The sequence below is a fragment of the Crocodylus siamensis genome, chromosome 1 (genome assembly GCF_052110815.1).
Source record: "Crocodylus siamensis isolate JL-2025a chromosome 1, ASM5211081v1, whole genome shotgun sequence".
Lineage (NCBI taxonomy): Eukaryota > Metazoa > Chordata > Crocodylia > Crocodylidae > Crocodylus > Crocodylus siamensis.
The window spans coordinates 258,628,517-258,700,417 of NC_143395.1; the positions used below are offsets into that span (position 1 = coordinate 258,628,517).

The 71,901-nt window shown below is 44.7% G+C and overlaps 2 protein-coding genes across 2 annotated transcripts; both read right to left on the minus strand.

Annotated features, from left to right (window-relative positions):
* Positions 1-1,675: 1,675 nt before the first annotated feature.
* Positions 1,676-11,768, minus strand: LOC149874409 (trefoil factor 3-like). Its single transcript, XM_090044066.1, has 4 exons — positions 11,687-11,768; positions 9,950-10,096; positions 3,641-3,790; positions 1,676-1,683 (listed from the first exon to the last, which is right to left on the minus strand). Exons 1-4 carry the CDS (start codon positions 11,766-11,768, stop codon positions 1,676-1,678), a joined length of 387 nt encoding a protein of 128 aa, XP_089900192.1.
* Positions 11,769-30,540: 18,772 nt separating this feature from the next.
* LOC149874410 (trefoil factor 3-like) lies at positions 30,541-43,258 on the minus strand. Its single transcript, XM_090031637.1, has 4 exons — positions 42,995-43,258; positions 36,332-36,478; positions 32,408-32,557; positions 30,541-30,763 (listed from the first exon to the last, which is right to left on the minus strand). The coding sequence occupies exons 1-4, from the start codon at positions 43,074-43,076 to the stop codon at positions 30,756-30,758; spliced, it is 387 nt and encodes a 128-aa protein (XP_089887763.1). The 5' UTR covers positions 43,077-43,258; the 3' UTR covers positions 30,541-30,755.
* Between the last annotated feature and the right edge of the window lie 28,643 nt (positions 43,259-71,901).

Genomic DNA, 71,901 nt, shown 5'->3' on the forward strand with positions numbered 1-71,901 from the left:
AACAGTGTTGAAGTGGCACTGCACTTAGGCTACTTAACTCTGCCTCTCAGCAGAAACAATCCACATGTCGCAGTGCTGCAGAGTGTCTATAGGAACCAGAACATCAAGTGGTGTCCACTACTCGTTTCAGAGGCCTGTTTCAGAGCATGTGGATCTGCAGCTCAGATTTTGCTGCCTGAAAACTAGTTGCTTTATTTTCTTAGCTTAGCTATGTCCAGATGGGGGAGTTTGTCAGCAAAGGCAGTTTTAGCTCTGGCATGTGAACTTTTCAAATCTTTGCCCAACATAGATTGGTTGTCAAAACACAATATAAATTAGGCTACATAGATCAGACCTAAATATGAAGCAGGGCAACTAAAACCTGTAGTCCAGGGCTTAGGAGGAGGAGTGAGAAGCCTTGCTGAATTCATGAACTATCAAGGACAACATGGGCAGGAGAAGCCAGGGGCATTTCCATGCTCCTAAGCTTGACAGTGCAGGGATTGCTGGGGGAAGCTTGAAGTGCCTGATCTAAGCTGAGGAAACACCAGAGGGTATATGTTTTACCCCAAAAGATTTAATGTCCTGGAGGCTCTCTCTGTTCAGATTCTGTATGTATATATACAGAGCAACAAGGCAGATAAAAAAGTACCCACACATATTAAACCTAGAAATGAACAGTTAAAGAAAAATACTCCAACAGGTTAAGAGCCCATGCAGTTTCTTAGATAAGGGTACTTGCATAAGATGTACCCAAAGCAACTAACTCTGACTCTCTAGACTTGTTTTGGAAGCCCTCTTAATAATAATAGGTGGTCCATCATGGGGTTTTTCAAAGTCTTTGAAACAATATGGAGGCTATTAACATCCTTGAAAAGCAATTACCTATAAGATACAATGTAAAAAAATAGGTTCCTTAAGTTAATCAAATATATACCACAGAGGTGGAAGTCATCCCAAAATCTGAATCCATATACCTCAGGATCTGAAACTTTAGCTCTGAATCTAGCTCTGAGGATGGGGTGGGTGTGTGAACGCTGGAACAATGGGACAAAGTAGAGAGAAACTAGTGACACAGATTTGTTGGTGCCTTGGCCCAGCAGATTATAACAATCTGCATTTTAAATGATAAATTAGCTGCTTTACAAGTGGCCAGAGTTTAGCTAATGTGGTTGCTATTTTCAAGCAGGACTGATTGAAAGTAGAGATCAGGGAGAAAATGTTTCTGTACTGAATCAATTAAAAATGTTTGGAGATAAATGTAAACCTATTATATACAAACGATAGAGTAGAAAACTAGAATACAGGAAAAACAGTCTTCCTATACTTTTAGAAATCCCTTGAGGGGGTTAATAAACAAGCAGATACATTAGCACCTTCCAGATGTTTTATGTACCTTTGAGGAAGGATAGCATCAAGGTACCATTTAAAAATAAAGGACAACACAACACTTTTAAATTGTGTTCTGATTTTTTTTTTTTTTTTTTTTTTTTTAGAACAGCTGCCTTGTACTAACCTACTAAGAAAAGTAAATGCCATGCTTAACCATGTCATTGAAAAGAAATATATCCAAGGCAAAAATGCTCTGGAAATGAAAATGATTACCAAGTTCAAGATGTGAGGACTGTTATGTTCTTGCTTGAGTGATTCAATTGTCAGAGGGGATCCTGGTTCCAGTTTCTGGGTGGATTCACTTTTAGCAAACTAGGAAGGAGGAGAAAAAGGAAGTCAGTGAACAGTTGAAATTTTTCATCAAATACTTTGAGTGATACAAAGTATCAAATATCAGAATGTATCAAAATGTATGTGGAGCAGTTTTTCAACATGCCATTTTGTTTCTCTCGCTCTCTCTCTCTCTCTCTACATACATACATATACATATACATATACATATACATATACATGTATATGTATATATATATAACCTGGATATTAATATTACAGTTGCGTAAATTATTTTTTGCTGAATAACAGATTCACAAAAACTGCAATTTGAGATCACCCAAAAGTAGTTGCCAATTTGGGTAAATTTGATTCAGCTGAGAGAGTAAAAAAGGAAAGAAACATCATCAAAATCCTAAAAGGTTTATATCAATATTTCTTAAAATACAGTTTTCCAGTTACCCAGGCTGGGTTCATGATGAGACTTTGCCACTTTCATAAAACTGAGATAGAAATAGCAACCCTCCTACACTCAGCAGTTAGGGTACTTGGCAGGAATGTGGAGGAGAGAGATTCAAATCTGTTGCAGGTTTCAAAAGTATTTCACCTAATGAAAGGATGTCCTTACCCCGAGGCTACTGGGTATTGTGAACGGGCATCCTCTCTTCTTCTCCTCATGAAACTCTCTCACTTTGTATAACAAACTTATTAATTGGGCCCATTCAAAAGAGCATGATAATCCCCATAATAACACTTGGTGGTCAGGGCACTCACTGCACTGGGAGAGGGAACAGCCTCCCTGAAATAGCCGGTACTGACGATTGTAGGAGGTCGAAGCTATGGGTTGAAATCTTCTCAGGAGGAGAATGGGAATTGGACCTGGGTCTCCCCCATCCTCAGTGGGTGCCCTAGAAACTAGCCTCCAGTCTCCAGCAGAGGGGTGCTCTGCCCATGCTGTGCCACAGTCATGTGGCATGGGCTCTGGAGGAGGAGAGCTTTTGTTGTACTACCCGGAAGCTGAGAGGTGGGGAAAAGTGGCGGCGGCGGCAGCCGGAGTCCTGTTCCGCATCTGCCTCAGACCCAAGCTGGGTCATTTCAGCCTGCCTGCTGGAAAATCTTGCTGATCCTTGCACTAAACCAAGGGTTTTCAACCTTTTTGGTCGGGGTGGCAAGTCAACGAGCGGTGTTGTGGGGGGGAAGACGGGTTCCCCAATGGCCGGTCTACAGGTGGCGGGTTGCGCAGCAGTTTGTTGATCGGGGGGAGGTCCCCTGCGTGGCAGCAAAATTAGAAGTACTGCTGGCTCCTCTGTGCCACTGCCATATAAACCTTGGGGCCTTCCAAAGTATCCCCAGGGGTACGCGTACCCTCAGTTGACAACCCCCGCACTCGACTATGGAGGTAGGTAGAAGGTAAAAACCTCCTTCTTCCATTCCCTTACTCTTGTAAATCTAGGATCTCCTCTACCCATCCCTTCCTCCCCCCTCTGCCCCTAACTGAAATGATTATGTGAATTCAACCTGAATGTGTGAGCATTTGCAGGTCAATATGAACTGCATATTTTTGGTGAATGAACGATTGGCCACTTTTTTTTTTTTTTTGCCCAGCTGTCCTTTGGTAGCTCATGCTGATTTTAGACTCATAGTTCAGTAGGATCAACAGTAGGGGACATATCCCAGTATGGTATGACTTAATTTCCCTTTATTGTGCCATGTCATGTATCACCTTGGATGACACCAGCAACTTCCATTATCACATAAAAATCATTTTCACTTTTTAAGGTTAAACACCTGTACTTCATTCACACCCACAGAAAGGAACTTTATCACAACGTAGTAATGGCAAAGGTTCCCATAACATTTTTTCTAAAGGGATCCTCTCCCAACTTTTAACCCATGAAGCATGTTGCCCTCCAGACAGTAACATGCTGTGATTCCCCACTACAAATTCCTGTGTATTCAGTTGCTGGGAAAATTCAACACTGCTACACGTAATTGTTACCTTCTTCCACGTTTTGAGGATAGAAGCACCAAGGAGCATCAGGGGGAGCTGGGTCAAAGCAACAACCTCTGTTCTCACAGTCCTCAGCTGAGATGTCCGGGTAGCCACAGTTTAGTCTGGAACTTAGCTCTGGCCCACATAAGGTTTTATCTGTGTTTTTTTTGTTGTTTTAAAAAGAAAAATGACCACATTTCATAAATCCTGTTGTTGTTACTGTTGTTATGACTATTCCTCTCCTCCTATAACTGCAGGACCTGTAGCTTACAATCTGAGCAAAAGATACAGTACAATAGATACAGGTGAACTGAAGAGCACAGGCTGTTTGCCAGTAATCCACCAGTTTAAATTTTTAGCTTAATAGTTTCAGTCACTTGACTTGGACATTGAACCTGAGGGCCAGTCTCTACAAAATCAGCCATGAACTGCATGTGATGGAGATGAGTGAAGCGGTCACAGAGGTTGCTAACAGCTGCAGGATTCTCTGTCCTGTCTTGGCCGTAGGTGCGGATGAAGTCAAACTAGAAGTCACCAAATTGCTGTGGATTGTCAAAGTGCACCATCCTCAGTGACTCTGTTGCTCTAAGTGCTGGAAGATGGGCCTGTATGAAGCGGCTAGTAGTTGCTTCAGATTTGCATTCGGCCAATTGGGGGACAGTGATTCGATTCGGTGATTCGAATCACTGTCTCAAATCAATTTGGCCGAATCTGATTCAGAGATTCAGCTGCTGCAGAATATCTGAATCACATGGGCCCATTCCCCACCCACTCTCCCAGCCCAGCAATGGCTGCCCCGTCTGCCCCGGCTGCACCTTGAAAAAAGAAGCCCTTACTCACTGGGTGCTACCAATCTCCGCTGCCCCCCACTGCACCACGCTGCATGGGGGGCTCTCCAGAAGCACCCCCAACCCCCCACCGCTGTCTCAGCCTACCCCCTATGGCTGCCCTGCCCAGCCCAGCTCCAGCCCTTTAAGGAACCCTCCCCCGCAAAACCCCAGACTCACCAGTTCCTGCCTTACAGGGGCATTCCTTACTGCCCCCCAGTGGCCTGTGCCACATGGGGGGCTCTTCCACGAGCTCCCTGAAGCCCTTAGGCTGCTGCAGGAGCTGGCAAGTTCAGGGTTTTTTTTTTTCCTTAAAGGGCGGGAGTTGGGGTGGGCAGGGTAGCCATAGGGGTGGCTGAGAGGGCAGGCAGGGGTTGGAGGGGGCTCGTGCAGAGCCCCCCTGCAGCATGTGGCAGTGGAGGGCAGCAGGGATCGTCCCCCACCTGGCAGCATCTGGTGAGTTGGGTTTTTTTTTTTAAAGGGCCAGGACCTGGGGTGGGCAGGGCAACCATGGGAAGGCTGGGGGAGCAGGCAGGGGTCAGGGGGGCTGGGAGACCAGGCAGGGGATGGGGCCTGGCAGGGGTCCCCCCTGGTCTCCTTCCCCCTTCTCTAGCCCCCCGCCCCTGCCCCCTACTTACCAGCTCCGAGTCCAGCTCCCTGCTGCAGCCACTGGGGACTGCCCAAATCATTGAACCTCTCTAAATCTTTTCCAAAGATTTGGAGAGCTTCAAATTGTTTTGGACCTTTTTAATGGTCCACTGAATCAGGCCAAATCTCCTCCAAATTGAATCAGCACCTGAAGCTTTGCACAGTCCTACTGGAAAGGGAGTTCAGGGAAGCAGAGAATTTGCCCATGATCCCTCCATACTTTGTTAACCATGGGCACTACCCAATTTAAATATTCCAAGTATATAAAGGAATTAGGAATTGTAAAGCCAAGCCCTTCATGCCTGAAAGGTAAAGTTATAAGTTACAATAGTGGTCTTTACTTGTCCCATTAAAAACTCTTGTTAGTGGGACATGCTTAACATGACAGTGATGCAGCATAAAGTAGGTTTTGATGAAAAGTAAGTCACAAAAGTTTGGTCACTTACTGAATATACCAATCATGCTGAGCTTTTGTAAATAGTGTTCAGGCACTAGGTTCCCAGGGGTTTAATTTTCTTTGTTAAGCAATGTGCAGAATGAAGGATGAGGGGGAGGTGTCCCATGGGTCTAAGAGAAAAATTCTGCCTCTAGGAAACATTTAGTATCCTGAAGTACCCGGCAAACAAGAGCAGAGTGATTTGTGGAAACCAGAGTGGCTGGCAGAGGTACTTTTCTAATGCCTTCCATCTCCAAGCTTACTGTGTACCTCAGTCCCACTCAGGATGATCATCCTATTGCTCTCCAAATCACATGGCCTGAAATCCTGCTCAACCCTTATTAAGCATGGAAGTGGGGAAGACTAGGTTCTTCCCTTCCCCACTCATTCTAACATTAGAGTGCCACAGAAGCTGGTTCTTCAACAACAGTGTTAGATTTTGCTTAGGTGAAAGAGCTAAACCTACAGCAGCTCACTTGGAAAGGCAAAGGGCAGAAGTAGATCAGGCTCAGGGTAAACAGTTGTGTCCGGATGCAGCCTTCAATCATGGGAAGGGAGTAGTATATTTAGGATATAATCAAGCTCAATATATGGGCTAAAATGTAGGTAGAGATTGAGGAGATGTTTGTAATTAACTGATAACAACTACAGATGTGTAAATTCCAGATTCCTTCTCCAGTACCTCAATCTTCTTATAAGTAGAAGATACATTCCAAACTGGATACCTTCAAGTCAGCCAGCCCTGACAATCTACACCCCAGAGTACTCAAGGAACGGGCGAGCATCATAGCCCAGCCCCTGGCACGGATCTTTGAGAACTCCTGGCACTCTGGTGTAGTGCCCGAAGACTGGAAGAAGGCCAATGTGGTGCTGATCTTCAAGAAAGGGAGGAAAGTGGATCCGGCAAACTATAGGCCCATCAGCTTGACTTCTATCCCGGGGAAGATTTTAGAAAAGTTTATTAAAAAGGCCATGCTTAATGAACTGGCCGATGCTAACATCCTAAGGGATAGCCAGCACGGGTTTGTTGCGGGTAGGTTTTGTTTGACCAATCTCATTTCCTTCTACGACCAGGTGACCTATCACCTGGACAAGGGAGAAGAGATTGATGTCATATATCTTGACTTCAAAAAAGCCTTTGATCTGGTATCGCATGATCACCTCTTGGCAAAACTGGCCAATTGTGACCTTGGGTCCACCACGACCCAGAGGGTAGTAATTGATGGAAGTCAATCATCATGGTCTCCTGAGACCAGTGGGGTCCCCCAAGGCTCTGTCCTTGGACCCATATTGTTCAACATCTTCATTAATGATGTGGACATCAGAGTCAGAAGCGGACTGGCCAAGTTCACCGATGACACCAAACTTTGGGGCAAAGCATTCACACCAGAAGACAGACAGGTGATCCAGGCTGACCTGGGCAGGCTCAGCAAATAGTCGGATGAGAACCTCATGGTGTTTAACACTGAAAAATGCAAGGTTCTCCACCTTGGGAAGAAAAACCTGCAGCATCCTTATAGGCTCGGCAGTGCTACGCTGGCTAGCACTACAGAAGAAAAAGACTTGGGGGTCATCATTGACCACAAGATGAACATGAGCCTGCAATGAGATGCTGCGGCCAGTAAAGTAACCAAAATGCTGGCTTGCATCCATAGATGCTTCTCAAGCAAATCCCAGGACGTCATTCTCCCATTGTACTCGGCCTTGGTGAGGCTGCAGCTGGAGACTGCATCCAGTTTTGGGCTCCACAATTCAAAAAGGATGTGGAGAAGCTTGAGAGTCCATAGGAGAGCCACGCGCATGATCAGAGGTCAGGAAAACAGACCTTATGACGACAGGCTGAGAGCCACAAGGCTCTTTAGCCTGGAAAAGTGCAGGCTCAGGGGTGACCTGATGGCCACCTATAAGTTTATCAGGGGTGACCACCAGTATCTGAGGGAGCGTTTGTTCACCAGAGTGCCCCAAGGGATGATGAGGTGGAACGGTCATAAACTACTGCGAGACCATTTCAGGCTGGACATAAGGAAGAATTTCTTTACTGTCCGAGCCCGCAAGGTCTGGAACAGCCTGCCATCTAAGGTGGTTCAAGCACCTACTCTGAACACCTTCAAGAGTAAATTGGATGCTTATCTTGCTGGGATCCTATGACCCCAGCTGGCTTCCTGCCCTTTGGGCGGGGGGCTGGACTCGATGATCTTCCAAGGTCTCTTCCAGCCGTAATGTCTACGAAATCTATGAAATCTATTAATGTATTCTGTCTATAAGAAGATTGATTTTTTTTTTTCTTCCTTGAACTCTGTGCACTCACAGAGTTCCTTGAACGCAACTTCCAGGGGAGTAACCTAACCAATAAGCAATAAACTGTGCCAGGCAAAAGTGTCCTGGCAGCTAAACTGGGTTCTTTGCAGCTAGTGTATTGCAAAGCCCTTGATAAAGTTTCTGCTTGATAACTACTCTTTGTCACAGCTTTGTAGTCCCATTCTCTTCAGTGATGTGCTCAGCGACAACCAGGTAGTTGTAGTAGCCACCAATGTGTTTGCACTGATTGTAATTAATTGGGACTTGGGGCCAGATCCACAAAAGGACTTAGACTCTGAAAAGCCGAGAGTTTCCATGATTACTTTAAGGCACCTTGACAGCTAGCAAAATCCTCAACCCCAAATGTTGGCACATAGAACCAGATCCACAACCAGGAGGCCAGACTCATACTCAAGCTTTTTCTGTTTTCATCCGGCTAGGTTTTGAAGAAATGAGTGACCCCTGCTCCATTTTTCTGTATTACAGGCAAAAGTGTCTCCTCTCCACAGAGGATCCCTGGCTGTGAATCCCACATGGAGGGTAGTTTCTCTCTGTAGCCTTGAATAAGGTGCCTAAGTCCCAAGAAAGGGTGGGACATCAGACACAACCCTCTCCTTGGTATTCCCCATTGGATACCAGTTCCCTCCTCAATGCACTGATTTTAATGGACCACTTTCTGTATTACCTATCTTTTTCCTGTATTGTATAGGAGCCTAGATGCCTCCCTTAGGACTGTGCATTCTGTTGTGAAAGTAAGATGCCTATAAAGTTCTACACTGCTCACTGTGCTTGAGTCCTTTCATGTCTACAGTGGCCTGTCAGACCCCTAGGTCCTTGTGAGGATCCATTCCTTTGCACAGATTGTTATTGATGATGTACCAGCAGGAATGAAATGCATCTGTGGCTTTTCAGTGTTAATGGGATTAAAGGCTGCTTCTTTCCTTTGGTTCAACAAATATAACTCTAAGGACATTTGGGGATCAGATCTGCCAAGATGTCTTTTGGTCTGCTCACTTTTCAGAACAGAATCACATTTCAGGGTTTTCTATTTGAACATTTTTTTTTTTGGCCTCCACATCACTAGGTAAATATTTGGCTCCTAATCTAGGATACAGGGTACAACAGACTATTTTAAAGGTTATTTGAAGCCAAACCTATTCCATACATTTTTCACAGAAGTAAACTCTTTGTAGTAGATACTATCCCCAGCTCAGAATCTCTTCAGAACAGTTTCCTCAGACATGTCCTTAGTGCTCTGAGTTACACCCGTGGCCCCAGTCTTGCAGGTGAGCATAGCAGGATGCCTGGATATTGTGATCAGAGCCAGGGTCTTATGTTTCTCACTCATGGATGCCTGGTTTCCTTTAGAGACAAAGCGTGGGAATAATCTTTTTATGTTTTAGGGAAACACTAAAGCTACTACTAGCAAATCTAAGACTCACTAGTATCATTTGGTCAAGGAAGAAGCTAATGGAGTTGAGGGTCTGCAGATGGGGAATTTACTTGAAGATCACAGGGAGGGAGAATACTGGGAATGCAAGTCAGGGGTGGGGGTGGGGAGTGGAGGACAAGAGAGGGTAGCTACAGTGGGAAATGAGTGACACTGGAAATAATTAGTTGGAATCAGGAGAGACTGGGGAGAAGAAAAGACCAAAAGGTCCTAGTATAGAAATGGTCTCTTATAGCAGGCATTGAATGTGTGTTCTGTGAGGAGTTTTTGACCTGTTTCCTATGCAAAATATGAAGTCCCATATAGCTTCTGACAACAAATTCGTATAAATCATAACATACTCTTAAACTATGCCAAAAAGCCACAGTTGACTGTTTGATAATCTGATAACTGAGATACTCATAAGGCAAAGCAAATTACTGGTGTAATGAGTACAAGAAAAAGAGATATAGGAGACCTGGAAGTAAGGTTTGAATGCTGCCCAAGTCTGCTAATAGCCTTGTTGTTACTCTTTACGGTGTTCTTATGGAAGCCTGCACCCATTTGATTGCCCTTTGTATAGTTTATACAATGCTATTCCCTCTCCCCACACCAGTACACATTTATACCTAGTTAAGTCTGAGAAAGATCAGGTATATGTCAAGGAGATACATTACATTGCTTTGGTTTAGGAACAAAGCACCAGGGAGCACCAGCGACTGCTGAACTGAAACAGCATCCTTGAGCCACACACTCCTCGGCAGTGATTTCTGGTTGTCCACAGTTCTCTCTCATTTCTGGATCTACTTGACACTGGCAGGATGCTGGTGAGAATACAAATATAGCGAGGTTACTGCATGTCTCCTTTCATTCCTTGTGGCATTTTTAGCAGTCCAATAAGTATAGGTGTGAAGAGGTATAACCAATGCAGAACTTTAAGTTATTGGTAAGTAGTAGAATTAGATACAAATCATAATAGCTGTACTTTAAACATTTGAATCTGACAGCAGATGTACCAGTAACAGCTCAGTTAAACACTTCCAAAATGTACTATACTTAGTTATTATCTATCCATTCTTGTGCCTCATTAAATATCTTTGTTCAATGATACAGAATGAACACCCTTTAGCTTGCATTTACATAACAGCGATGTAAATTTGGTTTACAGCGCACTTTTTAGGTACAATTAGATGTGGTAGGATAGTATAAGTAAAGATCTTTCTAATTCTAGTTCTAGTAGGGCACGTCTACATATGCATTATTGTGCCTTTTCTAATGCACATTAAATATCATACCTCACAAGTACTAAATTTAATGCTCCTTTTGTAATGCTTATTAAATTTAGTGCCTCACATTGGAAGTACTAAATTAATGTGCATTAGGCTGTGCTACTGCGCAATAGTACATTTGCATGCTTTTTTAGTGATGCTTAATGAGCAGTAGACTATTTTACTGTGCATTAGCATAATGTCAGTTTTTTATGTGATGCTTTAATGCACAATAAAATAGTCTACTGCTCACTAAGCATCACTAAAAAAGCATGCAAATGTACTATTGCGCAGTAGCACAGCCTAATGCACATTAATTTAGTACTTCCAATGTGAGGCACTAAATTTAATAAGCATTACAAAAGGAGCATTAAATTTAGTACTTGTGAGGTATGATATTTAATGTGCATTAGAAAAGGCACAATAATGCATATGTAGACGTGCCCTACTATCTATTGTAGAACTAGAACTAGAAAGATCTTTACTCATACTATCCTACCACAGCTAATTGCACCTAAAAAGCACACTGTAAACCAAATTTACATCACGTGTGGATGCACCCTCAGTGTATTTGCTTCCCCATTACTACATATTTTCTGATTGCTGCTTATTCTACAATTAAAATTATGCTTGCAAATAGACATTGCCTTTCTCCTTGAAGAAAGCGTTTTGTCCTGTGACCCTGTGGACTTGTAGTCCACTGTCCTGCTTCAAGCCCCTCTGAAGTGAGTGGGATACAATGTGCTATTGGGATGTTGTGGTATATGTCCCTAAATTTATTGGGGGTATTTCAGGGTCAAACTGGCCTGGATGCATTCTCATGCTTGTCATCTACTGGTAGAGAAGCAGCACTGCAGCTTTGAAGGGTGATGTGTGTAGTGTTTCCATGCCCATTTTGATCCGTGTCAAACCCCAGGATGATCAGACCCCCATCAGTTGCAATGTCTATTTACGGCCTACAAGAGTTAATCTTACTCCCACCAAAGTCAGTAGGACTGTTATAACTGAGTTCAGCAGGATCAGTTGAATAGAACAGTACCTTGGGATGAAATACTGACTGCTGATCCCTTTCCTTCTGCCATGGAAGCCAGTAAGATCATGCCTATATATGCACCTTGAAATGCAACAGCAAAGAAGTATACTTACATGCAAGTTCTGCTCCTTCAGTCAGGGAACTGAGTTTGACAATAAGGATTATGGAGAGCAACCAGAACCCCTTCTGTTCCATTCTGACTTGGAAGCCTTGGTCCTCAGAAAAGAAGAATGAGAACTTAGATCTAGGGTAAGTAGCTCTTACACTCAGAGGGATTCAATTTATATGCTTTTATGTGTGTGCATTAGACTTAGATAACATTTATCCAAATTATGCTCCACCTAGGATTTCCTTTTTCTTTTGATTAGAAAATGTAAATATGTGTCTTCCACATCTCCCACAGTGAAAGCCCTGTGAAAAATGGCATTATCATACACCTTTAACTACCTCGCCTAAGTTCATATCCAGAGTGCCATTCCAAACCTCTGAGCAACTTCAGGTGTTGCTACGCTTTTTAAAATAAAATCAACCTGCCAAATATATGTTTTCCCTCCACATATGTGATTTCTATCTCATAATCACTGGCCTAAGGCCCAGATTGGGTGATAGCAGCTTTGTTCAGGACTGATTATCTCACAACCTACAAATGCCATCAAAATAGAAAATGTATAACATTAAGAAGCCCAGAATTATTGTGCTAAGTAGAATGAGGGCCCTGGAGACTCATCGGCATCACATTAAAACACTAAACAGCCTAGCATGGTTAAAGATTTTGAGTACAGCAACTTTGGCATTCTTAGTCCTATGACAAGCAGACTGGAAAATTAAGAACGATGTTTGTCAATGTGTTCATTAGGCTATGGAAAATTAAAAGAATCAGAACCAAGCCAGAAAAAAGACATTCCAACAGATATTTTTATGTTACCATACAATTCTTCTTGGCTGGGAAGAAAGGGTTTGTCTTGCTGCTGAATGTTGAGCTGATCTCTGCAAAAAGTTTTCTTCCTTGTGACAAAATAGATGTTCATAACAGGGAGAATAGAAAATTAAAGATTGGGGAAATCCGTCTTTTGCTGATATTCTCAGGACACAAGGTACTCACAGAAATGCTTGTGGATGGTAAGGTGGACACTGACAGCTGGCCCCTAGGTCACTGCAGTCTAGGATAGCCTCTTGCTGCCTGGGCAGGGCTCATTTCTTTTCTAGACCAGGTAGACTTAGAATTCATAGATTTCATAGACATTAGAGCTGGAAGGGACCTCGGAAGATCATCGAGTCCAGCCCCCCGCCCAAAGGGCAGGAAGTCATCTGGGGTCATAGGATCCCAGCAAGATAAGCATCCAATTTGCTCTTGAAGGTGTTCAATGTAGGTGCTTGAACCACCTCCGCTGGCAGACTGTTCCAGACCTTGGGGGCTCGGACATTAAAGAAATTCTTCCTTATGTCCAGCCTGAAACGGTCTTGCAGGAGTTTGTGACCGTTCGACCTTGTCATCCCTTGGGGCGCTCTGGTGAACAAACATTCCCCCAGATCCTGGTGGTCACCCCTGATAAACTTATAGGTGGCCATCAGATCACCCCTGAGCCTACGCTTTTCCAGGCTAAAGATCCCCATGGCTCTCAGCCTGTCGTCCTAAGGTCTGCTTTCCTGACCTCTGATCATGTGCATGGTTCTTCTCTGGACTCTCTTAAGCTTCTCCACGTCCTTTTTGAATTGTGGAGCCCAAAACTGGACGCAGTACTCCAGCTACGGCCTCACCAAGGCCGAGTACAAGGGGAGAACGACGTCCCAGGATTTGCTTGAGAAGTATCTATGGATGCAAGCCAGCGTTTTGGTCGCTTTACTAGCCGCAGCATCACATTGAAGGCTCATGTTCATCTTGTGGTCAATGATGACCCCCAAGTCTCTTTCTTCTGTAGTGCTAGCCAGCGTAGCACTGCCAAGCCTATAAGGATGCTGCAGGTTTTTCTTCGTGCCTTGGATGGGGCATCCCAGTTCATTGTGTGGATGCTGCACAGTGCAGGTGGTCCCATAATCAGGTGAAAAATATTGATGGGCTTTTGCTCAAGGGTAATTTTCAACCTGAGAGGTTGTTTTCCCCTTATTCGGTGTACCAAAATCTCCTATATCAGGAAATTAGGTTGTTTGAGTAGAGAAGAACTTTCTGCTTGGACTAATCCATTCTTCCTGTTTCCTTCTTGTACCTTTCCCTGTTAACATTTATTAATATAGAAAACTGAACCTTTTATGAACTTTCATCTGTTTTCTAACAATTGAACTAATGATTTGGGGTAGCCTGTTAAAACTTGGTTATTTAGCAGAATTCTACTTTTCAAATGATAAAAAGTAATTTGTTTCCAACTCTGATATGTGGCATACTACTGAATTCATCCATTTATCGTCAATGACTCTTTCAGTAGCTTCAGCTCCAAGGATGCTGAAACTGAGACACATGGAGAGGGCTTTGAGACTAAATAGAATGATGTACCTCGGAATGAGTGACGCTTGCGAATCATGATAAAAACTTAAAATGATTATACTGCTGTTTGTAGAAATTCTACTCAAGACCATTTGTAGAATTTGTGAAATTTGCTAGTATGCACTGTCTTTGAGATCAGTATTATTGAATAGGATACAATGGAAGGATACACAACTCGTAGCAGTAAAAAGAAGTAAATATTTTAAAGTAACCTGTAGCGTGGGCAGAAAACATTGTGGTGTATATAGACATAAAGAAGGTTTTTATTGGCAATTGTTTGAACCGATCTGTGTAATGTATTTGTGGATTTATCCGTGCAAGTTAAACAGATCTTCTGATACCTGTGCTAATAAAAAAAACTATGCCCCACTATCCTGTTTATGTTCACCTAGCTACTTTAGTGGCCAAGGGGAAATCATGTTTTGCTTACTTGTATTCCCAACAGAATGGAGATCTTTGGGGTTTTTTAGTTGGCTAAACCACAGAAAGAGATTTATGAACCTGCTACTGCCTCCAAGAAAGTAGATTAGGAAGTAGATCAGTACTCAAGCAATGGAATTGTGTTAGTCTGTAGCTGAGAATATAACCCAAATCCTTTATCTTGGGCAAATTGGAGGTCATGTTTTTAGAAGAAGTACTGAGTTCAGTCTCTACAGTAAGTGCATTGTGCATTTTGAGGAGGAAAATATTCATTTCGCATTCCTTTTTCAGGAAAGCAGGGGATTCCCTTTTTAATGAGCAGAAAGGAACTGGCTTGCCCCTCTGGCTACCCCCATTCTCTTGGCAACCTCTCAGCTTTCCCTGTTTCTTTGTTCTGGCTTGTTCGCCTTCCTACTCTCAAAATCACTCTGTTGAGCTTAAGCAAAGGCAAGTGCTATTCCAATCAGCCTTACTATACAGGCTTGACTGGGAATCTTGCTGCCAAAGGGAGACTGGAGGGGAGTAATGAGGAGACCAGGGGAGGCATTGGCAGGTTGGGTAGGATTCTGCAAAGATCATCCAAAAATTCAAGATGCATAATGCTTCACAAAGGCAGAATGCCCTCCTCACCCTAGCACATGGGCAGGACACTTCTTCCACACCACAGTGCAGCTCCACTGCTGCAAGGTAAGTAAAGCTGGTCAGAATATGGATGAGCTACATCTCGTGTCAGGCACCATCACTCCCCCTTTTGCTGTTGCTACAGTGCACTGCGGAAGCCATGGACATATCAGGGTTCAAATTATACTTTGACTCTTGGGGAAGGGGGGGGTGCAAAAATATTAAACAGGTTCAGTGGAAGGAGCAATCCAATTCCCCTGTGATGATTTCCAAATCTTGCAGGAGGGCTGTGTGTTTGTGTGCGCATGTGGCAGGGTTGTGGAGGGAATGGGTGTGTGTGTGTGGGGGGGGGAGGTCTGCCTGTGCTGGGGGAAGCTGTCTGGGTGCAGAGGCTGTAGTGGGGCAGGGGTGATGCCTGCCCCTTTAGTGGGGGAAGAGGGGGGGCCTTGGGGACAACAGGGAGCTGTGTGGCCAAGCTAGTGGCACTGGGGCTGGTGCCCTTGGTTGCGGGTGGGGGCAGGGGGGTAGCTAGAAGACACTGCAGGGCTGGGAGGGGCAGGGGGACATGAAGTAACTGAACTGCAGCTCCCATGCAGCACTATGGTAGCATTTCTGAATCAACACTTTTCTGTGTATCAGACATTTCTTAGTTTTCAGATCCTCCAATTTGGGACAATTCTCTGTGGGAAGCAATGCTTTTTCAATAAAAATTTGACTCCATTGAATGTCAGTTTTCTAATTTTTCTGACCAGCTCTAGCATCCAGTGACAATGCGTAGGGGGTGCACGGGGGTGCACATGCACCCCCTGAGAGACCACACTCCCTGTTTGGGTGATGGGCAAGGGGGCAGGAGGGGGTGCCCCTCCTGTGAGCGCTGGTGTCCCCCCTTCGCAGGTGCTTTTTGGTGAGTGAGATCGCCTGCAGGGGACCCTCCCCGGGCAGCGAGATTGGCCGTCAGGAGAAACGCCCTCTCCCCCCCACCCCGGTCAGCATGATCGGTTGCCGGGACCCACCCCCCGGTTGCTGACTGGTGTAAGGGAGGGCACATGCACCCCCAACTCAAGAGGCACCAGTTGCTCTTGCTAGTTGCCTTCATTCTTTTGTTTAAGACAACTGAAATACAACACAGATTTATGTCCCATGCTTTCCTGCTCACCCGTGATTACTTTCTATTGACCATTGGCAAAAGGTAGGCAAATTTTTAAATCCCTGGCCTAGCATAATAAAGTCTTTTATTATTTTACAATGGCTTGCCTTGTGCAACAACTGATTTCTACAAAGTCCTGTCAAGTCAGAATGAAAACAAAATGCTCTTCAATACTAAGCAACTTTTGTTTTGAGGGAAAGTATTAATTGATAAACACTATTGATTCTGCAGTTAGTGTTCAGGCCTACAGCAGCTCATTTTGTTCACACTCTGTGTTAATGGAATGATCCACTGGAAGTCATGCTCCTTGCTGATTCAGTGAACTACCTTCTTATACATGCTTTGTTTATTATTGTCTATTATTGTCTAGATGCACATAGAAGTAGATTGTATTCCAATATAACATCCATGAGAGACCTGTCTTCTTACCTCCCAATGGATAAAAATTCTGTAACAGCTGCTGCTGGATTTGTAGGAGGGCTCAGGATCTCTGCAAAGGCAGAGCGGGAAAGTTTGCAGAAAGTTGTTGCTTTTGATTGGCTCCTGAGGAAGGAGAGGGGCAGGAACTCAGGCCCGCTGACTCAGCCAGGCTCAGAGAAGGGAAGGGGTATGGGGATCATAGAGCTTGGGGAAGAACCACCTGTGAAGTGAACCTGCCCTTAGTGATGGGGAGAAGATAACCCAATATCCTTTTTTCCTCTGTGAGGCAGAGGGACCCGTGTGGAGGAAAAAGGGTGGTACGGTAGACCTGCCTAGGAGGGCAGGGTGTTGATCTGGGAAGGCTCTGGGGAGACTTAACTGAGAACCAGCCTGGGACCAGGTGGATGATAAACTCAGGGCTGTTTCAGTTATCAGCACACGGGGCCATGTCTGGGAATTGGAGAAAGGTGCTTTTGGGGAGTGGGGACAGTGTGTGTTTCTCTGCAGATATCACAGACAGCTGGAGCAGAGGAGAGCTGCTCCTCCCCATGCAGGCTCTAGCAGTAAGCAGGGCTTTCTGAAGCAGCAGCACCACCCATGGTTATTGTGTTGCCAGTGTGAAGGACAGCTGATGTCTTGTTACCCCTGTGTGCTCCTGCTGAAATGCACTGCAGTCTCAAGGTTTAAATTGGGGAGTTGTACCGATGGTGTCTTTGATTCAATCTGTACAGAGTGTTTTAGTGCATTGATACCTGCCTTTGACAATTAGATTATTGATATCCTGTTCTGCTATTAACCTCATTCATATGCTGACTGTTCTGTAAATCATAAACTGTGCAAATAGTTAAACTGTTTGTACTCCAGTGCATGGGGAAACCACAAGAAAGCACTCCATGGAGAAGTGGCCCCAGCCTTAGGGACTGGGAGGTTGACCAAGCCTACTTGACACCCAGGACCCTGAATCTGGATGTGGCTACGGATAGCACTGGGGCTAGGGTTACACTTCATGTGTCAAATAAATAGTATCTGATGAAGTAGATTGTCACCTACAAAAGTTTATGCCTTTCTGAATGAGTTATGCCACCCTACCCTGCCTTCTTCCTGTCAAATAAATGGTCTTTCTTATGCACAATTTTCCCAATGTAACCTCAGAATTTGATGCAGATCCCATGAGTCCAATCCCAGCATTGGATAGCTGAAACAGTCATTTTATAAGGCAGAAAATATATCCTAATTGTAGAACTTTGCTGCCTCCAGAGCTGTGCAGAACTTCTATCTAAACTTCTAGATCTTGCTGTGACTCATAAAAATTATCAACAGAAGTTGTCACTTCTGATAAATACTTTATTAATGCCTCTTAATAAATACTTTAAGTCTCTTATCTTTGAGCCATTGCCCATTGATCCAATACGACTCAATGGGCAAATCTCCCAATGAGGTTTTCATTATGGTAAGACCATAGGCTCAGGCTGTTATACAAACAACCTGAAAGAAACAGGCTTTAATCTTTTTTTTTTTTTTTTTTTACAAATGTGTTGATTAATTATCCTTACTTATGTTCCTTGTTCTCATATCAGGTAAGTTATATGGGGCAACTGACAACTGACGCCCAGGAAAAAGCCAACCTATTAAATAGGTACTTTGCGTCAGTCTTTCATCAGTCACATGGGATGCCCATGCCTGCTATGGGACAGGGAGATCCGGGTGATGGGGATCCCCTACCCTCCATCAATGCTGACCTCGTGAAGGAACACCTTGAGAAGCTGGATACCTTCAAGTCAGCCGGCCCTGACAACCTGCACCCCAGGGTACTCAAGGAGCTGGCGAGCATCATAGCCCAGCCCCTGGCACGGATCTTTGAAAACTCCTGGCGCTCTGGTGTAGTGCCTGAAGACTGGAAGAAGGCCAATGTGGTGCCGATCTTCAAGAAAGGGAGGAGAGTGGATCCGGCTAACTACAGGCCCATTAGCCTGACTTCTATCCTGGGGAAGATCCTAGAAAAGTTTATTAAGGAGGCCATCCTTGATGGACTGGCCCAGGCTACATCCTAAGGGACAGCCAGCACAGGTTTCTTGCGGGTAGGTCTTGTTTGACCAATCTCATTTCCTTCTATGACCAGGTGACCTATCAAGGGAGGACAAGGTGGACAAGGGAGAAGAGATTGATGGCATATATCTTGACTTCAAAAACGCTTTTGATCTGGTATCCCACGATCACCTCTTGGCCAAACTGGCCAGTTGTGGCCTTGGCTCCATCACGATCCGCTGGCTGGGAAATTGGCTTCATGGTTGGACCCAGAGGGTTGTAATTGATGGCAGTCACTCATCGTGGTGCCCTGTGACCAGTGGGGTCCCTCAAGGCTCTGTCCCGGGACCCATACTGTTCAACATCTTCATTAATTATGCGGACATTGGAGTCAGGAGTGGACTGGCCAAGTTTGCCGATGACACCAAACTTTGGGGCAAAGCATCCACGCCAGAAGATAGGCGGGTGATCCAGGCTGACCTGGACAAGCTCAGCAAATGGGCAGATGAGAACCTCATGGTATTTAACACTGAAAAATGCAAGGTTCTCCACCTTGGGAAGAAAAACCTGCAGCATCCTTATAGGCTCGGCAGTGCTACGCTGGCTAGCACTACAGAAGAAAAAGACTTGGGGGTCATCATTGACCACAAGATGAACATGAGCCTGCAATGAGATGCTGCGGCCAGTAAAGTAACCAAAATGCTGGCTTGCATCCATAGATGCTTCTCAAGCAAATCCCAGGACGTCATTCTCCCATTGTACTCGGCCTTGGTGAGGCCGCAGCTGGAGTACTGCATCCAGTTTTGGGCTCCACAATTCAAAAAGGATGTGGAGAAGCTTGAGAGAGTCCAGAGGAGAGCCACACACATGATCAGAGATCAGGAAAACAGATCTTACGATGACAGGCTGAGAGCCATGGGACTCTTTAGCCTGGAAAAGCGTAGGCTCAGGGGTGATCTGATGGCCACCTATAAGTTTATCAGGGGTGACCACCAGGATCTGGGGGAACGTTTGTTCACCAGAGCGCCCCAAGGGATGATGAGGTCGAACGGTCACAAACTCCGGCAAGACCGTTTCAGGCTGGACATAAGGAAGAATTTCTTTACTGTCCGAGCCCGCAAGGTCTGGAGCAGCCTGCCATCAGAGGTGGTTCAAGCACCTACATTGAACACCTTCAAGAGTAAATTGGATGCTTATCTTGCTGGGATCCTATGACCCCAGCTGACTTCCTGCCCTTTGGGTAGGGGGCTGGACTCGATGATCTCCCAAGGTCCCTTCCAGCCCTAATGTCTATGAAATCTATGAAATCCCATAGTTCATTTAAGGACTTTTTCCTTGCATGAAAGAAACACATTCATGTAGATGGCTTATTAACTATAGTTTTAGGCCCAAAGTTGTATTGACTGTCAAGAAGTACCCTGGCTAATATAGTGTCGTTTCATATAGGAAGTGGAGAGAGAACTCAAACTTTTATACCTTTCAGTTCTAAGCACTAAACTCATGCTGCACATTTATGTGCTATTGGTGCTAAGATTAAGTGTATGTTATAGCAAGCCATTTGTTTCTTTCTGCTGAATCCATTTGTTGCTGAAAAATGCGGACTTACGAAACCTGAATTATCTGAGAAATGCTTACAGATTTTGGAAAACTGGTTTTCACTTGAAAAATATATCAAGTGTTGCTTTAATTTGGATTTTGTAGGTTTATTTCATGCCAACTTTGCCATTTCATTTCAGGCTGCTTTTGAAATATTCTACTTTTGTCACTTATGTGTTATTTCTGACTGGCTTTTGTGTCACACTAGAAGTCAGCTTTTCCTTGTGACGGGGGGGGACTGGTTGGTTCATGTGTTTGATGCTGGGCCTGTCTACAGCTCTGGATCACAGCAGACGGAAGTTTTTGGAAAAGCATATGAAGGTTTGGGAGAAGTCTTTCTAGGAGTGGCCGGATGGTGATGTGTTCTCTTTCTCTGATTCCTCCCATACTTATGCTGCTTGTGCAGTACAGTTTTGCCAGGCAAAAGTTAATTTCACTCCCACATGGAAATTCCTCTCCCTCCCCACCAGCACATGAAGAAAGCAAGCATTTCTTCAGGCATGGACAAGAAAAACATGTTTCTGATGTGGCAACAAGTTCAGGTAATTATTGCCACATCACACCCAAAACTACAGCCCAACAGCCTGTTAGTGGAGCTGTAGAGCTGAGCCATTCTTGAGGTCTGACTCTTGGGCACCTTAGAGTAGGAATATAGTCCCCTTCTCCTTAAAGCTTGGTAAGTGCAGGAGCTGGTGAGTGTCAGGCTTGCTTGCAACTTTGTACCCAGGATCTTGGCTTTCCCAGAGCATCAGTCCACACAGGCCTACTGCCACCACTGCAGCTACTGTTTGATCAAGGCACATAGTGCCTCTGAAGAGGACCTTGGAGCACAATTGATTACTGTGGGTGCAGGATGTGGTGATGATAGTGAACTGGAAGAGGAAGAGTTTAACTTACCTTCAGCTGCTACATCTACAGGCTGTGGTCCACTGTACTCTATAATTGTGCTTGAATTTTCCAGATTTGGACAGCAGGTGTTTGTTAAGAGCTTCCAAATGGGTAGAAGGTCACTGTCTCGGCTTCACCTGGAGCTGCCTGGGGGAGGGGCAGGGAATTAGATGCATGCTTGCAGTGTTCACACCCTGCATTTAAATCACCAGCTGCAGTGCCAAAAGCAAAAAAACCTAAGCTCCTGGGTTTGGAACCATTTCCTACTTGATGCTGGGAACAGTTCCACTGGCGAGCTCTGCAGATGTTCAGTTAGTTTGGGCTGTTGCTGCAGAAGGCTGCCAGTATCTGTCACGATAAAACACATGGAACGCAATTATAGAGCAAACAGTTCACAACAGTGGAGCTCAGGAGAAAGCAAATGGTCACTAGGACTATGAGAGAGCTAGCTTGTCACCACCAGCCCTTCCCATGATTTCAACGGGGAGAACAATGGATCTCAATGGGGTCTTTTCAGAGCAGCCAACTGCCCTAATCTGAAACTCACCACAGAATGTGCAAGGATGATGGCCCTGGATCTGTGTCCATTCTCCGACACAGGGTGAGGGCTTCAGATGTTTTGTGGCAGCAGCTGCCTCCACGTGAGAGATTTCCCCAGCTGTTCTTATTCTGCTCAGCGTGTGATGCCTTATCTGTGTGCTGTGGGAACTGGTGCAGTAAATCATGGCCTGAATAGCTGCAAAGGTGAGGATGCACTGACATTTGGATCAACTGTCAGGTGACTGAGTACGTATCTGTTACAGCCCACAAGGTCGCTAGTGGCACCGGCTGTGGAGACATGTACAGCTGCAGTCAACAGCGCATCAGCCTGGGCCTGTGTTGCCTTGGAAAACATTAAAATGCCAGTATCTTCTTGGAACAAACTGCGTGATGTCATGGATGTGTGGCTAAGAGCGTGATGCTCTCTGCCGGGTTAGTAGCAATAGGCAACAGAGCATATGTTACAAAAAAAGTGCATGATGGTGGCTCCTAGAACTACTGGCAGGAAGATCTGCAGCCACTTATGGCAGACTTGTGCAGCATGTCACCAGACTCAAAACAACCTGCTACACAAGTGAATGATGAAGCTGGGGTTGCCCAGGTGGAAGTTCACGATGTACAATGCTGGGACAGAGACTTACTTTTGTCATTCAGCCTTCCTGGGTCCATGCAACAACAGTCAGGCACTAGTCTCTAAACTGCACCTGCCCAGTGACCGCCCATTTAGAAGCAAATCCATGCATTTTTTTAATCTGCAATGATGATGCAGCAGGGATTGAAGAGAAAAACTAAAGCACATATAGAACTATTTCTAGGAGCAGGTTGACAGATGTCACTGGAATGAGCCATGCTGTCTGTGCTAGATAATTGCCATCTGGAAAGCATCAGGGAGTAGCACCACTGCTATGCAGTGAGATATCTAGTCTCCCAATCTGAAGGTACTGTAGGTTGTCTTTGAAAATCAGGAAAAATTGAGGCAAGAATAATACAGTTGAAAAAGAGAACAAGACAATCTTTTCTACTCTTTCATTAATTTTCATAGTTTCATAGTTTCTAGGGTCGGAAGGGACCTGAGTAGATCATCTAGTCCAACCCCCCACCATGGCAGGAAATAATACTGGGGTCAAATGACCCCAGCAAAGTGTTCATTTAACCTCCTCTTAAAGACTCCCAGGGTAGGAGCCAGCACCACTTCTCTTGGAAGTTGGTTCCAGATCCTAGCCGCCCTGACCGTGAAGTAGTGCTTCCTGATATCTAGCCTAAACCTGCCCTCTGCCAGCTTGTGACCGTTATTCCTGGTCACTCCTGGCAGTGCACGGGGGAATAGTGACTCCCTCAATGCCTGCTGGTCCCCCCTGACTAGTTTATAACAGGCCATGAGATCCCCCCTTAGCCTTCTCTTTTGAAGGCTGAACAGGTTCAGGTCCCATAGCCTCTCCACATAGAGTCTGCCCTGCTGTCCCCTGATCATGCGAGTGGCCCTCCTCTGGACCCTCTCAATGCTGTCCACATCCCTCTAGAAGTGCGGTGCCAGAACTGGATGCAGTACTCCAGTTGCAGCCTGACCAGTGCTGCATAGCGGGGGAGGATCACCTCCTTGGACCTGCTTGAGATGCATCTGTGGATGCATGCCAAGGTGCGGTTGGCCTTCCTAACTGCCTCCCCACACTGCTGGCCCATGTTCATCTTGGAGTCAATGATGACCCCCAGATCCCTTTCCGCCTTCGTGCTGACAAGAGGGGAGTTCCCTAACCTGTAGGTATGGTGCCAGTTGTTCCTCCCGAGGTGCATCACCTTGCACTTGTCTGTGTTGAATCCCATCCTATTCACATCCGCCCACCCTTGTAACCTGTCTAGTTCTGATTGTAGCATGATTGATGCTTCCTTCTAGTGTGCCCACATCCCCCCACATCTTAATGTCATCAGCAAATTTGAACAGGGTGCTTTTTACCCCCTCATCGAAATCACTGATGAAGATGTTGAACAGTGCGGGCCCGAGGACCAAGCCCTGTGGATCCCCACTGCCCACGTCCTTCCAGGTTGAGCAGGACCCATCCACTACCACCCTCTGGGTGCGGATCTCCAGCCAGTTGGTGACCCATTTGACTATGTGGGTGTCTATACCACAGCCCCCCAGTTTCTTAATGAGAACGGGGTGAGAGACAGTGTCGAAAGCCTTCCGGAAGTCCAGGAAGACTATGTCCACTGCTACCCCTGCATCTAATGATCTGGTGATCTGATCGTAAAAGGCCACCAGGTTGGTCTGACAGGACCTGCCACTGATGAACCCGTGTTGATTGCCCCTAAGCATGCAGTCCCCTGCTGGTCCCTCATGGATGTGTGCCAGCATAATTTTCTCAAACAGCTTGCCTAGGATTGAGGTAAGACTAACCGGCCTATAGTTTCCTGGGTCCTCCTTCCTCCCCTTTTTGAAGATGGGAACCATGTTGGCCCTCTTTCAGTCCTCTGAGACAACACCAGAGCACCACGAATGCTCATAGAGCCGTGCCAGGGGTCCTGCAATGACCTCGGCCAATTCCTTTAGGACTCTAGGGTGGAGATCGTCCGGGCCGGCTGACCTGAATACGTCCAGCCCCTCCAGAAGCTCCCTAACTAGTTCCTTGCTAACCTTTGGCCCAGGTGTGTCTCCCCTGGGGCCCGAGGGGGGCGACTGTTCTGGTCCCTACTTAGGAAGACAGAGGCAAAGAAATCGTTAAACATGTTAACTTTGTCGTCTGGTGTGACGACCAAATTTCCCAACGCGTCCTGCAAGGCCCCCACATTACCCGGGACCTTCTTTTTGCCCCCTATGTATTTACAAGTGCTTGAAATCATTGCCCAGCATCATTAGAGCTGTCATCTCCACAGGGAGACAATATGGCAGAGTAACACCTTCAGTACCCCTGAGGGAGACAGTAAAAGGCATCCATCAAAAATGCATCGTCTAACCTGCCTTTTTTAACTTTGAGGAGGTAGGACCTGCTGCTGCTGCAGGGGCATAGTGGAAGGATATTTTCCGGATAGGAGGCTGGTGCCCATCAGTTCACATCCTCTTGTAAGTAATCTGCAGATGGATGTGTGGGGTAGCATGACATGAGCTGGCCCTCTCCCTCTCTGCTCAACAAGTAACATATTCAGACTGTCTGGTGTATCTGCCACAGCCTCTGAGAGGTGCATGTATTTGGAGATTTCATTGATCAGAATGAGTAAACACTGGCTTTCTGAGGAAAAATACCCGTGCGTCTATCATGCTGTATTTTGCAGTGTAGAGGTACCCAAGTTAGCTTTAAATAAGTTAGTTTGGGCACTGGAAGTAATATAGCCATGGAAGCATGGAGCTTCTATGAAGCAAGGGAACTCAAAATCAAAACTATCACCAGCTGCCTTTTTTCCTGGGCTACAAAAGATCATAATGCTTTTCTACAACATTGTCAAAAAGTTTCACTTTGATAGTTTAATGTTTTCAACTTTCCTGATAGGCCAGCAACAAAATACTCTGAGTTTCAAACTAATCTGTTTTTTCGATCCCCATTATTTTCAATATTGGCAACAAACTGAAAAGTCTATTATTTAGTCAGCTTTAGTATACACGGAATGAGCTTCACTTTTGGTAGCATTAAAGTATTCACTGAAGAGGGTCCTTGTATAAGACAACAGTGAAAAAGGAAGGGAGAAAGAGAACCATAATTTTTTTGCTTCATTTCTTCTGGGTTTTTTTCTTATTGTATTGGGCAGGTGGCCCATACAGCAGAATAGGGTGCACCTTCAGAAGGCTGGTAGCAGTATGCATGGTACTCCTATGGGCAGGGTGCTTGAAGGCAATGTGTCTGCATTTCCACTCTTGGGCTACATAGAATTTCATTTTAAGCTTTCACATCTCATCCTTCTAACTTGACTCAAGTCATGCTCAAATAGATCCCATATTCTTATCATAAGAGCCAACAAAATACTGCTTCTCCCCTTTGCCATTTTAAATACAAATGAACATCAGCATTTTATCTAGAAGAGAAGTTGAGTATTTTAAGTTCAGTACAATTACCCAAGCTAGATTTTGACCAAGACACTGGTCATAATATTTCCTTTCTTGTAGGACCAGATATTGATATCCTTTCCATAACGTCACATTGTGAGTTATCCCACTGAACTCAAAGGAAGTTACTTGCCATGAGTAAGGAAATAAAAATCTAGTCCATAGAAATAGTGATGCGGGACACTTAATGAACAGGAGTTTCTAGTTCAGCCATATGAAATTTTACATGGTACACTGACCTTGGCATGAAGTCACTCGGGATGGCAGGAGGACAGGGCAGATGTTGAGGCTTCAACATCTTCCTTTCCCCTGTGGAAGGTATTACTCAGCCAGTCCCAAACAGACCAAAACAAAGGCGTCAATTGAAGTAGTCTGGAATCTACAGCCATGCCTGTTCAGTATCTACACTGATCCCGTGCCGTATGTGTGTGTGTGGAGGGGAGAGAGGAAATACAGTTAATCTGTGGCTTTGTGGCAGTGGTGAATAGGAAGATATATACTTGGTACGTAGTTCGTTATATACCTATACAGAGAAGTGTGTGTCAAGATAAACAGTGAAAAAATAATGTTTTGATAATGCAAGTGTACAACTAGTGCTTATGGATAAGTGGTGAATAAGTGTACAACTAGTGCTTATGGATAAGTGGTTATGCAAGAACAGTAGATATTGTATTAGTTATAGTAGGGGTGGGGACAGTTTGTAATATATAAATAAGCTAACATTTATTCACATGCCATGACCTTAATTTTGAGTTGTGTTTGTTATGCACAGAGTACAAGATAAAGTTCAGGAGATTTCTAATCACATTTGGGGATATCTCTTGGATTGCTTGTGTTTTCTGTATCCATGTTTTTTCTTTACGGCGTATACTTACATATCACTATCAGGTGATGTATTTCTTCACTTCTATTGTTAATAATTTGAACAAGTACAGCTCTTTATAATTAAGTATGTTACTGGGTGCATCCTATACATTTTTGACGGCCGTTGGCACAACTAATGATGGAAGGTGGGTTGGGCACATCTCGTTCTGTCCCTGATCCTGGGTACAAGTTAGAGCAACTCTAAGGATGACACGGGACAAGCCTCAAGTTTTGGAAGCTCTAGTTCCCAGTCTTCTCTGTTGTCCTTCAGATGTTTATCTTTTCTTCTCCTTTTGCTTCTATCTTGAATGCATCTAGAAATGGGAGTTTCCAATGACTAGAAGAAACCTGTTGGGAATATCATGGGTATATGTTGGGACACAAATGAAAATTTGAAAAACCTGTCCCAAATCAGTACCAAGCAGTTTCCTGCTGTGTCTGCAGAAAGGCTGCAGGGTGATGGTGTCTGAAGTTATGTGACTATATATGCACTGCTTCCAGTTTGAGAAGTAGGCACAGGCTACTGCCTGAATGGAAAGCAGTGCAACAGTGTTGAAGTGGCACTGCACTTAGGCTACTTAACTCTGCCTCTCAGCAGAAACAATCCACATGTTGCAGTGCTGCAGAGTGTCTACAGGAACCAGAACAGCAAGTGATGTCCACTACTCCTTGTTTCAGAGGCCTGTTTCAGAGCATGTGGATCTGCATCTCAGATTTTGCTGCCTGAAAACTAGTTGCTTTGTTTTGTTAGCTTAGCTATGTCCAGATGGGGGAGTTTGTCAGCAAAGGCAGTTTTAGCTCTGGCATGTGAACTTTTCAAATCTTTGCCCAACATAGATTGGTTGTCAAAACACAATATAAATTAGGCTACATAGATCAGACCTAAATATGAAGCAGGGCAACTAAAACCTGTAGTCCAGGGCTTAGGAGGAGGAGTGAGAAGCCTTGCTGAATTCATGGACTATCAAGGACAACATGGGCAGGAGAAGCCAGGGGCATTTCCATGCTCCTAAGCTTGACAGTGCAGGGATTGCTGGGGGAAGCTTGAAGTGCCTGATCTAAGTTGAGGAAACACCAGAGGGTATATGTTTTACCCCAAAAGATTTAATGTCCTAGAGGCTCTCTCTGTTGAGATTCTGTATGTATATATACAGAGCGACAAGGCAGATAAAAGAATACCCACACATATTAAACCTAGAAATGAACAGTTAAAGAAAAATACTCCAACAGGTTAACAGCCCATGCAATTTCTTAGGTAAGGGTACTTGCATAAGATGTACCCAAACCGACTAACTCTGACTCTCTAGACTTGTTTTGGAAGCCCTCTTAATAACAATAGATGGTCCACCATGGGGTTTTTCACAGTCTTTGAAACAATATGGAGGCTATTATCATCCTTGAAAAGCGATTACTTATAAGATACAAGGTAAAAAAATAGGTTGCTTAAGTTAATTAAATATATACCACAGAGGTGGAAGTCATTCCAAAATCTGAATCCATATACCTCAGGATCTGAAACTTTAGCTCTGAATCTAGCTCTGAAGATGGAGTGGGTGTGTGAACGCTGGAACAATGGGACAAAGTAGACAGAAACTAGTGACATATTTGTTGGTGACTTGGCCCAGCGGATTATAACAATCTGCAGTTTAAATGATGGCCAGAGTTTAGCTAATGTGGTTGCTATTTTCAAGCAGGACTGATTGAAAGTAGAGATCAGGGAGAAAATGTTTCTGTACTGAATCAATTAAAAATGTTTGGAGATAAATATAAACCCGTTATATACAAATGATAGAGTAGAAAACTAGAATACAGGAAAAACAGTCTTCCTATACTTTTAGAAATCCCTTGAGTGGGTTAATGAACAAGCAGATAAAACATCTAGAAGATGCTACTTCTTTGCTTTTCTTTGAAAATAACTGTTCTTTCTTCAAAATTAAGGAAAGGAATGTTTTAATATCTTTGCATTAGGTAGAACAGTGGTCTCCAAACTTTTTTGATCGCACACCCCTATCAATAAAGCATTTTTGAGCACGCATCCCCAATATATGTATACTTATATAAATATAAATAGAAGTTCTAATATTTTCTTCCCGCACCCCAATAGATTGTCTTGCGCACCCCATTTTGGAGACCACTGAGCTAGAAGAGCAGGTTATGGAAATCTTAAAATTCCTTAGGTCTAGCCTAAGGAAAGAGTTTCAGAAGTATGTGACAAAACAAGATGACACTATGGGACATGACATTTTGACCCAATTATATCCAGTAAGACCGTTTCAGTATCACAGGCCAATACCCAAAATAGATTTTGGTAAAGAATTGACCTATTCTATTAGAGAGGCAAGGAGCTCAGTGGACTAACATTGGTGTGAAAACATTCTCCTAGGTTATTGTATTTTCTCACACATGAAATGCACCTTTCCCCTCAAAATCAGCCTCCCAATATAGGAGTGTGTATATTAAGTGGGGAAGCTAATTTTCTGCCCAGGATAGAAGCACCCTGCCTCAATTCCTTCTCTGCAGTCCAGCAGCTGTGGCATTACTATTCAGGCAGCTGTGGGAGTAAGCTGACTGAATGGCTCCTTGTTCTTCACAGGTGCTAATGACCGTCTCTCTTTTTAGATGTCTTGATGTTCCATTAATCAAGCCAAACTTCCTCTGGGCAGTGTTGCTGCCTGATAGATGCTCCTCATCTATCTCCTCCTAGTTCACAGTCTGAACAAGAAATGGGGGTGAAGATTGGGCTCTGTCCCTGCTCTATATAGCCATAACTCTGGAAAAATCTTTTTTCCTTCATTTTGCCTTTCAAAGAGAAGGTGCTTATTGTATTCTAGGGTGTACTGTATGTTAGGAAATACAGTATTTGTTTCTTTTCTGTGAGGTACAGCAATTCAAAGGTTTGACTTGTTCAGTGGCCTGTCTGAGGAGGATGATTGGACAGCAGGAAACAAGAAATGATGGCGTGACTCGAGGCTTCCAGGATTTTTTACATCCTTTATGAAGAACAAATCATCTAATCAGGTATGATAACCCATATCACATGACTTAATTGACCAATCACACATCTTAACTAGAGCACTCAAACATCCATTCATAAATTATTATTGAATAGTTTGTAAATAATTATAATATCAAATAATTATAAATACCAGAAACATGTGAAAATCATAGTCTTTTGTCTTGATCGTGAACCCAGCTTGACCCCTCAGTTAATACTTCAGACTTGGACTGGCATCTGGTTTGTGACCCTGGTTTCTTGGACTTCCTTCTGCAGTGACTCCTTTGGCATATAACTTCTCCCCCCCACCCCTTTTCATCTTTGAACTTGTTGATCCTTGGCTTCAGTTCTCAGACTTCTGGTATTCTGGCTCTCAGTTCTGATCCACTAGACTTGTGCCCTTAACCCTTGAAACCTGACCCCACAGTCTGGGTCAGCCTGTGAGAAAGCTTAAAGAAGAAAATGTGATTGCTCAGTTCTTAATGCATGGGTTTTTTTCTTTTATATTTGTGTTTTGAAAATGTTTTCTCAACAGCCATAATATTCATATAATTTTGTTGACAGATATATTTCAAATAACGGGCCAGAGTATCATATCCTTACAGGTAATTATGTTTGAGTTTGGCAATAGCCTCAGTGATTTCCACAATACTTAACACAAAAGTTTGTATTTTTAATTGTCTCTGATTTGAATTAATAGCAAGGACTCCTTACAACACTTTTAGTGTAAAGGGTTCTTCAAGTAGGCATAGATGCTCACATTGCAATTGTGAGTATAGGTAATCCAGCCCCAAATGGAAAGGTGGTTCTTTAGTTCATAAATGGCATTAACTTATTTTTCATTGGTAGGGTGCAAAAGTATGTGCTTTCGAGGAAGGATAGCATCAAGGTACCATTTAAAAATAAAGAACAACACAACAGTTTTAAATTGTGTTCTGATTTTTTTTTAATTTTTTGAACAGCTGCCTGGTGCTAATCTAGTGAGAAAAGTAAATGCCATGCTTAACCGTGTCATTGAAAAGAAATAAATCCAAGGCAAAAATGCCATGGAAATCAAAATTATTGCAAAGTTCAAGATGTGAGGACTGCTATGTTCTTGCTTGAGTGATTCAATTGTCAGAGGGGATCCTGGTTCCAGTTTCTGGGTAGATTCACTTTTAGCAAGCTAGGAAGGAGAAGAAAAAGGGAATCAGGTGAACAGTTGAAATTTGTTATCAAATACTTTGAGTGATGCAAAGAATTTTGATGTGGCAGATATCAAAATGTATGTGGAGCAGTTTTTCAACATGCCATTTTGTTTCTCTCTCTCTTTATATATATATATATATATATATATATATATATATATATATATAGACTTATATATATGTAAGTCTGGATATTAACATTACAGTTGGGTAAATTATTTTTTTGCTGAATAACAGATTCACAAAAACTGCAATTTGAGATCACCCAAAAGTAGTTGCCAATTTGTGTAAATTTGATTCAGCTGAGAGAGTAAAAAAGGAAAGAAACATCAAAATCCTAAAAGGTTCATATCAATATTTCTTAAAATACAGTTTTCCAGTTACCCAGGCTGGGTTCATGATGAGACTTTGCCACCATTTGCAAAACTGAGATAGAAATAGCAACCCTCCTACACTCAGCAGTTAGGGTACTTGGCAGGAATGTGGAGGAGAGAGATTCAAATCTGTTGCAGGTTTCAAAGGTCTTTCACCTAATGAAAGGATGTCCTTACCCCGAGGCTACTGGGTATTGTGAACGGGCATCCTCTCTTCTTCTCCTCATGAAACTCTCTCACTTTGTATAACAAACTTATTAATTGGGCCCATTCAAAAGAGCATGATAATCCCCATAATAACACTTGGTGGTCAGGGCACTCACTGCACTGGGAGAGGGAACAGCCTCCCTGAAATAGCCGGTACTGACGATTGTAGGAGGTCGAAGCTACGGGTCGAAATCTTCTCAGGGGGAGAATGGGAATTGGACCTGGGTCTCCCCCATCCTCAGTGGGTGCCCTAGAAACTAGCCTCCAGTCTCCAGCGGAGGGGTGCTCTGCCCATGCTGTGCCACAGTCATGTGGCATGGGCTCTGGAGGAGGAGAGCTTTTGTTGTACTACCCGGAAGCTGAGAGGTGGGGAAAAGTGGCGGCGGCGGCAGCCGGAGTCCTGTTCCGCATCTGCCTCAGACCCAAGCTGGGTCATTTCAGCCTGCCTGCTGGAAAATCTTGCTGATCCTTGCACTAAACCAAGGGTTTTCAACCTTTTTGGTCGGGGTGGCAAGTCAACGAGCGGTGTTGTGGGGGGGAAGACGGGTTCCCCTAACTGAAATGATTATGTGAATGCAACCTGAATGTGTGAGCATTTGCAGGTCAATATGAACTGCATATTTTTGGTGAACAAACTATTGGCCATTTTTTTTTTGCCCAGGTGTCCTTTGGACTCTTATGCTGATATACCGACCCATAGTTCAGTAGGGTCAGAAGTAGTGGGCATATCCTGGTACGGTATGACTTAATTTTCCTTTATTGCAACATGCCATGTGTGACTGCAGGTGACACTGACAGCTGCCATTTTCATATAAAAATCATTTTCACTTTTTAAGGTTAAACACCTGTACTTCATTCACACCCACAGGAAGGAACTTTATCATAACGTAGTAATGGCAAAGGTTCCCATAACATTTTTTCTAAAGGGATCCTCTCCCAACTTTTAACCCATGAAGCATGTTGCCCACCAGACAGTAACATGCTGTGATTCCCTACTACAAATTCCTGTGTATTCAGGTGCTGGCGAAACTGAATTGTTACCTTCTTCCACCTGTTGAGGATAGAAGCACCAAGGAATGGAAGGGGGAGCTGCGTCAAAGCAGCAACCCTTTTTCTCACAGGCCTCAGCTGAGATGTCAGGGGGGCCACAGTTCTTTCTGTGTGCCATTTCTATCACGCATACATCTATATCTGTTTAAAAAAAAAAGAGAAGTGCCCATGTTTCATATATTCTATTGTTGTTACTGTTATTATGACTATTCCTTTCATTACTTCAGGACTGTGTAGCCTGCAATCTAAGCAGAAGATATAGTACAATAGATACAGGTGAACTGAAGAGCACAGGCTGTTTACCAGTTATCCACCAATTTAAATTCTTAGCTGAATAGTTTCAGTCATTTGACTTGGACATTGAACCTGAGGGGCAGTTTCTACTAAATCAGCCATGAACTGCATGTGATGGAGATGAGTGAAGTGGTCACAGAGGTTGCTAACAGCTGCAGGATTCTCTGTCCTGCTTTGCCCTTCGGCGCTGATGAAGGCAAACTAGAAGTCACCAAGTTGCTGTGGATTGTCAAAGTACACCATCCTTAGTGACTCTATTGCTCTGAATGCCAGAAAGGGAGTTCAGGGGAGTAGAGAATTTGCCTTATCAATCCTCCATACTTCGTTAACCATAGGTGCTGCTCAATTTAAATATTCCAAGTGTATCTAGGAGTTAGGAATCAAGAAGCCAAGACCTTTGTGCCTTTAAGGTATAAGTTTTAAGCTACAATAGTGGTCTTTACTTGTCTCACTGAACACTTTTGTTATGTGTGTCATGCTTAATATGACAGCAGGGCAACATAGAGTAGGCTTTCATGAACTGTAAGTCACCAAAGTTTGGTCATTTACTGAATATACCAACCATGCAAGGTTTTGTAAGCAGTGTTCAGGCACCAGGTTCCCAGACGTTTAATTTCCCTTGTTAAGCAGTGTGCATAATGAGAAGGAGGGAGAGGTGTCCCATGGATCTAAGATAGTGGTTTCCAACCTTTTTTTGCCATGACCCACTGTTGGGGGCAGAGTGCGGTGGTGGTGGCCCTGGGGATGGGGAGCTCCCAGCACACAGTGCGGCTCGTCCTTTGTGTGCAACGCCACCAGCATTGCCCTCACGACCTTCATTTGGCTCACGACCCAGGGTTAGGAACCACTGGTCTAAGAGAAGAATTTTGCCTCAGGAAACATACTGTTTCCTAGAAGTACCTGGCAAACAAGGGGAGAGTGATTTGTGGAAAGCAGAGTGGCCGGTAGAGGTTTTTTTGAAGACTAGATTCTTCATCAGGGTGCCACAGAAGCTGGTTCTTCAACAAGGGTGTTAGATTAGCTTAGGGGAAAGAGCTAAACCCACATCAGCTCACTGGGAAGTGCAAAAGACAGAAGTAGATCAGGCTCAGGGCATGGGATTTAGGATATAGCAAGGTCAATCTATGAGCTAAAATGCAGGTAGAGATTGAGGAGATGTTTGTAATTAATTGATTAACAGAATTGTAATGAACTGATAAGAGCTACAGATATGTTGTTTTTGGTAAATTTCAGATTCCTTCTCCAGTAGCTGTGGAAAAAAATATTTGTTGGTACCCCAGCACAATTCAGACTAACTTATAGTGTCTTCCTCCACAAGAATATTTCCTGAAGTGCAGTTCTGCTTTTAAAAAGTGCAATTTATTAATCTAATTTATAAAACTGGCACTGTGGGAGCCTACTCCTAGGATTATTTATATATATAATTTTCCCCTGTTCAGGTCCGTTCCCTCCCCCGCCCCCGCATTACCTGCAGGGAGCAGAGCGGGGGGGGAGGGGCGAGGCCAGCTGTGCTCACCCCCCCACTCTGTCCCCTGCGTCCCCATCATCATGGCCAGCTGGCTGCCTTCTGTCAGAATGCTTCTTCGCACTCTGATTGGCTGTTTCTCTGTGAAGAAGGGAAGGGAGGATACCCTTACTCCCTCCTGCTGAAGCTACTTCACTTGGCATTACTTAAAGATTGACTGCACCAAGAAAAAGAATGCAAGAGGGAACATGACTGTGTAGCCTAGTGCTCAAGAAATGCCCATGGGAGACATAGGAATACTGAGCCCAAGTCCCTGCTCCAAAGGCCATTTATATATTTTATCCTTTGGGCTGCATAAACTGTCCTTGGAGCAGGTACTGAAACCAAAGTCTTTACTGTGAGATGCCTAACCAGGAAGTGAGACTCATGCTCACATTCTCTCTGATTTCATCTGGCTGGGTTTTGAAGAAAAGGAGTGACCCCTGCCTCATTTTTGTATTGCAGGCAAAAGTGTCTCCTCTCCACAGAGGATCCCTGGCTGTGAATCCCACATGGAAGGCAGTTTCTCTCTGTAGCCTTGAATAAAGCATCCAAGTCCCAAGAAGGGGTGGGACATCAGACACAACCCTCTCCTTGGTAATCCCCATTGGATACCAGTTCTGTCCCCAGTGCACTGATTTTAGTGGAACACATTTTGTGATACCTGTCTGTATTCCTGTATTTCGTAGGGCCCCTAGATGCCTCCCTTACGACTGTGCATTCTGCTGCGAGAGTAAGATGCCTATAAAGTTCTACATTGCTCACTGTGCTTGAGTCCTTTGGTGGATCTAGACTCAGAGGGTCTACAGGGGGCCTGTTAGACCCCCTAAGTCATCCTGAGGATCCATCCCTTGGCACAGAATATTCTTGGTGATGCACAAGCAGAAATAAAATGCATCTCATTCCCAGAGCTCTGGCTCTTTAGTGGTAATGGGAATAAAGGTGTCTTTCCTTTGGGTCAACAGATGTAACTCTAAGGACATTTGGGGATCAGATCTGCCAAGAAGATGTCTTTTGGTCTTCTCATTTTTCAAAATAGAATCACATTTTAGGGTTTCCTATTTGAACATTTTTTTCTGGCCTCCTTACTACTATGTAGAGATTTGCCTCCTTACCTAGGATACAGGCTACAGCAGACTATTCTACAGGTTATTTGAAGCCAAACCTATTCCATACATTTTTCACAGAAGTAAACTCTTTGTAGTAGATACTATCCCCAGCTCAGAATCTCTTCAGAACAGTTTCCTCAGACATGTCCTTAGTGCTCTGAGTTACACCCATGGCTCCAGTCTTGCAGGTGAGCATAGCAGGATGCCTGGATATTGTGTGATCAGAGCCAGGGTCTTATGTTTCTCACTCATGGATGCCTGGTTTCCTTTAGAGACAAAGCGTGGGAATAATCTTTTTATGTTTTAGGGAAACACTAAAGCTACTACTAGCAAATCTAAGACTCACTAGTATCATTTGGTCAAGGAAGAAGCTAATGGAGTTGAGGGTCTGCAGATGGGGAATTTACTTGAAGATCACAAGGAGGGAGAATGCTGGTAATGCAAGTCGGGGGGTGGGGGCGGGGAGTGGAGGACAAGAGAGGGTAGCTACAGTGGGAAATGAGTGATACTGGAAATAATTAGTTGGAATCAGGAGAGACTGGGGAGAAGAAAAGACCAAAAGGTCCTAGTATAGAAATGGTCTCTTATAGCAGGCATTGAATGTGTGTTCTGTGAGGAGTTTTTGACCTGTTTCCTATGCAAAATATGAAGTCCCATATAGCTTCTGACAACAAATTCGTATAAATCATAACATACTCTTAAACTATGCCAAAAAGCCACAGTTGACTGTTTGATAATCTGATAACTGAGATACTCATAAGGCAAAGCAAATTACTGGTGTAACGAGTACAAGAAAAAATGTATAGGAGACCTGAAAGTAAGGTTTGAATGCTGCCCAAGGCTGCTAATATCCTTGCTGTTACTCTTTGCAGTTTTCTTATGGAAGTCTGCACCCATTAGGTTGCCCTTTGTACGGTATATACTGTGCTATTTCCCCTTCCCACACGAGTACACATTTATACCAAGTTAAGTCTGAGAAAGATCAGGCACGTCAGGGAGATACATTACATTTCTTTGGTGGAACCTTGAAGCACCAGGGAACATTAGGGACTGATGAATCAAAACAACATCCTTGATCCATACACTGCTGGGGAGTGATTCCTGGTGGTCCACAGTTTGTTCTGTTTCTTGAACCCAATTTACACTGGCATTCCGCTGATGAGAATACAAAAAAACAAAACAAAAACCCACAAGGTTACTGCATGTCTGCTTTCATTCCTAGTGGCATTTTTAGCAGTCCTGCACTAATATCAGTGACACTTCGTTTAGGCTCAGTTATGTTTGCAAATATAAATTCATCACTGCATACCAAAAAAGTTGGGTGAACCCAACACCAAAAGTTGAGTGAAACCCTGGCTCTGATGAGATCAGTGGTGAAATCTCCCACTGATTTCCATGACGGCAACATTTCATCCATCCAGATTTAATGATCAAACCCAGAGACCATTCATGTCATGTAAATGAGACCCATTGACTTAAACAGGCTTTGGATGGTGCCCAACAGTAGGAGTTAGCATCGTATGCTGTAATGGTGCCAACATATTTTGGCATTTTTGCCCATCTCACGCAAAGAAAGAAAGAAAGAGATAAGTATAGGTATGAAGAAGTAAAACCAATGCAGTATTTTTCAGTTATTGGTAAGTAGTTGAATTGGATAAAAATCATAATAGCTGTACTTTAACATTTGAATCTGACAGCAAATATATCAGTAAAAGTTCAATTAAAAGCTGCTAAAATGTATTATACTTAGTTATTGTCTATCCATTCTTGGGTCTCATTAAATATCTTTGTCTGATGATGCAGGTTGAATACCTTTTAGCTTGCACTTACATCACAGGTGATGTAAATTTGATTTACAGTGTACTTTTTAGGGACAATCAGCTGTGGTAGCATAGTATGAGAAAAGATCTTTCTAATTCTACAATAGATAGTATCAGGGCACATCTATACATGCATTAATGTGCCTTTTCTAATACTTATTAAATTTAGTGCCTCACATTGGAGGTACTAAATTAATGTGCATTAGGCTGTGTTACTGCATAATAGTACATTTGCATGCTTTTTTAGTGAGGCTTAATGCACAGTAGACTATTTTACTGTGCATTAGCATAATGTCATGTTTTTTTATGTGACACTTCAGTGCACAGTAAAATAGTCTAATGAGCATTAAAGTGCACATGTAGATGCACCCTCAGTGTATATGTTTCCCTATTACTATGTTTTTGCTGATTGCTGCTCATTTTACAATTAAAATTATGCCTGCAAATAGAGATTGCCTTTCTCCTGGGAGAAAGCATTTTGTCCTGTGACCCTACAGATATGCAGTCTACTGTCCTGCTGAAGTGAGTGGGATAAAATGTGCTATTGCTTTTTCCTGGGATATTGTGGTGTATGTCTATAAAGCTATTGCAAATTGTTCCAGGGTCAAGCTGGCCAGTATGCATGCTCATCCTTGCCCTCTACTGTCAGAGAAGCAGCACACAAGCCTCCGTGGCTCACCAAAAGCATCCGGGAATGTTTCCTTGCTAAAAAGGAGACTTACACCCAATGGAAAGAAGGGGTCATCACCAGGGAGGACTATTCTGTAGTTGCTCAGGGATGTAGGGGGGTAGTTAGGAAGGCCAAGGCAGAGATGGAACTGGGGCTAGCTTCCCAGATTAAGGACAATAAGAAGTCCTTTTTTAAATACGTAGGGGGTAAAAAGAAGGTCCCGGGTAATGTGGGGCCCTTGCAGGATGCCATTGGAAACTTGGTCGTCACACCAGACGGCAAAGCTAACATGTTTAACGATTTCTTTGCCTCCGTCTTCCTAAGTAGGGACCACAACAGCCACCTCCCTGCTGGGCCCCCCTCGGGCCCCGGGGGAGGCACACCTGGGCCACGGGTTAGCGAGGATTTAGTTAGGGAGCTTCTGGAGGGGTTGGACATATTCAAGTCAGCCGGCCCGGATGATCTCCACCCTAGAATTCTAAAGGAACTGGCCGAGGTCATTGCAAGTCCCCTGGCACGGCTTTATGAGCACTCGTGGTGCTCTGGTGAGGTACCAGAGGACTGAAAGAGGGCCAACATGGTCCCCATATTCAAAAAAGGCAGGAAGGAGGACCCGGGAAACTATAGGCCAGTTAGTCTTACCTTGATCCTAGGCAAGCTGTTCGAGAAAATTATGCTGGCACACATCCAGGAGGGGCCAACAGGGGACTGCATGCTTAGGGGCAGCCAACATGGATTCATCAGTGGCAGGTCCTGTCAGACCAACCTGGTGGCCTTTTACGATCAGATCACCAGATCATTAGATGCAGGGGTAGCAGTGGATATAGTCTTCCTGGACTTCCGGAAGGCTTTTGACACTGTCTCTCACCCCGTTCTCATTAAGAAACTGGGGGGCTGTGGTGTAGACACCCACACAGTCAAATGGGTCGCCAACTGGCTAGTGGGCCGCACCCAGAGGGTGGTAGTGGATGGGTAGTGGACGTGGGCAGTGGGGTTCCGCAGGGCTCGGTCCTCGGGCCTGCACTGTTCAACATCTTCATCAGTGATTTGGATGAGGGGGTAAAAAGCACCCTGTTCAAATTTGCTGATGACACTAAGATGTGGGGGGACATGGGCACATTGGAAGGATGCAACAGGCTACAATCAGACCTTGACAGGTTACAAGGGTGGGCAGATGAGAACAGGATGGGATTCAACACAGACAAGTGCAAGGTGATGCACCTCGGGAGGAACAACCGGCACCATACCTACAGGTTAGGGAACTCCCCTCTTGTCAGCACGAAGGCGGAAAGGGATCTGGGGGTCATCATTGACTCCAAGATGAACACGGCCTGGCAGTGTGGGGAGGCAGTGTGGGGAGGAAGCATCCACAGATGCATCTCGAGCAGGTCCAAAGAGGTGATCCTCCCCCTCTATGCGGCACTGGTCAGGCCGCAGCTGGAGTATTGCGTCCAGTTCTGGGTACCACACTTCAAGAGAGATGTCGACAGCATGGAGAGGGTCCAGAGGAGGGCCACTCGTATGATCAGGGGACAACAGGGCAGGCCCTATGAGGAGAGGCTATGGGACCTGAACCTGTTCAGCATCCAAAAGGGAAGGCTGAGGGGGGATCTAGTGGCCTGTTATAAACTAGTCAGTGGGGATCAGCAGGCACTGGGGGAGTCAGTGTTCCCCCGCGCACCACCAGGAGTGACCAGGAATAACGGTCACAAGCTGGCAGAGGGTAGGTTTAGGTTAGATATCAGGAGGCGCTACTTCACAGTCAGGGCAGCTAGGGTCTGGAACCAGCTTCCAAGAGAAGTGGTTCAGGCGGCTACCCTGGGGGTGTTTAAGAGGAGGTTAGATGAACATCTTGCTGGGGTCATTTGACCCCAGTATTCTTCCCTGCTATGGCAGGGGGTCGGACTGGATGATCTGCTCAGGTCCCTTCTGACCCTAGAAACTATGAAACTTGGAAGGGTGATGTGTGTAGTGTTTCCATGCCCATTTTGATCTGTGTCAAACCCCAGGATGATCAGACCTGCGTCAATTGCAATGTCTACGTACAGTCCATGGACATGTCTACACATGCAGGCACGTGCACTTGCAGCAGCTCAAATAGTAGCATCACAAATTTGTCCCAGAGATTTGTGCCTCAGCACACATGCCTGAACATGAATTTTGGTATGCTGCAAATTGTGCCGCTTGGGGCAAACTGACCCTGCCCAGCTATTCCTAGATCTTCAACCAGGGGAAGCTAGAGGTGGGGCCCACCACCTGTGCTGGCCCCAGCAGTATAAAAATCTGCCCTGGTAAGCAACTCAGGGCTGTTTGCCTTCAGGAGCTTCTGACACGTGTCCAGTTGGTATCTGGGGACACTAGCCCCTTGTGCCAACTGGACTGCTGAAGCAGCCCTGACCTAGAGGGGCCCCTTTACCCACTACCCATTGCAGCAGTCTGGCAGTGGGGGCTGCTACCTGGCTGTGACCTGCTGCCACGTGCAACTGCATCTGCACCCTTGGACCTGCGGCTCCACGGTTGTGCACCTGCTAGACCTGGATGGGGACCACATGCCACCAGGGCTGTGGTATGGGCACTGCAGCAGAGTCATCTGCTCCTCTGCCAGTAGGTTGTGGCTGCACAGTTGCCCTTCGTGCAGTGCTGCTTTCATGTCTTCTGGTTTCCCTGTTCCACCATCTGGGCACCTATTGCCCAGAAGATTTGCTTATTGCGGTGGCCTGCTTTGAACTGTCAAAGCGTGTTCTCCTGGCTCCAAATGGCCAAGAGGCCAGCCACTTTGACAGCAGGTCCCCAGTGTAGACCCTGGGTAGGCTCCTCTGACTGGGTCCTGCCACTTGCTCACAAGCAGGGATCCTGGTGTTCCCTGGTGTTCTCTGATTGAAAAACCCAAATTCTCTCATTAAAATACTCAAAATCCGCATTCTTTTGCAATTAAAACGAAACCCCACTATATACAGACAGATCACTTGGGCAATGTTTTATTGATATATTTACAATTTTAAAGCAATTTGGAAACCTACCAGTGCCTCTATCATCATAATAAAATGAATTCTAAATATTTATACACTTTGTTGTTTGCTTTTGGGTATTTTACCATAGAAAAATCAGAGCTTCCCCTGCCCCCCTTTGCAAACCAGGATGTGGGAACAGCTGCAGCTGGACCTGCAGCTGCTTTGTGGCACTGAGCAGTACTAATATACCAGTGCCCTGCCCATGCCCTTGCCCCTTACTCCCAACTCACAGCCCCACCTGCAGCCCCCTGCCTGCCCACCACTGATTTCCTCCTGGCAGCAGCTGCATCCCAGCACTAGAACATAAGTCTAGCTGCAGCTGTCCCACCTGCTGCTTTATGGCTCTGAGGAGTGCCAGCCCTTACTGTTCTACTCCTTGCTCCTGTGCCCAGGCCCCAGCAATCTCCATGTTGTTCCTGGGAAGCCCTCAACTGGGCTGGGCAAGCCCCTTCCCTTCCAGGCTGGCCTCCCCCTAAATAGGCTGCTCTACAGGGGCAGGGGGGTTCTAAGCCTGGCTCTAGCTGCCTTTCCTACCTGGAGCACTCCCCCATTACTGACCCCCATCTTTGTCTCTGTCTCACACACACGCATCCCTAATGCCAACTCTGCCCCTCCCCCAAGCCCATCACAACCCCCCAAGTGGTTCCTGGGACCAGGAGCCTTGCCCACTGGGGCTGGATGTCCCTTCACTGATGAGGGCATGGGAAAGGGCTGCAGTGCAGCTGTTGCAGCTGCAGCTCCTGCCAGCAGGTCTCAACCCATCCAGCGGCTGGGCACCAGGGTGTGAGATTTGTAGGAGGGATGTGGGGTTTGGGGGGGGGGTGGGGGGGTTCATGAGGGGAATGTGGAGGGGGCTGGAGGGGTTTGTGCGTGGGTGTGGTGTTTGTGGGGGGGTTAGTGGGTGCAGTGTTTGTAAGTAGGTTTTTGGGGAGATGTGGAATTCGTATGGAAGGTGTGGGGTGGCTCATGGGGGGATTGTAGAGCCCACAACATGCCGTCCCCCCCCCCCCAGCACAAAGCAGCAGCCAACAGCACTGCAGGCAGAGTCCCCTGGTGATGTGATGCACCATCTGAAACCCAGGTGCTATATATACATGATGCACAGAGTCAGCCTGGCCTACTGATGCGCATCTTAGGGCAGGACTGTGTTGGCTCCTGCCATCACCCAGGGCTCCCAGCACTGCACACAGGAGCCGTGCACCATTGGGCCAGGTTGGGTCCTGCCTCCATGGAGCTGGCCTGGCCTGATGGTGTGCAGGGCACATGAAGGCACGAGCCAGCCCAGCCCGATGGCTCATAGCTCCTACATGCAGTGCCTGGAGCCCCTGGTGATGGCAGGAGCCAGCCCAGACCTTTCCAAAGGCGTGCATCAGCAGGCTGGGCCGGCTCCTGCCATGTATATCATGTATAGCCCCCAGGTCTCAGGCAGCATGGTGTGCTGCTTGGGGGGCTCTGCCTGCAATGGGCCACAAGAGCCCCAAAGGCACATGGCTGGCTGCTGCCGCTGGGGGCATCAGGGGCTGTGCACTGTGGGGGCAGGCAGGAGACACCCACACAGTGCCACACTGTTCCCCCCCTTCTCCACCCTCATATCCCTGCTTACTGGGTCCAAAGCCTGGGTCCAAAGCACTTTTGCCAACCTTGCCCCACTTCTGTTTCCTTTACCACACTGAGGCAGCATGATGGAGCAGCAGGGGCAGGCAGCAGGCATAGCAAATCTCTGGCCAGGTGCTAGACAATCTCTTTGGAGGGCCCAGCCTCCAGTTGCTTCAGGGCAAGGTCCAGGAGCATGCAATGCATCACTTTTTTCCAGCATGTTTTTTTTTTATACTGGGATTTCCCAGTATCAAACTTAGTGTTTGCTGCAAATATGCAGTGTGGGGAACATTTTTTTGTTCCTAATGTGCCTCCTGTGGCATCTCAAGCTGCTTTGAGATGCTGCAACAGGCACGTGCTCGCTCATCTAGATGCGGTCTATGAGATACTCCCACCAAAGTCAATAGCACTATTATAACAGTTCAGCAGGATCAGCTGGATAGAACAGTATCTTGGGATGTAATATTAACTGCTGGGGGTACACAAAAGGGAGCCCTTTCTTTCTGCCATGGAAGCCAGTAAGATCATGCCTATATATGCACCTTGAAATGCAACAGCAAAGAAGTATACTTACATGCAAGCTCTGCTCCTTCAGTCAGGGCGCCAAGTCCGACAGTGAGGATGATGGAGAGCAACCAGAACCCCTTCTGTTCCATTCTGACTTGGAAGCCTTGGTCCTCGGAAAAGAAGAAAGAGAACTTAGATCTAGGGTAAGTAGCTCTTACACTCAGAGGGATTCAATTTATACGCTTTTATGTTTGTGCAGTAGGCTCAGATAACATTTATCCAAATTGTGCTCCACCTAGGATTTCCTTTTTCTTTTGATTAGAAAAGTAAATATGTGTCTGTTACATCTCTCATGGTGATAGTCCTGTAACAAATGGCATTATCATGCACCTTTGCACCTTTAACAACCTCACCTAAATTCATATCCAGTGAGGCATTCCAAACCTCTGAGCAACTTCAGGTGTTGCCATGGTTTTTTAAAAAAAACAATCTGTCAAATATATGTTTTCCCTCCACATATGTGATTTCTATCTCATAATCACTGGCCCAAGGCCCAGATTGAGTGATAATCAGTCCTGAACAAGCCTGCTAACTCACAGCCTACGAAAGCCATAGAAGCAGAAAATGTATAACATTAAGAAGCCAAGAACTATTGTGCTAACTGCAGTGAGGGCTCCAGAGACTCAGAGGAGTCATGCTAAACCACTAAACAGTCATACATAGCTAAAGATTTTGAGTACAGCAACCATGGTGTTCTTAGTCCCATGACAATCATACTAGAAAATTAAAAACAATGTTTGGCAATGTGTTGATTAGGATATGCAAAATTAAAAGAATCAAAACCAAGCCAGAAGAAAGACATTCCAACAGATATTCTTATGTTGCCAAATAATTCTTCCTCGCTGGGAAGAAAGGGTTTGTCTTGCTGCTGAGTATTGAGCTGATCTCTGCCAAAAGTTTTCTTCCTTGTGACAAAACAGATGTTCATGACAGGGAGAATAGAAAATTAAAGATTGGGGAAATCCGTCTTTTGCTGATATTCTCAGGACACAAGGTACCCACAGAAATGCTTGTGGGTGGCAAGGTGGACATGGACAGCTGGGCCCTTGGTCATTTCAGTCTAGGATAGCCTCTTGCTGCCTGGGCAGGGCTCATTTCTTTTCTAGACCAGGTAGACTTGGATGGGGTATCCCAGTTCATTGTGTGGATGCTGCACAGTGCAGGTGGTCTCATAATCAGGTGAAAAGCCTTCATGGGCTTTTGCTCAAGGACAATTTTCAACCTGAGAGGTTGTTTTCCCCTTATTCTGTGTACCAAAATCTCCTATATGAGGAAATTAGGTTGCTTCAGTAAAGTAGAACTTTCTGCTTGAACTAATCCATTCTTCCTGTTTCCTTCTTGCATTTAGGAGGTAGATCAGTATTCAAATCATGTTAGTCTGTACCAGATGAGAACAAGACCCAAATCCTTTAGCTTGGGCAGCTCGGGGATCACATTTTTAGAACAAGTACTGAGTTCAATCTGTGTAAGTGTAGTCAGTGTAAGTGCATTGTTACCTTTTTAGGAGGAAAAGATTCATTTCACACTCTTTTTTTTGCAGGAAAGCAGGGGATTCACTTTTTAATGATCAGAAAGGACCTGGCTTGCCCTTCTCTTGGCAACCTCCCTGCTTTCCCTGTTTCTTTGTTCTGGCTTGTTCGCCTTCCCACTCTCAAAATCATGCTGCTGAGCTTAAGCAAAGGCAAGTGCTAGTCCAAGCCTTACTATACAGCAGGGGTAGGCAACGTTTTTTGGCCGGAGTGCTGAAAAAAACACAAAGTCTACCTTGGAAGGTGCCAGAGTGCCAACATGCCGGAGCCTGGAGCAGCTGTTTGTAGCCTCCCAGCTGCAGCCGGCCCATGGAGCCAGGTCTGCTTGCATTCTCCCAGCTGCCTGCTGGGAGCAGCCTGGGCTCCGTGGAGGGCAGCAGCTGCTTAGAGCCTGGGCTGGCAGTGGTGTGCCGAGCAAAATGGCCTTGCGTGCCATGCTTGGCACACATGCCAGGGGTTGCTAACCCCCGCTATACAGGCTTGACTGAGAATCTTGCTACCAAAGGGAGACTGGAGGGGAGTAATGAGGAGAGCAGGGGAGGCATTAGCAGGTTGAGTAGGATTTTGCAAAGTTCATCCAACAATTCAAGATGCATAATGCTTCACAAAGCCAGAATGTCCTCCTCACCCTAGCACATAGGCAAGGCACTTCTTCCCTACCACAGTGCAGCTCCACTGCCGCGAGGTAAGTAAAGCTGGTTAGAATATGGATGAGCTACATCTCCTGTCAGGCACCATCACTCCCCCTTTTGCTGTTGCTACTGTACACTATGGGAGCCTTGGCCATGGATATATCATGGTGGATGCAGCTCACTAGGCAGACTGGGCAATAGTGAAGAATGGGGACATGAAGTAGCTGAACTGCAGCTCCCATGGAGCACCATGGTAGCATTTCTGAATCAAAACTTTTCTGTTTATCAGACATTTCTTAGTTTTCAGATCCTTCACTTTTTTAGACAATTTTCTCTGTGGAAAGAAATTCTTTTTCATGAAAAAATTAACTCCTTAGAATGCCAGTTTTCTAATTTTTCTGACACGCTCTAACTGCCTTCATTATTTTAAGACAACTTATATACAATGCAGATTTATGTCCTATGATTTCCTGCTCACCAGTGAATACTTTCTATTAACAGTTAGCAACTGGTAAGTGAATTTTAAAATCCCTGGCTTAGTATAATAATATCTTTTCTTATTGTATGATACTTTGCTGTGTGCAACAACTGATTTCTACAGTGTCCTGTCAAATCAGAATTAAGACAAAATGTTCTTCTAGACTGAGCAACTTTTGTTTTGAGGGAAATGTATTAATTGATAAACACTATTGATTCTGCAGTTAGTGTTCAGGCCTACAGCAGCTCATTTTGTTCACACTCAGTGTGTTAATGGAATGATCCACTGGAAGTCATGCTCCTTGTTGATTCAGTGAATTACCTTCTTATACATGCTTTGTTTATTATTGACTATTATTGTCCCAGTGCACATAGAAGTAGATCGTATTACAATATAACATCCATGAGAGACTTGTCTTTCTACTTGCCTATGCAGAAAACTTCACATGTCAAATAAATAGCATCTGATGAAGTAGATTGTCACCTACAAAAACCTATGTCTTTCTAAATGAGTTGTGACAGTCTACCCTCCCTTCTGCCTGTCAAATAAATGTTCTTTCTTGTACACAATTTTGCCAGTGTAACCTAAGAATTTGATGGGTCCAGTCCTGGCATTGGATTATGTGAAAGACTTGGATATCTGAAACAGTCATTTTACAAGGCAGAAAATATATCCAAATTGTAGAACTTTGCTGCCTCCAGAGCTGTGCAGAACTTCTACCTAAGCTTCTAGATCTTGTTGTGACTCATAACAATTATCAAAAGAAGTTGTCACTCCTGCCTCCTAATAAATACTTAAGTCTCTTATCTTTGAACTGTCACCCATTTGTCCAATTCCACTCTTCTAATCAAGGCAAATCTCCCAATTAAACTTTAACTACGTAAAGACTGTACGTTTGAGCTCTTATACACACAACATGGAAGAAATGGGCTTTCATTCTTTTTTTTTTCCTGCTAATGCATTAATTAATTATCCTTATTGTTCTAATATCGGGTATGTTATCTCATATTTCACTTAAGAGGTTTTTTTTCCTTTCATCAAGGAAACAAATCCATGTAGATGGTTTATTAGCTATACTCTTAGGCTCAGAGTTGTATATACTGTCAAGAAATACCCTAGCTAATATCTTGTGGTTCCATATGGAAAGCGGGGAGATAACTCTAAGAGAGCATTTCAGTTCTAAGCACTAAATTCATGCTACACATTTATGTGCTATTGGTGCTAAGATTAAGTATATATTTTTAGCAAGCCATTTTTTTTCTTTCTGACAAATGCATTTGTTGCTGAAACATGCTGACTTATGAAAGTGAAATCATCTGAAAAGTACTTATGTTGACACTGGATTTGGACACAGCACCTATACCTTTGTTTGGGGCAGGCACAACCCTCAGACCAACCACACAACACCTGCCAGTTGATAATAGGAGAATTTATTGATACAGAATAAGAACAAAAAAAGCAACAATACAAATAATCTATATTCACCAATCCTAGGGCTGTCATCAGAGTCAAAGTACATCTGGTCAGAATGCAGGTTCCACTTCGAGGCTCTTTCTCTTGGGTGTCAGCAGTCTGGAGGTGGGATGCCAAGGCCTACAGCCCCCCTCCAGTGTAGTACATGAGATGGGCTAATGATATGCCTTTGGTTGGAGACCCTTTCTGGGGGGGCAGGGATAGGGACAAGGACCCCTCTCAGGGAGCAAAATGGGGAGGGACAGGGAGGGATGGGAAAAAGGGAAGGACATGAGACAAATAGAGGGATGGGAGGGACCCTTTGTTAAGCTCAAGTCTCTGCTTTTGTATTCTCCTTCCCCCTTGATGACTCGTCATCCGTGGCTATCTCTGGTTGGTTGTCTCTCTGTGGTCACAAGTCCATGTAGCCTTCCAGGCCTTCTCCTAATTTGGTCTGTTCCCCCAAAACTGGGACTTAGGCCACTCTGCTCTTTGAGGCCTTGTTGCTGGTGTCACTTATCTTGTTTTTGTAACTGTTTTATTTTTTTTTCTGTATAACTGCTGCGCGGCACTCTCACATTTATGTAACCTTGAAGTCTTGACTGTTAATCAAAATGAACGCTTTGTACTTTTCTCCACTGGCATTAAGCTACACATGCGCATTCTGTAAATTTCATTTCTTATCTAGAAGTGTCATTTCTGCAGAAATGAAACTTTTGTAGAAAATCTGCCTAGCAATTACTGTGTAAAAGAAACTATCCTATCCCTGTATGCTTAGCTTATATCATAGTTAGTGTCACAGAGGCAGTCCAACCAACATTTATAAAAGAGGCAAAGAGGCAGGAAGTAGCAGAGACGACAACTGGACGATCCTGTAGGCCTGATCACCCTGCAGCCAGTTCTCAGCCTCCCCGCCTGGGTGTATCCCAGCGAAAACCAAGGCCTCGAAAATCCGACAATCGACCACGATTCACCGTATTACAGTTTTGTATTCACCATCCCATTTATGAGCTGTTAACCAGTTCTGGGACTTAAGGAGCAGGCAGCCGCACCTAGCATTGGACTGGTTCCAGTGTTGGAAAGCAAGGGCTTGCTCCGGAACCCCGTGAACCAACAGACCCCCTTTGTATCCGGCATACTGTAACTGAAAAACCATCGGAGACTCCACTTCTCGACTGCCTCTCTTTGTAGTTTAGACAGCATATCTACACTCTCTATACTTATATTTACTGCATCTTCATTCCAGCCGGCCTCCCCTCTTATTCATAAGAGAGTGAGGCCAGGTGAGTGAATAAAACAAATTTTTACTTCACCTTATATCTGCTCTGTAATAAGTTCTACTATTAACATCCCATCTCAATGAGCCGTTGACCAGCTCTGGGACTTAAGGAGCCGGCAGCTGCACCTAGCATTGGACTAGTTCCAGTGTTGGAAAGCAAGGGCTAGCTCCGGAACCCCGTGAACCAATGGACATCCTATAGACTTATTACAAAGAAAACTAACAACTTACTCTAAGTCGTCTACTTGCGCCAGCTCGGCAAACCTCGAGGGCGGTTATAAAGCTACCTCCAATCCCGCCCCACAAGCTGCACACTTGCCCGCTCCACAAAGCCCGCGGCTCCCCAAGCGGTGCCGGAATCGCTAGCCCGGCATTCCGCCACAGTTTTGTGGGATAGTATGGTATATACTACTTTGGTTCCCAGGCTGCTTTCTAATCTATGTGTCCTTGTTGGCCTTGTTGTGTTAGACAATCTGTCTGCCTTGAAGGCTGTGAACTCATGTTATGGCATGCCCCCCCTCAGTTTTCAGGTTGTGTCCATCCATTGGCCTTGTGCTAGACAGCCTGTCTGCTTTCAGGGCCATGAAAAGCTGTGTGTGCATCTCCCAAGCTTTTTAGAACCTTTGCTGCCCATCTTGACCCCTTATACTTCATATATCTATACCTATAAGCCAATTCCCAAAAAACAGGCCTTTAAATACCGTTTCTAAGCCAACAATTTACAGATTTTGGAAACTTGTTTTTCACTTGAGAAATATATCAAGCATTGCTTTAATTTAGATTTTGCAGGTTTATTTCATACCAACTTTGCCATTTAATTTCAAACGGCTTTTGAAAGCTTCTACTTTTGTTCCATGTTGTCTTGTGCATTATTTCTGACCGGCTCTTGTGTCGCACTACAAGTCAGCTTTTCCTTGTGACGGGGGACTGGTTGGTTCACATGTTTGATGCTGGGCCTGTCTACAGCTGTGAATCACAGCAGACGGAAGTTTTTGGAAGAGCATATGAAGCAGCAGGTTTGGGAGAAGTCTTTCTAGGAGTGGCCGGATGGTGATGTGTTCTCTTTCTCTGATTCCTCCCATACTTATGCTGCTTGTGCAGTACAGTTTTGCCAGGCAAAAGTTAATTTCACTCCCACATGGAAATTCCTCTCCCTCCCCACCAGCACATGAAGAAAGCAAGCATTTCCTCAGTCATGGACCAGAAAAACATGTTTCTGATGTCACAACCAGTTCAAAGTAACTGTTTCCACATCACAGCCAAAACCACAAACCAAGAGCCTATTAGTGGAGCTGCAGAGCAAAGCCATTTTTGAGTAAGGTTTGTCTCTTGGGCAACTTAGATTGGGAATAGAGTCCCTTTTTCTTAAAGCTTGGTAAGTGCAGAAGCTGGTGAGTGTCAGGCTTGCAACGTTCTACCCAGGATCTTGGCTTTCCTAGAGCAGCAGTCAAGCCTACTGCCACCACTGTAATTACTGTTTGGACCCAGCTTGGCTAGCCAGCAACACATGACTGACCATTTTCCCTATTTAAGTTCAGTGAAAGGAATAGGAAGTTGCCAGGCTCTAGGGCTCTTCCTGATCCTTGCCTGTGCTTCTGCAACTTTGCTTCCCTCTTGAACCTCTGGTTACTGACTTAGCTTGCTCTTAGACTCTTCTTGCCAGTCCTGACACTGTCTTTGACTCCTTGGCTCTCTGACCCTGGCTCTGACACTACAATCCTCTGACTCTGTAAACTTAATCCCTGATTGGCTCCCGGGGATGGCCACCCACTTCCTAGTGCTGACATTGTGAAAGTTCTACTTCAGGAACCATGACTTTGGTCAAGGCAGACATATAGTGTTTACTCTAAGCCATTGGGTTCCAGGGCTGGGGTACTCGTCAGACCTTCATGCCTTTGGGGTTTTGTCCTTGAGCCACCATTCAGCAGAAACTAGTGAGGTGATCAACAGCTTTATCTTTATTGGGAAACAAGATTCAGGAACACACACACACTCACAGCCTGCAGCGAGAACAACAACACCAACAAAATCAATTAACTGCACCCACAGCGCATCGGGGGAAGACTGGACTGTACGACCATAGGCCCCTTAAAGGTACATTCCACATCCCCCTTCTTTACTCTGGGAGCTTCCTCTTAAGTAGTTGAACACTCATCAGTTGCTACTTTAACTTGGAACATTTTGGGATCGTGGAGCCAGAGGTTGCTAGCACTTGGCTTACCGATAGGGTCTAGCATTTACTGCTATCCCATTATATAGTCCTTGTACTTCACAGGCCACTACACCACACGTCCACTCTTAGTTTGCATGGTGTCATCAGGTGTCTCTGTGGGTACTGGTGGATTCTCTGAAATGTAACAAAACTCTTACTGTTGGTGGTCTCGTTTTACTTCTGAGATTTGTTCTGCTGCCATGTCTTGAGGTGCATCAACATATTCTACTGGTACTAATGAGTAATCCTTCCTTAAGTGTCTTCTGTTCCTCCTACAGACATTACTGGAGGTGGGTTTTACCACTTAGGAACACAGTTCATCCCCTTTTGCTGTGGATGCTGGTATGCAACCTGTACTTGTGTGCATCCTTACTTTCTCCCCTCTTGTAGAGATGGCAAGAATACAGTGTGGTCATAGTGCTTCTTTTGGGACCTTTGAAGTTTCTGCAACTCATGGGAGGTATTCAACGGTAGCGTAGGAGTCAGCACTGCCATTGTAGCAGGGCAGATACTGCGCAAAAGTCTCCTCATCAGAAGCTGCCCTGGCACATACTCAAGACTTGTAATAGGAGTTTTCTGGAGATTGAGTAAAGCCAGGTACGGATCTGAGCCATCCCGCAAAGTCTTCTTAAACACTGATTGGATGGTCTGAACTGTGTGTTTAGCCTGACCATTGGACTGTGGATAAACTGGACTAAAGTGGGTGATGGTTATGCTCCAGTCACTTGCAAATTGTTTCATCATGTGGGTTGCAAATGGCATGTGATCACAAACAATTTCTTGAGGTATGCCATAGCGAGCAAACATAGACTTCATTTGGCTACTACCATGCCATGCCAGCCATTTTGTCTGGCAGGTGCAAAACTTCAGGAAACCTGGAGTAATAGTCAACGATTACCAAATAAGACTGTACCTGTAGGTCTAAAATGCCCACCACCAGTTTTAGCCAAGGCAGGTCTGGGATCTCATGTGAAATCCTGAGCTCGTTCTGCATACCAGGTTGGAGCTCTTGACAAGGTATGCAATTTGCAATCTATTGCTTGATGTGGGCATTCGTCTTAGGCCAATACATGATTTGTTGAGCTTGCACTTTTGACCTTTGTATGTCTCGATGGGGCAAGTGAAGCAATGTCAACATGTTGGCCCTTGCACCACATGGAATGATTGTTTTTGGCCTGATCATGAGCAAGTCATCATGAATCTGGATTTGGTCTCTGAGAGGACAGGAAGGCTTTAGTTAAGGTCTAACTGGTTTTGGCCTGCTGTGCAATCCATTAAGATGCTGGTCTCAAAGGGCTTGTAGTTGCTTGTCAGCTTGCGTGTGCTCCTGTAACTGCTGAAGTAACTGGCCACTGAGTGGCTCCATTTCTGTCACACCATGAACCACCTTTTCTGAGTGGAAAGGATCAGGTTCAGGGGAAGGAGCGAGCATTGTGGTTGTAGAAAGCATGTCAACCACTAACATGTCTTTGCCTTTGGTATAGAGAATCTGGATGTCATATTTTTGGAGCTAGAACATCATCCTCTGTAGCCCTGCTGGAGCTTTTCCTATGGGCTTTGCAAAAATCACTTCCAATGGTTTGTGGGATTGGTTCCTTACCTGGGCGCCATATACATACTGGTGGAACTTCAGCATGGCAAAGATGATTGCCAGAAGTTCTTTTTCAATCTGCGCATAATTTCTCTCAGGTTGTGTTAGAGCCCTTGAAGCATATGCAATTGTTTGCTTCTGCTGAAACAGACATGCTCCTAGGCCATCTTTGGCTTGGATTTGCAGCTGCTCTGCTGGGTTAAAGTACCTGAGCACAGGTGCCATTGTGATGGTCTGCTTGAGCTTATCCAGGGCCTTCTGATGCTCAGGTCCCCATTGCCAGATAATGTCATTCATGAGGAGCGCTCTCAGCAGTACCATCAGAGTTGACTTGTGTGGAATGTATTGCACCAAGTACTGAATGGTTCTGAGGAGTCTCTGAAGGCCTTTTTTTGTCTGTTGGAGCTGTCATCCTGTTGATGGTTTCTACTTTGTCATTGTCCGGTTTGACACCAACTTTTGAGATGATATGGCCCATATACCTAATGCTGTCAACTAAAAACTGTATTTCATTCTTATTAAACTTTACTCCTTTCAGACGTGCTGTCTCCAGGACTTGTTTTAGGATTCCTCTTTGGTAGGTGCCGCAATGAGCATGTCACCCGCAATTATGTGGATTCCTGTAATGTCACTGAAGCACTCATGATTCTCTTGTTGGAATACTTTGCTAGCCAACTTAATACCAAAGGGGGCCCCCAGGCAGCGTCATTCCCGGGGTACCAGGCGATTGAAGTAGTACTGTCCCCATGGGGTGTTCTGCTGATTCCTTATTCAATTTGACTTGCCACTAGCCATCCTTTTCATCAAAAATGTTGAACAGCTTTTTACCAGACAAGCTCTTCTGCATATCCTCTACAGTGGGAATAGAAAAGGGCTGCCTCAACACTGCCTTGTTGAGGTCTTGTGGGTCTAGACAAAGTTGTAGTGAACCACCCTTCTGTGGGTTGATCACAAGGTTATTGACCCAGGGTGTTGGCTTAGTCATTTTCATAATGACTCCCATAGCTTCCAGCATTTCGAGGGTGGTCTTCAATGTTTCTACACCCATGCACAACTGGTGGTACCATGGGGTCAACATAGATGTGGTGGTGTAACAGGTCGCCTTCCCCAGCGCCATCTTCCTGGTCATCCACGCCTTATGTGGGGTGCCCTTGTAGCCCTCTTTGGAATTCTTCTGTCCTGCCCTAATCTCTCCTGGCACGTCTTGATGGAGATTATTATGTGAGCGGGAGACTGCCTATTATATTGGGGTATGTTGGGGTCTCTCCAAGGATGGTCTGACCCCTGTTTTGTTTTCTCTAGCTAGGTCTCCTTGTCAAAACCCACTACACAGGGTTTGACTCCAAGGTTCTAGCTTTCTTTTCCATTGCCTGGAGGCTTGTGGCCCCCTTTCCTGCTCCCTTCTGGAGCCTGGCACTCCCTGGCCCAGAGGCACGGGCACTGGCCCCACAGTCAGGGGGCCGCAAGTTCAAAACTAGGGTATAAACCCAAACCTGCATCCCATCAGTCCAAAACCAAAGAATATAATTGTACCCCAGGTGCAACAGACCTCCCTGGCCTTTTTAAGGTCGTCCTTTGAATGTCAGGGCTTGTGTCCCTCAAAAAGCTCACTGGCTCTGAGGTTGTGCCCTCACTGGCTCTGGGGTTCTGCCTCCCCAAAAAACTGCTGGGCTCCCACTCCATAGTGGGTCCCCAAAATGATGCCTCCTCCATCCCCTAATAGCCTCACCCTAGCCACTGGTCTTATTCAATAACCACAAAATAAATAAATAAAGCAAAGCAGCAGGTCAGCTTACATGAACTTGTTCCAGATCTCGGCTTCGCACTGTCGGCTCTAGTCTTGGCTGGGTTGTAGCTGCCATCTCTCCGGGGCTTCCTTAGCTTCCCCCTCCCTGCCATGGGGCACTCCCCAAACTTCTTCATGGAGCTCTCAGAGGTGCTGCTGCCCCCCTACTGCTGTTCAACCCAGGGTTTTTATAGTCGTGCTTCTTCCGGTCAGCTGGCTGGCCATCCAGGCTCAGCAGTCAACCCCTTCCTCACCAGCCCTCCGTGCCCAGAAAGTTCTGGCCTTAAAGGTGTGTACCTGCTTCCTCGTAACAGGGTTAGGGTTCCCTGTTACAGGTGGGTACTGGGAAATTGGCCCAAACCTTTGAAAATAGCTGGGTATAGTTTGAGACAGTCCTCCTTAATTGTAGGTACTGTCAGAGTCATTCCATGGAGACATCTGATAAGGTCTAAGGTGGTGCATGCCATCCTACCAAGTATTGGCAGGTAACTATTGTCTGTTATATAAAATTTAAATCAGATTTATTAGCACCTATTTGCAGTGTGCAATGATTGCACCTTTTGGTTTGATGTAGGCACCACCAAATTCAACCAGAGTAACATGAGCTTGAGTTTTGCCTACTTTGCTTTGTAGAGCCGTTGCTACATTTACTGGAATAGTGTTTGCTTCCACTCCAGTATTTAACTTGAAATAGACCGGCAAGTCAGCAATCATAACTGTGCTATACCAGGCATTCAGGCTGTACCAGGCTATCAAAGATCTGTGAGTACTGCTTTGTTGACATTGTGCCCATATATAGGGTACCAACCCGTTTTCAGACTTTGGAGCCTCTCCCTTTGATTTGCACATTTTTGCAAAGTGGTTCACTCCAAATCATTTGTAACAAGTTTCCCAGAAAAGGTGGGCAGGATCTAGGCTTGTGTGTGCTTCCACACCTTTTGCAAACTTTGCCTTTTGCATCTTGATGGCCCTCCTGTGGAGCAAACTTTGCAGGGGGGTTTGTTTCATAGTTTCATAGTAGCTAGGGTCAGGAGGGACCTAAACAGATCATCTAGCCTGATGCCCTGTCACAGGCAGGAATGAATGCTGGGTTGTTTTGCTTTTGCAAATTACTATGGCAGTTTTGCTTTTGCTCAACTGTATGTAGGTTTCTTTCTGCAAACATAAGACGAGCCTGGGCACTTGTGAGAGCCTTTGCCCTGCAGATATCCACAGCCTGTGCAACAGTGAGAGAGAGGTTTACCAGAAGCCTTTCCTTGAGTTTGCTGTCAGTTATGCTGAAGATAATTTTGTCCCTCAACATAACATCCTCAACAGGTCCAAATTCACAATGCTGTGCTCTATTTCTGAGTTCTGTAACAAAATCATCTATGCCTGGAGTCTCATTGTATCCAAGTTGCCAGAACTGATACCTTTCAAAAACAGGGTTTTTTTTCTGGGTTCACAGTACTTCTTGAATGTTGCAGGCACCTCTGTAAGGGTTTTGTTGTTCAGGTCTGCAAACACACCTTGCATGCTGTTGTAAATTTTTAGGGCTTTATCCCCAGTGCAGTGAAGCAGGACTGCAATTTTATAATCCTCTGCCTCTTCCTCAGCCTTTGTGACTGCCAAGTATAATCAGAGCTTCTGTCCCCATATTCTCCAATTCTCCCCAAGATTTCTGGTAAAGGACAATGCTGGTGGAGGTTTGAAATGCTCCATTATTTATTTATTTGTTTGTTTGTTTTAGGTGCAGGTGAAAGCTGTAACCCCCTTAATCAGGCAGCTGGTGACTTCACCAAGAGACAGGGCACTTTGGACACCATATAGTGTTTGCTGTAAGTCATTGGGTTCCAGGGCTGGGGTACTCACTCAGACCTCCATGCTTTTGGGTTTCTGTCCTCGAGTCACCATTCAGCAGAGACCAGACGGGTGATAAACAGCTTTATCTTCATGAACAACTGGTGCCTTCCGTGACTCGGGGGGGGGGGGGTGTATCACGGTGGCAAGCAGGGACTGCCGGCAGCTGGCAGTGGGGGAGGGTGGTGGGCAGTGAGCAGGGACTGCCTGCAACCGCTGTCAGCCACATCAGCAGCAAGGCAGGGGGGGTGGCGACCACACACAGAAGCTGGCTGCTGCTTTGGCAGTGGCCAGTCTCGGGAGGCATATGGCCTGCTATGTCCCCGCTATGTGTCACCTGTGTTTATGTTTATTGGGAAACAGGATTCAGGAACACACACACTCACAGCTTGCAGGGAGAACAACAGCATCAACATAACCAATAAACCGCACCCACAGCGCACTGGGGGAAAGACAACCGTACCACCACTGGCCCCTTAAAGGTACATTCCATATATCACAAACAGTCCCTCTGAACAGCCCCTGGAGCACAACTGGTTACTCTGGGTGCAGGATGCGATGATGATAGTGAACTGGAAGAGGAAGAGTTTGGCTTTCCTTCAGCCAATGGCATACTGATGGGGGGCAGGAGGGGCCATGCCCCTGGGCACCAACTTGGGGGGGCGGGGCACTGGCCAGGCCCTCCAGGGGGTTCTTGATCCTCTGGCAGCACTTCCAGCAAAACAAGAAGTGCTGCCGGCATTTCTGGGCTCGGCAATTGCTCAGTGGCCCCTCCTGCCTCCCCTCCCCCCTCCGCTCTGCAATCAGCTGCAGATAGAGGTGGTGTCAATGCAAGGATTGGCCCCCAGGCACCAGAGACCCACAGTATGTCACTGCCTTCAGCTGCTATAGCTGCAGGCTGTGGTCCATTGTACTCTAAGATTGTGCTAGAATTTTCCAGCTTTGGACAGAAGATGGTTGTCAGAGCTTGCAAATGGGTGGAAGGTAACTGTCTCTGCTCCAACTGAAGATGCCTTGGGGAGGGGGCGGCAGGGAATTAGGTGAAAGCTAGTCAGCATTCCCACCCTGCATTTAAATCAAAATCAATTATTACCAGCTGCAATGCCAAAAGCAAAAAACCGGGTTCCTGAGTTTGAAACCATTTCCTACTTGATGCTGGGAACAGTTCCACTGGCTAGCTCTGCAGATGTTAAGTCAGTTTGGGCTGTTACTGCAGAAGGCTGGCAGTACCTGTCATCATAAAACAATGTAACGCAATTATAGAGCAAACAGTAGGGCTATGCGAAATTTCACCGGCTGTTTCATTTTGATGCTGTTTCAACTCATTTTGAGCTTGAAACAGTGAAATTGAAATGAAATGGAGGGCTTTGAAACAGCCTTGAAACAAAACAAGGGCAGTCAAAACGATTTGAAAATTGCAAAACATTTTGAGTTTTGAAGCTGAAGCTGGGCTTGCCTGCAGGGAACCAGGAAGTAAGGAGAGGGAAGGAGAAAAAGGGGGAAGGACTGTTCTGATATTGACTGAGTAGCTGGCCAGTGACTGTGGTCCTTCCTTGAGGTCCCTTCCAAACCCAGTGCTCTGGGGGAGGGATGGAAAAACTGCATAAAAAGCAGCATTGTTTGAACTGAGCTGCTTTCTGCCTTGGGGTCAGTTACTGAGCTGTCTTCCAGAAGCTCAGCAGCATTAGACAACAAAGGCTACCATTTATTTCCTACTTGCTAGCCTAGCAAGTGGGATTCAGCAACACCTGTTGCTTTAGTTTCTATAAGCTTTTATTTTATTATTGTATTCATTGATTGCTTCCTTTCAATGTATTCCTCCTCCAAAATCCTCTTTTTATTTAGTCTACTTTGATTCTTTTCAAATCTGTGCTCTCTCTCAGTGTGCATTCCGTTCACCGTGCAGGGAAGCACAGCATAATTATATTGCACATTATAATATAGAATTTATATAGGAAAATACATACATATATTTATATATTTTTATTTAATTTAGTATATAAATACATACATACAAACATGCATACGTTACATAAACACACATACATACAATTATCTTAACTACATATATTACATAAATCAGATAACATTACAGAAGAAGAAACAGATTTTCCAGCACACCAAGGCAAAGACAAGACACTATGAAACACACCATGAAGAGTACTGGAAAGTCAGCTGGCAAGCCTTCAGGAAGGGGTGAAAGAGGAGGTAGAGGGAGAGAGCTGTAAGTTCCCTCCCCCCCAACCCCTGCCTCCAAACTGAGACACAGCCTCTTTGCTACAACAAGCAGGCATGAGGCTTCCACTGGTTGTACAGGCAACAAGGAGAGGGGAGCAGTGCCAGTGCCACTGCCTGTGCCTGGGCCTGCATCCCCTCCAAGAGCACCAGCCATAACTGGCCCCCACCCCACCACCACCATGACAACAAGCAGCAGCACCAGCATGACAGTCTCCTCCACCCCCATTTCACTTCCCATGCTGAGCCTTCCAGTGCCAGAGGAAGAGCTGGAGCTGGAGTTGGATGTGAGTGATGGGCAGTGGAGGTTAAATGGATTTCTAAGAGCTTGGGAGACACGCACACAGTTTCTCATAGCCCTGAAAGCAGACAGGCTGTCTAGCACAAGAATGCCAATGGATGGACACAGCCTGAGAATTGGGGGGGGGCATCCCATAACATGAGATCACAGCCTTCAAGACAGACAGGTTTCATAGTTTCATAGTAGCTAGAGTCGGAAGGGACCTAGGAAGATCATCTAGTCCGACCCCCTGCCTTGGCAGGAAAGAGCACCGGGGTCAGATGACCCCGGCAAGGTGCTCATCTAACTTCCTTTTAAAAATCCCTAGGCTAGGAGCCTGCACCACTTCCCCTGGAAGCCGGTTCCAGGCCCTAGCCACCCTGACTGTGAAGTAGTGCCTCCTAATATCTAATCTAAACCTACCCTCCGCCAGCTTGTGACCGTTATTCCTGGTCACTCCTGGCAGCGCACGGGGGAACAGGGACTCCCCCAATACCTGCTGATCCCCCCTGACCAGTTTGTAGCAGGCCACAAGGTCCCCCCTTAACCTTCTCTTGTGGAGGCTAAACAGGTTCAGGTCCCGTAGCCTCACCTCATAAGGCTTGCCCTGCTGACCCCTGATCATACGAGTGGCCCTCCTCTGGACTCTTTCCATATCGTCCACGTCCCTCTTGAAGTGTGGCGCCCAGAACTGGACGCAGTACTCCAGCTGCGGCCTGACCAGTGCCGCATAGAGGGGGAGGATCACCTCCCTGGACCTGCTCGAGATGCATCTGTGGATGCATGACAGGGTACGGTTGGCCTTCTTGACTGCCTCCCCACACTGCCGGCCCATGTTCATCGTGGAGTCAATGACGACTCCAAGATCCTTTTCCGTCTCCGTGCTGGCAAGAGGGGAGTTCCCCAACCTGTAAGTGTGGTGCCGGTTCTTCCTCCCCATGTGCAACACCTTGCACTTATCAGTGTTAAACCCCATCCTATTCTCATCCGCCCACCGTTGCAACCTGTCAAGGTCAGCTTGTAGCCTATTGCACCCTTCTAGTGCACCCACATCCCCCCACATCTTAGTGTCATCAGCAAACTTGAACAGGGTGCTTTCTACCCCCTCATCCAAGTCACTGATGAAGATGTTGAACAGTGCGGGCCCGAGGACCGAGCCCTGCGGAACCCCACTGCGCACGTCCTTCCAGGCAGTGAACCAGGTCGAGAAGAACCCATCCGCTACCACCCTCTGCGTGCGGCCCTCTAACCAGTTGGCTACCCATTTGACCGTGTGGGCACTGTCTAACACAACAAGGACACACAGCCTGGGAATCAAAGAAGTATGTACCATGCTGTCTCATAATACAAGATAAGTGTCACCAGCTACAAGGCCCAGAACAAAGGTATAAGGGCTGAGTTTTGGGGGAATAGACCAAATTAGGAGAAGGCCCGGAAGGCTATGTGGACGTGTGACCACAGAGAGACAACCAACCAGAGATACCCACAGATGAAGAGTCATCAGGAATCATCAAGAGGGAAGGAGAATACAAAAGCAGGGACTTGAGAGTAACAAAGGGTCCCTCCCTTTGTCCCATCCCTCCCCATCCCTTTGTCCTGTCTCTCCCCATCTTGCTCCCTGAGAGCTCCTGTCCCTATCCCTGTCCCCTGGAAAGGGTCCCCGAGGCCACCAGGGACCGAAGACATATCAATAGCCCATCTCATGTACCCCACTGGAGGTGGGCTATGGGCCTTAGCATCCCACTTCCAGACTGCTAATAACTAAGAGAGAGAGCCTCAGAGTGGAGCCTGCATCCTGACCAGATGTACTTTGACTCTTAGGGCTGGGGAGGGGAATTCAGCTCAGCTGGACTCAGTTCCCTTCCCCATCCCGATCGCAGCGCTGGGGAGGGGAACTGAGCCTGGGCGCAGTTCCCCTCCCCTGTGGTGCAACCAGCTTCCTGCAGCCTGGCAGCAGGAGGCAGGGAAAGCCAGGGCTGCGCTCCCAGCTGAGCCATATGGGGCTGCGGAGCTGCTAGGAACACAGCCCTGGTTCTCCCCTGTCTCCCACCACCTGGCTGCTGGCTGCTTTGAAACTCCAAAGGTTTTGAATCTTTGGAAACACTTCTACTAGCCTCATTTTGTTTCGAGGCTGTTTCAAAGCCTTTGTTTGATTTTGATTTCTCTGTTTCAAGTTCAAAATGAGTTGAAACATTCATAATGAAACAGCTGGTGAAATTTCGCACAGCCCTAATCTGAAGGTGTTGTAGGTTCCTTTTTCTGATCAGGGAAAAGTGAGGTGAGAATAATACATTGAAAAAGAGACTGAGACAATATTTTTGACACTTACTGATTTTACCAGTGATTGAAATCATTGCCCAGTATCATTAGAGTTGACATCTCCACAGGGAAGCAATATGGAAGAGTACCAACATTGGTACTGCTGAGGGAAGCACTAAAAGACATCCATTAAAAATACATCAGTCTGCTTTTCCTTTTTTTAACTTTGAGATAAAGCCTGCTGCTGCCACAGTAGATATAATAGTGGAAGGATATTTTCCAGATAGGAGGCTGGTACTCATCGATTCACATCCTCTTGTAAGTAATCTGAAGGTGGATGTGTGGGCAGCATGACTTGAGCTGCTTTAACACAAGCTTTCGTGAGGCCAGGCTCACTTCATCAGCAATAACTGGTTGTTATGTCCAGATGGAGGAATTTGTCTGCAAAGACAGGTTTAGCTCTGGGGTTTGAACTTTTCAAATCTTTGCCCAACGTAGATTGGTTGCCAAAACACAATATAAATTAGACCTAAATATGAGGCAGGGCAACTAAAGCCTGTAGTCCAGGGCATAGGAGGAGGAGTGAGAAGCCTTGCTGAATTCATGGATTATCAGGGACAACATGGGCAGGGGAAGCCAGGGGTACTACTATGCTCCTAAGCTTGACACTGCAGGGATTGCTGGGGGAAGCTTGAAGTGCCTGATCGAAGTGGAGGAAACACTAGAGTGTATATTTTTTAACCCAAAGAAATTAATGCTCTAGAGGCTTTGTCTGTTCAGGTTCTGTATGTATGTATATATACAGAGGAAAAATACAGATTAAAAACACCCATGCATTTTAAACCTAGAAACAAACAGTTAAAGAAAAATAAATACTCCAAGAGGTTAACAGTCCATGCAATCTCTTAGGTAAGGGTACTTGCTTAATATGTACCAAAACTGACTAACTCTGACCCTGTAGACTTCTTTTGGAAGCCCTTTTAAAATAATAGATAGTCCATCACGAGGTTTTTCGTAGACTTCAAAACAATACCAGGGCTACTGTCATCCTTGAAAAGCAAGTACCTATAAGGTAAAATGAGAAAAAAATAGGTTCCTTAGATTAATTAAATATATACCATGGAGATAGACCTCATCCCAAAATCTGAATTCAGATACCTCAGGATATGAAGCTTTAGATCTGAATCTAGCTCTGAAGATGGGGTGGGTGTGTGAGAATGCAGGAACAAAGGGACAAAGTAGAGAGCAACTAGTGACGTGGATTAGTTGGTGACTTGGCTCAGGATTACAACAATCTGCAGCTTAAGTGATAAACCACCAGTATGATAAATGATAAATTAGCTACTGTAAGGAAAGGAATGTTTTAATACCTTTGTATTAGCTAGAAGAGTGGGTGATGGATCATTTAACTCTAGCCTAAGGAAAGAGTTTCAGAAGTAGTGACAAAACAAGGCATTGTGGCACAGGAAATTATACCCAATTTTGTTATCTGGGGTAGATCAGGAATTTGGATCAGGTTCTCAGCGCAGAAATATAACCAATGTTATGGAATGAGTCCTCCTACAGATAAAATGTTTTCATTCTATATTTAAATTGTTAAGGCCCACCAAAAGCAGAAGAATACCAACTAAAATGAGACAGAAAGGGATTTGGCTACTGACAGATCTCCTAGCATTTGAATTTCATGCTCTGATTGAGAGAACTTGAATCATCAGGTACATAGTTATGCTGTTCCTTCCCTAAACCCCAGATAATGATGTATGAGAAAAGTGCTATTGAAAGGACTGACAAATCTACTGATTTGAGCGGGAGCAGGATTGAACTCCACATTCTTTGCAGAACAAGTGCTAAGTTAAAGGGGAGGAGTTAATAGACAAATGCATCTAAACTGGACAAGAGCTAGCACGATGTTCCTGGCGATGAGATACTGCACTAAGTTGCATAAAATAAAGTGAAATTTTAGACTGGGGGGGTGGGTGCCTTCTTCCATAATCAGGCTGTTTCCTTAACTAAAGAAATTACAACAGCTATCATTGAAATGGGATGTATGAAATGGGACATGTTCAGCATCTTTAGTTTTCTATCTTTGTCTGCACTTGAAACCCAGGTCACCTTGACTTAAGATACAGATAGAATTTATGGACAACTGAGAGTGTAGCCATATTTGACCTAGTAAAGGAATGCAGAGACCCCCAAAAAATCACTGAACTGACTGTCAGGTTTGTCTGAATATCAGACTTTCACTCATTTACCAGATAGACAGCCCATTCTTCAGCTGATGTAAATCTGTGCAGCTCAATTAAAAAATGAAATGGAGTAAGATATCATACCCTTATCCTGAGGATCCATCCCACAAACACTGAACTAACCCTTTTGTCTTTCAGCTGTATGCCAAAGAAAGGGCTTTATGTTTCCTTCTTCTCATGTGCATTTAGCACAACTAAAGACAGTAAAAACCAGGCCTCTTAATGGAGGGGAGCAAAGGACCTTTGTTCTGTTTTGCAGAAAAGGAAAATAATATTAATCAGTAATGGTCTTGATCACATCTTTTTTATGCATTACCTGGATTATTGAGTAGGTGGGAAAAGAATTTCATGCTCAGCCATTGAATTCAATCTTCTTTGTAGTGAAAGTGCAATAATTATGAAGTGGTTTTCTGGCCACAGTGATCTTAATTCACCCATAGGTATGCAGGATTGAAAATGTTTACAGCAAACCCAAATGTCTACCAGGCCTGTCATTTGTGTGCCTTGCAGCATTTTCAACACCTTCCTATTCATGGAATCATTTGTTACCTGAATTAAACCTGTTTTCATTTATAAATGCAGAATGTATAGTTACAAAAATTTGCATGCCAGATAAATGTCTGTACAGTGTACCTTTTCTTCTGAAATCAATGAAGTAGGGACTAAAAATAAGCATGTGTAAGGGAAGATAAGAAAAATACTGACAACCTGGGCTTTGTTTCAGATGGCTAAATGCCAGTGTACAGAAGATCCACCGTAAAGAATGGGATGTGGGTATGCAGGTATTTTGTGCTGAAGAGTGCCATTAAAGGGGGTATGGTTTGATGCAAGCATCAGTAATATCCACTGGTAGTTTATTCCTTTTTCGAACCTAGGTAATGCGACTGAAATATTCTTGGTTTCCTTACACACTTTTGCACCAGTGTGACCAGCATAATACATGTAGCTTCACCAAGCGAAGATCAAAAAAAGATTCAATTTTTCTAAAATTACAAAAGAGTCTTAGGGCTTTGTGGGTTTTATGGCTACAGCCATGTTGGTCTAAGGACATAAGCAGGCAAGGTTCTTTGGGTAGAGGTGATATCTTTTATTAGACCAACTGAGTACTTGGAAAAAAGTTCATTGCAATCTTTCAGGTGTAATCACCCTTCTTTGGGCATAGGGAGTCTGCTGTTCTCAGATCTCCATGGAATGAAATGTCAGGTTGTGACAGTATGTCAATAAGAATGTAAATAGGTGGGAATTAGGAAAACAAACAGTAGAAAAGGGAAGCGAGTGTGGGGAAACAAAGGGGAAAATGCCAAAGTTAAGTAAGGAAAACTCTACTGTACTTGAGTTCTCCAAGGTAGAAAAGAGGCTGCCTGTGAAAAAGTAAATGACTGGAAATTAGAAAGACAAAGAGTAGAAAAGGAGGGTAGGGGAGGAAGTGGGGGGTGGGGGAGAAAAGTGTAAAAGGTAAGCTCTGGCAGGTACCTGGTGAATCAGATGTCAGGCAGGTTGTAATGTGTCATAAATCCAACGTCTATATTGAACACATGATTTCTTGTATGCAGTATTTTTATGAAATGAAGTTTGTAGGCTCATCTGTGAAAGGTGTTTTGTAAATTCCCACTGAGGATTAGGACTGAGAGATCAGAGAGGGAATGATTGTCTTGTGACAAGTGTGCCCCCACAGGTAACTGGGTATTTTTGTCTTTGATAGATTTCCAGTGTGCGTTCATTCTGGTGTGCAGTCGTTTGGTCTCCTGCATATTTTCCATCAGGGCATTTGGTGCACTGGATGAGATATATTACATTTCCGGAGGTGCAGGTGTAAGATCCAAGGACAGTGATGATTCTGTTGTGGGGTGTCATTATTGTGGGGAGTGGTGGAGATGTGTTGGCAGGTTTTGCATTTCTTGTCCTGATATGATCTAGATACATTAGGTGTGGCTTGGGTCACAGGGAGTTTGCTTCTGGTGACGAGGTTGTCAAGGTTCAGTGCTTGTTTAAAGGATAGGATGGGTGGTTCTGGAAAGATCTCTTTAAAAACTGAGTCTTCTAGTATGGGTTGCAATTAGTTTGAGGATTTTCTGTGTAGGTTCCAGGGAAGTGTGGTACGTCATAACTAATGGTGCGTGATTCATGGGGATTTTCTTTTCGTACTGCAGCAAATCCCTCCCACAGTAACCACATCCCACAACAGAACCATGACCACTGGGACCTTGCTTGGTGCCCGAATCACACCCTGGGCAGTAGAGTTCAGGGGGTGGAAAGTTGGTCCACAAAGAACAGAAGGGTGGGAGATGGGAGCCTGTATCCTGGAATGCTGGAGGGCTGCAACTTGGGTGACTCATGTGGGGCGTGACCACACATTTAATGGAACACAAGCTGGGTAGCACAGATCTGAGATAAACATGTCCAGGAGTGGTGAAACTTTAAACTGCCTAAAGTGTGCTTAAAACTAGTTTCAGGTGTTAATATGTGGGGTTAAGAGTTCCAGGAGCGACCTCAAATTAATGTGTTACAAGTCCCTTATACCCACAGGGATTTCAAAATGCACAGATAACTGGTGTTAAATGGGAAGCACCTGCTCCTCTCTAAAGCATCATGCTAACCATTTTATGGTAGTATACTCTGTTTAACATCCATCCATCATGTTAGCCTCTAAGTATTCCATTATACATCCCTAGAATGTAATCACAGAGGTATCTTTTGAATTGTGGGGATAATTAATCATTAAAACAGATTACTAAGGAAGGTCGCCAATCCATTGCCACAAGGAATTTTCTAATTAAACAGATAGTTACTGAGCTAAATGAAAAGGTTAATATGACCAGTTTTATAAATAAGGGATAGGTTGATACTATAAATCCCTCTTGGCTATAAAACCCAAGGATTTATATGTTTATGGAAACAAAGCTTTTGTCAAAGATGGCCTTAGATCCTAATGCATAGAAAGTCTTCAATTTTATTCCATGATCTTCAGGACTACATCATTGTTCATCCAAAGATCAAAAATTAACCAACATAATTTTTTATGTATAGTGGAGCACTTTGTATCAAGATTCCATTGCCATATTATGTATGATGGCTTAATCAATGTTAAAACGTTAATAATTTTGTTTAAATATTTATGATATAATGGGTCATAGGCTTCTATACACATGCAGGGAGCCTGCTGTGACATGCAGGAAATCCAGCGTGTTCGAGCAGACTCAATTAATTAAGTGAGCTAGAGTACAGAGATTGACGCAGTCCGGCAGCCTTGCACATCATGTGTATCAGTGTTGCTCTACTGACAAAATGGCAAGGGGGAGTTTTGAAATAAAACACGTCCACTGAGCTTTAGTTCAAAGTGCCTTGCCACCATTTTTTTCAGTGCAGGGATGCATGGTGATGCTGATAGATGTGATGTGCGGGCATTTTTAATTAGCCCAGCTGACTAATTAAACCACCCAGTACCACATCCAGGAGCGCATGTAAAAATGCCCAGTGAGACAGAGAGACTAATGGACTGCAGAGGCTTGTCTACTACTTCACAATAAATTTTGTTGTTTGTTTATTCCCATTCATGTATATCTGTTCTTTTTTAACTTGGTGATCACTACTGAATGTGTTCTATTGGGGTGGCTTTTACAATCTTTTCTTCGATGCCTGATGGAAGGGTGTTTGTGCCCGAAAGCTTGCAATTCAAGACTTTTTTTTGCAAAAATCTGGTTCATCTAATACAGGATACCGCCTCTACCACAATCCCTGATTGCTTTTTCTATTGGTTTGCATACATTTATATTGATACAGCTGCATCCACACACCAAAAGGGGTTTACTGAGTTAACTATATTCTAGTGGGTCAAACTGACAAAACTTTCTAGCTTGGGTAAGGCCCTACCTATACCTCTGAAACTCCCAAAAGAAGGAAGTGAGGTAGTACCAGTAGTGGTGAAGTAAGTGCTTTTGATGGCTGTCCTTTGGAACTAGTCTGACCAGCTTATTTCATGCAGGAGCTGCTAAGCAACAAGCAGACAAAACCTTTTGTTCTTTAATGTATTCAATCCAGGGACATAAAGATGAAAGTCTCCCATGTACAAACCCTTGTTTTATGTTTGAATTCCTCTCCCTAATTTTTTTACTCAGTAGGTTAAAGATTATAATGCAACCCAATATAATAAGCTAGTAGTATCACTAAGGGTGGGAAAGTAGGGCACCAGCCCAAGCACCAATGGGTGATGATGCACTTTACCATCTGCACCCCAAAATTCTAGATCCACCTATGTTTACTGAAGAGAAAACTAAGGCAAATTCTGGGAGCAGGCTGACATCACTGGGAGGAGGCAAGCCATCTGTTCTGATAAACTACTGTATGCAAAGCATCAGGGAGCAGGAGCACTATCATACCATGACATATCTACACCCACAATCTGAAGCTGCCATGGGTTCCTTTTTCTGATCAGGGAGAAGTGAGGCAAAAGCAACCACCCTGAAAAGGCACCTGAGAGACACAGTAATTGGAATCATTGCCCAGGGACATTTGAGTGGTCACCTCCACTGGAGACAATGGATACTGGTGCAGGAAGCAGAGAAAAGTCATCCTTTTGGCACAGGAGGGAGAGCACTGTCCCAGTCTGCATTGCTTTTTCTCACCTAAGGAGAAGCAGTCTGCTGCTGCTGGAGAAGATAATGGTGGAAGGATATTTTCAAGATGGGATTCTGGTGCCCACTGACTTGCATTGGCAGCTGCAGAAGGGTGTGGCCAGCATAGGATCAGCTGGCAGTCACCCACCTCTGCTCCACAAAAAAAGCATGCGGCTACTGTCATGGTCTCTAAGAATTGTACATATTTCTGGACAGAGTCTGAAGAAGATTTCATTTATCAGAATGAGCAGACATAAAAATTTCAGTCTATTATGCTATACCTTGCAGCAATCTAGAGATACCCAAGTTAACTTGGGTATTAGAAGTAATATACCCACAGAAGCATGAAGTTTCTATAAAGCAAGTACATTCAAAGTCAAAGCAGCCACCAACTGCCTAATTTTTCTGGGCTGGAAAAGCTCATAATGATTCTTTACAACAGTGTTGAAAGGTTTCACTTTAATATTTTAGTTTTTTTCAGCTTTTCTGATCTGCCGAAAACAAAATATTCTAACCTGATTTTTCCCCCAATGTTTTTCAATATTGCCAAAAAACAAAAAAAGAAAAATCCATCATTCAGTCAGCTTTAGCGTATGTGGTTCGACAGAACAAGTCTCACTTTTGGCATCATTAAAGTATGTAATCAAGAAGATCCTTGTGGAAGAAAACAATGAGGTGTAAGAAGAACAACCAGAAAACTTGTTGTAGTCTTACTTATTTTTTCTGATTGTTTCACATAATAAAAATTCCTAGTTCTGATGAAACCTAAAACTGTTAGAAGTGAACCCCAGGCTACTACTGTCTGGTTTCAAGAGGGTATATATGGAATATTTGGATATGGAAAATAGTATCCTTTCTTATCCTCACACATTTATAGTCTTAGATGGTCTGTTGTTACTATGTGATTGGCTATTCTGAAGCTGTATTTTCTGCAGGTTAACAGAGCTAGATGCAGAGGAGATACAAAATATAGAAGCTCCCCAGCTATTGTACAGTCTGTGCGCATAAATTCTGTCCGCAGTGCCTGCTCCCTTGCTTCTGCGGGACGTTGTGGATGGAGGGAAGATAGAGGGCAGAACTCCACATAACAGGAGCGGGTTGCACCATCTGAAAGCTAGTTGGAATCTACCTACTACTATAGACAGGGTGCTCCAAGGCAATATGGTTCTGCATGTCCATGTATTATGGACTATGTGGAATGCTGTCAGTTTAAACTTTCATAACTGATCCTGCTACCCTTGCTTAAGCTAAGTATTCTCATTATTAGAGCCAGTAAAACAGTGCTTCTCTCATTTGCAATAAATATACTTCAGCATTTTATCTAGGAGAGGAAGTGGAGAATTTTAGGTTCAGTGCAGTTGCCCAAACTAGATTGTGACCAAGGCACTGGTCATGATGTTTTTTAGGACCAGATGCTGACAGCCTTTCCTTAAATAAAGTAACATTTTCCTGAAGTCAGTGGGGTGTCACTCAACTTGAGTAAGGCTTTCAAAATCTGGACTACAGAAGTAGTGAGGTGGGATCCCCACTCTGTACTGTGGAAGGCAGCTGTAGGTTAATCCCAAACAGACCAAAACAAGTTGTAAGGCAAAAAACTTGCTGTCAGCAAAGTGTTAAACACTTAACCATATTTCCTGAGCATCAGCTGCAAGATAAGTGGAAACTAATTTTACCAAATAAACCCACCAAGGCCATGCTGAAACTTTTTAATGACTAAGTTTGAACTGAATTTTTAACACTGTTGTCAGGCAGAAAAAGATGTAGCAGGGCACCACGTTGTATAGGCATGAACAATGCATAAGTGGAAGTGAATGAAGGTAGTATTTAGGCCAATAGATGTGAAAGGAACTAAACTAACATAAAATATGTACATGTATTTGGCAATATAAGCAGAACTAATACAAAGTAAGAATATAGAGAACATGACAGACAACTTCAATACTGCTGAGGTGATGTGCTGAGAGAGGACCGTTCTTCAGTTTATATAAATCTGTGCAGTTCAATCAAAAAAACTTAAAGGGAGTAAATAAATCATATCCTTATCCTGAGTATCCATCACACAAACCCTGAACTACCCTTCTGTCATTCAGCTGTATGCCAAAGAAAAGGATTTATGTTTTCTTCTTCTCATGTGCATTTAGCACCGCTAAAGATGACAAAACCCAGGCCCCTTAATGGAGGGGAGCAAAGGACCTTTGTTCCGTTTTGCAGAATAGGAAAATGTGGTCATATTAATGAATAAAGGTCTTGTTCACAACCTTTTTCTGCATTACCTGGATTATTGAGTAGATGGGGAGGGAATTTCTCATTACGCACAAAAAGATATATTAAGACATCACATTGTATAGACATGAGCAATGCATGAGTGGGAGTGAATGAAGGTAGTATTTAGACCAATTGACATGAAAGGAAGTAACATGAAACGTGCTTGTATTTGGTAACATAAGCCAAAGTTATGAAAGGTAAGAGTATATAAAGCATGGCCAGGACTGCTGAGGTGATCTACTGTCCTGTGGAGCCTGAGGACTGCCTGATCAACAACCAGGTTAAGACATCCATTAGGGTAAGTAACCAGTTGCTTGTAAATGCATTTTTTATCTATTAATAAATGCATGTTGCAGAGTAGAACGCTCTACCTATGGAAGGCAAAATGGCAAAAGCCTTTGGCCTGATAAAGTATCAGCAGGTGTCTATATGGTGGCTACATTGTCCCAGTAGCTTAATGGAGGGGCTGAATATCACTCTCTTCAACTCCTGTTTACTTCCACATGTGCACTGACCCTGCTCCCCGTTTAGGCATAAAGTTACTTTTTCTCTTTGGCTTTGTGGAGGTGGTGAATAAGTAGTTATACATTTGGTACATAGTTTGTTATACACCTACACACAGAGGTATGTGTCATGATAAACAGTACAAATAAGCAAATAGTGCTTTGATAAGAAAGTGTAAAATACTGTTTATATATAAGTGTATATGCAAGTGTACATGAAAAGATTGTAGATATTGTATTTGTTATGGGCAGAGGTTTGAATAACTGGGGTGGGTGTCTTTAATATAGATATCAGCATGTAGATGAGGAACTAACATTCATTTGGGTGCATACAATGTGATCTTAACTTTGAGCCTTGTTTCTTGTATATTGTGTTTAGAGTACATGCTAAAGTCCAGGAGATTTCTAATCAATTTTGCTGATATCTCCAGTATCGCTTGTGTTTTCTATAGCCACATTTCTTCTTTATGGTTTATACTTCTACACCACCATCTGGTGGTGCTTGTCCATACTGCTATTGTTAGTAATTTAAACCAGTGCAGTTCTTTGTAATTAAGCCCACAGCACATAGCTGATTCTATTGTGTCCCTGAGCCAGGGCAACTTGAAGGCCGAACAACTAACACAAGAATCAACTCCCAGGTTTTTTTGCTGGTCTTCAGAAGTTTCTACTCGATAGTTTGCTGCAGTGTTATATGCATTATAGTGATCACTGTAGAGTGGAGGGGAGAGGAAGCTTACCTGCCTGGGCTCTTCTCGCTCCAGCAGAAGCTGCCACTGCTGCTACTTTAACACCATGGGCTGGGCTTTTGCCACTGAGGAACAGCCACTGAAGTACCAGGGTCCCTCCTGGTGCCCCATTCACACCTCCCCCGCCACTCCCAGCAGCAGGACTGACCCTCCCATGGCAAACCTCCCAGGGGGAAGGGGCATCATTCCATACCCCTTCCCCCTACCAGACACACTGCTGCGCAAGGCATTTCCCTCATCCAACTATGCGTGCCTGGCTCTCTATTGTCAGACTGTACAGGGCTCTCAATGCTGTGGAAAGACTCTTGGTGGGAAGGGACATACCAGTCGCTCTAAGTCAGTCTTCACGGCTGGTGCCCCTCTCACCCTGCCCTAGTTATACTGTTGGCTGAAGGTAAGTACCGACCTTCCAGTTTTCTAAACATCCTTTGACCAGACAACACTAGGTTATATATTACATCATGATTCTGCCTTACATTTGAGAAACTGATTGTTGTCCAGGAGAAATTAAAAAAAAGAAAATGTGGCCTGATTTTTTTTTCAGAGGTTTGCAGAACCCACAGTGTTCTTCAGTGAGCACAGTGGGTGATCAGTGCCTTTGAAAAATGAGTAGCACAGCAGAACAACTAAGAGGGAATTAGAGATGCAAATAGCTAAAGATGTAAAGGCAAATAAGAAACTTGTAACGTACGCAGAACAAGAAATCCTTGAAGACCAAAGTGAGCCTATTAGTTTATGAGGAAGGCAAAAGGTATTGCAGAAATGTAATTTCTTTTTTAACTTCAGTCTTTCCAAAAGAGGATGATGGGAAGATACATACTCTTGAGCTTCTCCATACAGCCAGTGTTACAGGTAGAACACTATGAGAGAGTGAAGTGTGAAAACAGAAGGTGCTGGAACAGCTGTCTGAACAAAGTAGAGAGCCACCAGCCACCTGGACTGGTGACTTGGCTGGATTGATAACAA

Excerpts from the sequence above, each read along its gene's own strand:
- LOC149874410 (XM_090031637.1), bottom strand. The coding sequence starts at position 43,076 with ATGGAACAGAAGGGGTTCTGGTTGCTCTCCATCATCCTCACTGTCGGA. Across the intron at positions 36,479-42,994 it reads TGAAGGAGCAGAGCTTGCAT|CGGAATGCCAGTGTAAATTG; the intron begins GTAAGTATACTT and ends TATTCTCATCAG. Across the intron at positions 32,558-36,331 it reads CAAGGTTCCACCAAAGAAAT|ATATAGATGTATGCGTGATA; the intron begins GTAATGTATCTC and ends TTTTTTAAACAG.
- LOC149874409 (XM_090044066.1), bottom strand. The coding sequence starts at position 11,768 with ATGGAACAGAAGGGGTTCTGGTTGCTCTCCATAATCCTTATTGTCAAA. Across the intron at positions 10,097-11,686 it reads TGAAGGAGCAGAACTTGCAT|CATCCTGCCAGTGTCAAGTA; the intron begins GTAAGTATACTT and ends TATTCTCACCAG. Across the intron at positions 3,791-9,949 it reads TGTTCCTAAACCAAAGCAAT|ATAAAACCTTATGTGGGCCA; the intron begins GTAATGTATCTC and ends AAAAAAACACAG.